We start from the raw sequence: 60,948 nt of genomic DNA, 5'->3' as shown, positions 1-60,948 counted from the left end.
GTGACAGGTCAAATTGGCCTCGTCTTCGTCCATGACATTGATTTTAATTCTTTGGAACTAGATTTCAAAGGACTCCACAAGCCCACAGCCTCTCCGGGCCCCAGACATTCTCCGCCGTGGGTTCTCATTGGGCGAAAAATAGAGTCCTTTTATCAGATACCATCTGTCCTGGTCCAACCAATAATTTTACGGTTTCGGAGACACGGCAGAGCCGAGCCGAGCCGGGCCCAGCCTAAGCCGGTACGAGCCGAGGAAAACCAGCTGGCGTCTGGCGGCGGAAGCGGGAAACCAGGACCGGGAGGAGAGGTGCGGGCTTCCCACGCCCTAAGGGCATTATGGTAATTTTGGGGAAAAACCGGGGGCAGCGCAAGCATAAATAAGTGGTGGGGGGATAGGGGCGATTGAGTTCTCAAACAGAGACGATAATTGTAGTATTTACTCTTGTTTTGCAAAGAAAGAAGGAGAGAGAGAGACCGAAAGAGGTAAGAGGCGGAGGATCGGCGAAAGCGAGTGGATTGGCGTCGGAGATAAGGAATTGTCTCGAAAGAAAGAACGCACGGAAGGAATCTCTCTCGCTCCACCTCTTTCTTTATAGTTCAGCCTTAGAAGAAGAAGAGGAGAAGAAGAGAGAGATTTGGGAAGGAGAAAAGAAGGACGGTGAGCGATCTTTTCGAAGGAGGAAGGAGTGAAGAAAACAGGAGGAAGGGAGGAAGGATCGTGCGCCGTGGCCTCGGTTGGATCCAGGTATTGAAACCCTAGCTCTTGATTTCTCTATGTTTTTAGGTTGTTTTAGCCCCTCGTCATCTTGCGACACACCATGGGAAGGGCTGGGGTTCTGCCGGTCCGATCGCCAAGGAATTCACCAGATTTGCTCCGGAAGTGGGTCTTTTTCTGGGAATCGGAGTTGGTTTTGGATCTTGGACAACAGGAAGGCAGAGGATCATGGCAGATGGAGACTAGGGTTGGACTTTGCGTGGAATCTGGGGCGCTGATCGTTAGATCCAACCCTTTTGAAGACGGCGGAGTTTTGCACATCTTGGCTTGAAATCAGATTCCATGTTTTCTGGTTAGATATCTTTTGACCTGATCTCATCCGTGATGAAGCAATAAGAGACGTTACTGTGATCTTCCTCGTGGATTTATAGGTCTTGGCTTGGACTTGGATCTGCTATCCATGTCTTCTTCCTTAGCTCTAAGGCTGCCTCGGTTATAAAGGGAGCATAGCTGCTGTATTGGCTGAGGAGAGTGGCATCCTTGCTTCTTCTCGGACTGCCTTCAGTTATTACTAGATTGTTTTAGGGTTTTCCCGGGTTAATTACTTCTTGGAGTGCCTTCACTTGTTTCATCGTCATCCGAGTTTATTTTCTGTTGCTTCTGCTAATAGCCTTAAAATCTGGGATGATTTTGGGGTTTCCCTTTGTTTTGAAGGGATGGAGGTTTTTGGCTTGAGACTGGATTTGGGCATCTGGTGACCCTTGTTCCTTCGTTGCAGTGATTCTTCTTTGCTGCTTTAAGTTTCTGATCAGATGATCTTTGGCAGAGGAGGACGTTTTGGTATTTTTTCGATCCAAGATTTAGTGCTCAGGGGATTTTCCTTACTTGGCATACACCTTATTAGCTATGGTTGAAATCTTAGGTACAGTGGTGCTAGGCGGTTGATCTCTTGAGAGGTGAATGATTATCCGTCCTCTGAATAGTTATCTGTGCTCTGGTGGAGACTGGCAAGAGTATGGAATGGGGGAACCCTTACTGCCTTTTCTTGTGTGTGTTGTCCCCCTGCCAATTTTTGGAGGAGTAATGATAGATTTTGTACTGTGCCTGTGTGCTTGAAACTTTTAGTTTGACACTGTTAATCTGGCTCCATAGTTCTTGTTTTCTGAATCTGCACTGAAGGAAGAGATGCAGGCATGCCTATAAGGCTGGTTAACATGATCAGCCTCAAGGTAATGGCCTTTAAGGGCTTTAACAGACAGTCTGTTATCAGCCCTCTCGGTGAATTGCAAAGTTTTTTTTTTTTCTGCTCATTTTATTTAATTACTTCGAATGTACCAAACAACGTGATGAGTGTGCAGGTGCTAATCCTTACTTTGTTGTTTTACAGAGGCGGTCTCATGTTGATTTGGATCTGGTGATGTGATTGATACCATCTAGGTCTTTTACTTCATTTTGGGAAGCAAGAAGATGAGGGATTTGAGTCAATGGTTGGTTTCCAATCTTCTAGTTTTAAGGCATAATATGTCGTACTCCAATTTAACATGAAGTAAATGCAAGAATTTCTGGCATACTTCTCAAAGTGTATGTTCTGTTATGTTGTACTATGGTTAACCAGTTAATGCAACAACATGCTCGAATATGGTTTCTTATGAAGGATACTAACCCACATAACAAAAGTAATGTTATTACTTTCTTTTAGAATTGGTTGGTTATTCTGCTTAAGCTGGTTCTTGAGACAGTCTCAAACTGTTTAACAATATCACCGGTTCTCAGAAAGCATTTATACTTGATGTTTTCATTCCATTTCTTCTTTCAAAGCACACTATCAATTCTAATAGAGGACAAATTTTACCTTGCAGATTCGTTTGTGTACTTGTACTAGAGGTTCCCCCTCTTCTCTTGAATATCCTAATCACCAAGAAGGATCAAATACCTGCAAGAGCTGTGGTGGCAAATTAACAGTTGATAGGCAAGGATCCCTGTCAGGGAACATGCTGAGCACTGTTGGACTGGAACTATCAAGAGTTATCGATCCTCACTTGAACTGGAAGACAGCTTCTAAAGGCAGGCAAAGGGCTGTAAGACGAGCTAGGACTTCATTTCCTGGGGGAAATAAAAAGAAGTCTACAAACAAAAGATCGAAGGACAGTGAGGATGCTGCTGATAAAGAATTAAAAAGAGAGGGGGACATTTCAGTTTCTGAATCGGAGAAGGTTTTTATGTGAAATTTTGTGATTCTTGTGTGAAACTGCTGATGTTCACCCAGGATTTCTAATGCTTTAATTTTCTTATTGCAGCTTGGTGTAAGTATTCTTGGACGACACTTCAGTGATGCTTTAGAAAGTGTTCCAATAAAGAAAAGAAGATTTTTGTTAGTCCGTTCTCCATCACCACCACCCAAACCATCTTCTCATTCCAATGACTCTGATCACATGGAAGAGACCCGATGTGCTTCAAATCAGAGGACTGCATCATATTCAAAACAGCATCAAGAAAGATCCATTGCTGATGATAAAACCGGTTTAAAGGATTTAAATGAAGAGATTTATGATGCTGTGGATTTCTCTGGTATTTCAATACTGGCTGCTGCTGCTTGTGACAGCGACATGACGTGTGATAGCATGAATCCTGAAGGTTTAGTTTTTAATGGACATGGTTCTAAAGCAGATCACCTTTTAGGAAGCTCCACTTGTGTTGAATCACATTCCTTATTTGAAATAACAAAGAATCAACTTCAGCACAGTTCTGAAGATTTGCGTGATAAATCTGAGATACATCTTGAAGCATCTTCTACCTTAGAGTTGCCTGGTAAGGGATCAGACAGAATGAAATTGGATGAATCACATGATGCAGAAAACTCTACTGGGACCTTGCAAAATTTTTCAGACAAAACAGGGACAAAACATTCTTCCCATGATTCTAGATTTCACTGGGATCTTAACACTGTGATGGATGCATGGGAGAGTAATTGTGATGTAGTCATGGATTCCGAGCCACTTGCTCCTGATGTTGTCGGTGAAAATGGTGTTCATAATGAAAATCTGGAAAACATTGAAACTTCCCGAGGTGTCATGGAGTGTGGAGATGTCAAACATGCTCTTGAACTTGTTGATGCCAGAATTCAGGTAGGCGACATACCAAAAGTTGATCATAGATTACTGGATACTGAAGTGCAAGACATACCTGGTGTACCCAAAGATAACTCTGTTGTAGATCATGATTGTTGCTCTCTTCCTTGTGGTGATGGTTTGGTCCAAGAGGAGCATCAGTTGGACAAAGCCTCTGTTGCTGTGGTGGTTTCTGTCGAGGAAACAAAACTTTTGCATAATCAGGAGATGGGCAGCTGCACAGCAAAAATTTCTTCTCTAGCTGGAGGTCTTCTGGGTTCATTAGGGGACCCTTTGGTGACTGATGTGGTGCAGAAAGAAAAGGACGATGTCTGCATTGGCTCTGGGGTGGAAGCTGAAACCTCATCTTCTCTTCTGGTTTCCAGTGTGAATGTGAGCTGCGGCCGTGCAACTTCTCCATCTGAATCACATCCCAAAGTGGACCTGTTAATCAATAAACCAGCCTTGGAGGAAGACAGAAATCCAGCATCTTTAGCTTATCTTGATAACTTGTCTGCTGATCGTTGCCTGACTGATGCCAGAACGGGGCAACCCACTCAGATAAGCAGTTCTCAAGTTGAGATGAATGGATGTTTTCATCATGATTCTCAGAATGGCGACACTGATCAGCGTCATACTGTTAGTCCTCCTGCTGAAAAAGCCTCTGATGGAAATATCTGTGCAAATGTGATAAATGCGGGTGACTTACCCGGTGAACTTGTGAGCCCGGATGGTATAGGTGAAACTCAATGTGATCATGCTGATAAGGCCAGGGAAGCAGAAATAAGCCCTTGCCTATCAAATTCTCATCCTCAGGATAGGCAAGGATCCTCTAATCATGGTGTGCTTCCTTCCATAAGCACAACTGCTGGTGAATATGAAACAACTGCTACAGAGTTGAAGATGGACAATGATAAAGTTCCTGTGGAGTCTGATGTTGATTTGGGTGCCACCATAACTGATAAATCTGTTCATATCATCTCCAACACTTCTGACTGCAATTCAGCGGGTGCGGTGCCTGCAGTGATTGATGCCTCTCCCTTGGATTGTCCTGTGAGTTCCCATGAAGCAAGTAAACACCTTTTGGGTGGTTTTGTGAATGGTCCTGTTGGGGCTGCTTTAGGTGATCATTTTGATTGCGATAATGATTTATATGCATCTCAAAATGATGCTGGTCGGGCTATTGTAATGGAAACAGTTGACCTCGAAGATGATGATTCTCAATATGAAGATGGGGAACTCAGAGAATCTCTTTTAAATACATGGGGTGAAGATGGCACTGAGGAAGGGGAATCAGAACATGTGGATTATGGGTTTGACAATGGAGAGAATGATATGTTTGAAGCTGCTTCCGGTTTCCCGCCTGCTCCTCTCCAGGTTGATCATATGGCATGCAAAAATGAAGGGTTATCCAATGGTAGCTATGATGGAGTGGGGGCTGGGAAGAAGGATGCACAAAATGCTGCTGCTCAACCCTTATTGAAGTGCTCGTTCGAAGCAGATGTTCGGAATGCTGGATTTGGGAATCAGAGTATTGGAAGTATTGTGAATACAGTTCAGAGAAGTCACAGTGAGAAGTCAGGGAGGGACGCGAGAGATGCTCCAGAATTTGGTGTAGGTCATGATAGGGCGATTGGAGACGGTAAGTTTCTTAAAGAAGGCGATGATACCAAGGAGTTAAGCCATTTATCAAGAATGAAGTCTTCTGGATGGGATCAGTTGCCTGAATGTCGTAGAAGTTCTAGAGATGGCCTGAGGGATGGGGGATTTCATTCTGTTGGCCAAAATCATGTTGCTCCTTCTATGGATGCCTCTGGTGCTCGTGAGTCCTTGAGAAGGGTGGGATCATCACTGAAGAGAGACTTATCGTCTCGAATCGAGAGGCCAAATTATGCTGATGGGTCTCACAGGACAGATAAGTCATATGTTAGGGCAAGCAGGTAACTCTTTTGGAAGGTTCTCTATATTCTTGTTTTCTAGTTTTTGATTGGTAAACCCATCAACTGTTATACTATTATTGATTATAGTACATTTTTATTATTTAGGTATCATGGTCGCAATGGTTTAGATTCAAAAGCTGAAAGGGATACAGATGCTCCTAGATCAGTTGGAAGGGGTGGATCATCTCAGCATGCTCAGGGCCGGGGCAGAGGCAACCATTGGGCTGATTCTTCCAACCGTTATGGTCCGAGTCATCATGACAGATCAGGTTGCTATGGCCCGCCTAGTTTCACTCACCCTGATTCAAGAAATGCGGCTGCTGCTGCCATGGCAAAGGTGGAGAGTAGTGGCTTTGTTGTTGCACCTGATGGCACAATTGTTAGAGCTGGTGGTGTGGGATCTGCCAGTCGGCTACCCAGACGATCAACAAATGTTCCATTGCGAAGTACACATCGTTCGCTATCAAGAAGGGGATCACCAATTGAGAGAGAGAGAGAGTGTGGTATGAAGAGGGGACTTGGACATTCAAGAGAGTGCCCCGATAGACATGCTGGTACTGATTGGGGTCAGGTTGGCAGATATGGTCCGGAAGTGGCCAGAGAGCGGTATCGCAGGCCTGTGTCTGATGACTGCATGGATTCATCATTATCAATTCAGAATTCATTATCAAGGAGAGAGAGAAGCTTTTCCCCATGTAGAGGGCCTGTTCAGCTATCTCGGTCTTGTACCAGATCTCCATCAAGATCCAGGACTCGCTCCCCCCATATGTGGACAGCACCCAGGGGAAGGAGTGATGGGATGAATGGGGGGCCTGGTTCACGCAGGCACAGTGGGTCTCCTCCAAATTTCAAGACTGAAGCCAGGATGGAGAGAATGAGGTCACCCCATAGGGGAGGTTCCTCGGCTTCATTGTCAACCAGCGGGGGATCGAGGCCAACCCGGACAAAATCAAGGCCATCCAAGATATGTCCCCTCCGACCAAAGTGAAGGAGGTTCAGGAGCTCGCTGGGAGGGTCGCCGCGCTCGGACGATTTGTGGCAAAATCGGCCGAACGCTGCCAACCGTTCTTCAAGGTGTTGAAGCGCCCGAAAGACTTCCTCTGGACGGCTGAATGTCAAGTGGCGTTCGACCAGCTCAAGGAGTACATGGCGTCTCCTCTCCTGCTGTCCAAGCCGCAAGAGGGGGAGATGCTCTACCTTTACCTGGCGGTCTCCCCAACCGCAGTCAGCGCAGTACTGGTTCGGGAAGAGGCAAAACTTCAGAAGCCCGTGTACTACACCAGCCGAGTCCTCCGGGATGCCGAGACGCGGTACACGAAGACTGAAAAGATCGCCTTCGCGCTGCTGACTGCGACCAGGAGGCTTCGCCCCTATTTCCAGGCTCATTCTGTCACCCTTTTGACCGATCAACCACTGCGGCAGATCCTCAGCAATTCTGAGAATGCGGGACGGCTGGTGAAGTGGGCAGTAGAACTTGGTGAGTTCGACATCCGCTACCAGCCCCGGCCCGCCATCAAGGCCCAGGTGCTCGCGGACTTTCTCGCTGAGTGCACTGTGCAGGAGGCGGAACCTAGGCCGCCGGAAACACCCAGCCTCGATCTCCCGATCTGGACGCTCCACATTGACGGGTCGTCGAACCCTGAAGGTGGAGGGGCTGGGCTGGTCCTTACCAATCCCGATGGAGTGATAGCCGAGTATGCCTTGAGGTTCGGATTTCCAGTGACCAACAATGAGGCGGAGTACGAGGCCCTAGTCACGGGACTCAAACTCGCCAAGGAGCTCGGCATCCGGCGTCTGAAGGTCTTCACCGACTCCCAGCTGGTGGTCGGGCAGGTTCGAGGGGAGTTCGAGGCACGGAGCCCGACCATGCAGAGCTACGTCCGGAAGGTGCAAGCACTCATTCCCGACCTCGGCAGTATTGACATTCAGCAGGTCCCAAGGAGCGAAAATGCTAGGGCCGACAGGTTGTCCCGCTTGGTGGGCGCTGAGGCACACAACTTGTCAAGGGCGATATACCTGGAGACCCTAGATGCCCCGAGCATCGGCGAGGCTGAAGCGGTAATGGCAATTGATCCGGAACACCCGCTTGTAGCTTACCTCGCCGAAGGGATCCTCCCCGAAGATGAAGATCAAGCTCGGCGACTTGTTATGAAGTCCGCCCACTACGTACTCTACGAAGGGAGGCTGTATCGGACCTCGTTCACCGCCCCCCTCTTAAGGTGCCTCCGCCCTTCGGAAGCGGCTTACGCCCTCAGCGAAGTCCACGAAGGCATCTGCGGATCGCACCTGGGGGCTAGGTCCCTGGCACATAAGATCATGAGGCAAGGCTACTATTGGCCGACCTTATTGGAAGACTCAAAGGATCACGTACGGAAATGCGACGCCTGCCAGCGCCACGCCAACATCCAGAGAGTCCCCTCTGTTCCCTTGGCGCCAATCACCGCCCCCTGGCCCTTTGCACAGTGGGGAATGGATATCCTCGGACCATTTCCCATCGCTTCGGCCCAGCGGAAATTTTTGATTGTCGCCATCGACTACTTCACCAAGTGGGTGGAGGCAGAGCCACTGGCCACCATCACGGAGGCGCAAGTCCGGAAGTTCGTAAAGAAGAACATCATTGTCCGATTTGGGGTACCTCGGGTCCTCATCTCGGATAACGGTCGACAGTTTGATAACAAGCATTTCCGAGACTTCTGTGAGGAGTTCGGGATCGAACATCGGTTCACGTCCGTGTCGCATCCCCAAACCAACGGCGAGGCCGAGGTCACAAATCGGACAATCCTCCAAGGTATCAAAGCGCGGATCGGACGGACGGGGCAAGCTTGGGTCGAGGAACTCGAGAATGTCCTTTGGGCGTATCGGACCACGCATCGGACTCCTACCGGGGAGACGCCTTTCAGCCTAACCTATGGCACGGAAGCCGTTGTCCCCGTAGAGCTCGGACTTCCCTCACCTCGGGTAGCCGCACACCGACCCGAGGCCAACTCGGAGCAACTCCGAGGGAACCTGGATCTCTTGGAAGAAGCAAGGGAAATGGCGCAGGTTCGGATGGCAATGTATCAGCGGAGGGTGGCCCGATATTACAACTCCAAAGTCCGACCGAAGCTTTTCAGAATTGGAGATCTGGTGCTGAGGCGAGCTAAGGCATCTCAACCTACGGAAGGTGGGAAGCTAGCGCCGAATTGGGAAGGCCCGTATAAAGTTCGTTGGGTAAACCGACCTGGCTCCTACCAGTTGGAAGCCCTAGATGGCCGAGAAATTCCAAGGGGCTGGAATTCCGCTAACCTGCGGATGTATTACCAGTAGAACAACAAGGCCAGAAAGACAATTTGAAAAGGTGCAACACTTTTCATTTCAATAATTTCTGGTTACAATGGCGTGCTCGTGTGATTACAAGGAATTCCCAGAGGGGAATTAGGGAGTAAAGAAAGCAAAGAAGAGGTGGAGAATCCGTGGAGCTGAGGACCGAGGATCCCAAACCCTCAACCCAAAGCAGCTGCAATCCCACCGGAAGTGGGTGCTTCTAACCGGAGGCGCCATCCAGCACCTCACCAAAAAGACGAGGAGCCGCCGCAGAAGAAGCTCCCGCTGCCTCCAGGGGAACGCCGCCTCCAAAGGATATTCCCATCCTCCCCAGTGGTAGGAAAGAGAAGGAATTCGAGGGGGAAGAGCATATGGAGGCGCGGTCCCGGACTGAGCGTCTGGTGCAGAGCTCAATCGGGAGGCTGAACTTCAAGGAGGGGAGATGTGATCCCGGATGAAACGCCTAGAGCGGAGTTCCGCCGGGAAGACCCTCCTTGTTGATCCCAGATGAAACGGCTAGTTGGCTGAAGTCGCAAGGGGGGCGCCTCCCCTTTCCTTCAACAGGAGTCTCTCAGTCATATGCCAAGGAGGAGGTCCGCGATCCATGGCAACCTGAACAGCTCCGGCTTGGCAAACTCCATCGTACCTGCACCTGTATTTATAGCCAAACTGCGGCCCCCTGGTCGTTCCGATGCGGGTGGCTCCAATAAATGCAGGCGCATTGAAACCGAAGCCGTTCCGGCTCCCGAGGCGTATCTCCCCGCGATTTCCTAAGCGTCATTCTCCTTAAACCGCATTCTTTGTGCAGGACAATCCGGGTGTCATGTACCCCTAGGTCCACATATCTCCGCTCGCGCCCAGGCCGTATCCTCCTCGAAGAACCCGCGTATCGCGGCCGCTCAACTAACACTCCTCGCAAGCAGCAGCTGGCGATCCGATTTCCCAGGTAATGCATTAATTAGCGTTTAATGCCCTTCTCGTGTTCCCCCAGGCAACGCTTAGAGAAAAGGAGAAACATGATCGCGGCTGGCCACGGAGAAACCCCGTCGGGCAGCGAGCGACAAGCGCACGACCAGCGAGCGTAATTTCCCGAGGCTCGGCCCTCGGATGCCTGGCTAGCCCGATGATCATCCCGGGAGCAGACTAGCCGGAAGCCCCGACCGGTCGCCTCGGCTTGCGCCAGCCTTGGCCGACCAACGAGTGGAATGTCCCGAGGCTCGGCCCTCGGATGCCTGGCTAGCCCGATGATCATCCCGGGAGCAGACTAGCCGGAAGCCCCGACCGGTCGCCTCGGCTTGCGCCAGCCTTGGCCGACCAACGAGTGGAATGTCCCGAGGCTCGACCCTCGGATGCCAGGCTAACCCGACGATCATCCCGGGAGCAGACTAGCCTGAAGCCCCGACCGGTCGCCTCGGCTTGCGCCAGCCTTGGCCGACCAACGAGCGGAATGTCCCGAGGCTCGGCCCTCGGATGCCAGGCTAACCCGACGATCATCCCGGGAGCAGACTAGCCTGAAGCCCCGACCGGTCGCCTCGGCTTGCGCCAGCCTTGGCCGACCAACGAGCGGAATGTCCCGAGGCTCGGCCCTCGGATGCCAGGCTAACCCGACGATCATCCCGGGAGCAGACTAGCCTGAAGCCCCGACCGGTCGCCTCGGCTCGCGCCAGCCTTGGCCGACCAACGAGTGGAATTTCCTGAGGCTTGACAACCCTCGGATGCCAGGCTAACCCGACGATCATCCCGGGAGCAGACTAGCCTGAAGCCCCGACCGGTCGCCTCGGCTTGCGCCAGCCTTGGCCGACCAACGAGCGGAATTTCCTGAGGCTTGACGGCCCTCGGATGCCTGGCTAGCCCGATGATCATCCCGGGAGCAGACTAGCCGGAAGCCCCGACCGGTCGCCTCGGCTTGCGCCAGCCTTGGCCGACCAACGAGTGGAAGGTCCCGAGGCTCGGCCCTCGGATGCCAGGCTAACCCGATGACCATCCCGGGAGCAGACTAGCCTGAAGCCCCGACCAGTTGCCTCGGCATGCGCCAGCCTTGGTCGACCAACGAGTAGAATTTCCTGAGGCCTAACCCTCGGATGCCCGGCTTAGCGCCGGAAGAATTTCCTGAGGCCTAACCCTCGGATGCCTGGCTTAGCGCCGGAAGAATTTCCTGAGGCCTAACCCTCGGATGCCTGGCTTAGCGCCGGAAGAGTTTCCTGAGGCCTAACCCTCGGATGCCTGGCTTAGCGCCGGAAGAGTTTCCTGAGGCCTAACCCTCGGATGCCTGGCTTAGCGCCGGAAGAATTTCCTGAGGCCTAACCCTCGGATGCCTGGCTTAGCGCCGGAAGAATTTCCTGGGGCCTAACCCTCGGATGCCTGGCTTAGCGCCGGAAGAATTTCCTGAGGCCTAACCCTCGGATGCCTGGCTTAGCGCCGGAAGAGTTTCCTGAGGCCTAACCCTCGGATGCCTGGCTTAGCGCCGGAAGAATTTCCTGGGGCCTAACCCTCGGATGCCTGGCTTAGCGCCGGAAGAATTTCCTGAGGCCTAACCCTCGGATGCCTGGCTTAGCGCCGGAAGAATTTCCTGGGGCCTAACCCTCGGATGCCTGGCTTAGCGCCGGAAGAATTTCCTGAGGCCTAACCCTCGGATGCCTGGCTTAGCGCCGGAAGAGTTTCCTGAGGCCTAACCCTCGGATGCCTGGCTTAGCGCCGGAAGAATTTCCTGGGGCCTAACCCTCGGATGCCTGGCTTAGCGCCGGAAGAATTTCCTGAGGCCTAACCCTCGGATGCCTGGCTTAGCGCCGGAAGAATTTCCTGAGGCCTAACCCTCGGATGCCTGGCTTAGCGCCGGAAGAATTTCCCGAGGCCTAACCCTCGGATGCCTGGCTTAGCGCCGGAAGAATTTCCCGAGGCCCAACCCTCGGATGCCTGGCTTAGCGCCGGAAGAGTTTCCTGAGGCCTAACCCTCGGATGCCTGGCCTAGCGCCGGAAGAATTTCGGGAGCCAGGAGTCAGCAAGACGCTACCGAGAGTTAAAAGAAAAAGAAGGACGAAGGCGAGATGAAGAAACATTCAACTTGCATTAATTTTCATTGTTTCAGGGCCGAGGCCCATACAATTTGGCAAAACGCCGGTATACAAAAAAAAAGAAGACAACGAAAGGTACAAGAGGTCAGCTTGGAGGAACTCCCGGGTCGGGAACGTCGGGCTCGTCCGCAGGAGGTAGGGAAGCAGCAGGAGAACCAACAGGCAATGGCGCCGGAGAGGAGTCGAGAAGGGAGATCTCGCTCAGGTCAACTTCGGGGTACTTAGCCGACACCCTTGCCAGGCCCTCCTCGAAGCCTAAGACAAAGGCTTCGGCCCCCGCGTCCGACGCGTCACGGACAAACTCGTCGGACTGACGATAGGTCTGTACTGCCTCCGACATATCATGAGCGAACTCGGCGGACTGGCGATAAGCCTCTACCGCCTGACGCCCGATTTCCGCACTCCTCTCGGCCAGCGCCGCCTCTGCCCGCTCCATAATCTGGGCTTTCGCCTCCAAGACCTTCGCCACAATCCGGCCTTCCGCCTCGGTGGAGACCCTCAGCAGCTCAGCCCGAGCCTCCTTGTGCTTCGCTTCGGCAGCAATGCGAGCAGCCTCAGCCTCCGTCAGGCGCGAATGAAGCTCCTGATCGCTCGCACGAGACTTCTCCAAGGCCGACTCCAATTCGCCCAGCTTAGCTTCAAGAGACCGGGTTCGGTTGCGGGCGTTGTCGGCTGACCGCTGGGCCTTCTCCCACCTCTCCCGGTAGTCGGCAGCCTTCCGGGACTGCTTCTCGGCCCGCTCATCCGCCTTCTTGACCTCGCCCTCGAGACCCGAGGCAACCTTGAGCTGCTCCTGAGCCTCCAACAGTTGCTTCTCGAGGGCAGCAAAGCCGAGTGCCCGCTCTTCGGCCTCCCGGAGCCTCGCCTCGAAGTCCCCGGTCGTCCTGCCTGCCACAGCCTGGCCTCCCTTTTCCACTGCTTTCAGCCGGTCCTCGGCCTTCGCCAGAAGCCCCGCCTGTTCCTTGTAGCACTCCTCCAGACGGATCATGTACTGGGCGAGCTAAGAAATAGGAAAAATAAGGGAGTCAGGCGGAGAACAACAGAGCCAATAAATGGTGAAAAGCGGCCAGAAGAACACTCACCGACATGAGACAGACACAGCTGGCAGCCCCAACGTCAGAGACCTCCAACTCCCGGACCCGCCGACGGTCCTTCTCCAGCAGCACTGTTTCGATGAGATTTCGGGCGCCATCGGTAGTGAAGGCAGACCCCGATTTCTCCCCAGAGCCGGACGGTGGTTCTGCAGCCTTACCCCTATCCATCGCCTGGGGAAGAGTCCGGCCGATCGCGCTCGGGGCGGGGGTCACCCCAGGAATTGATAGGGTCCCGCTCGGTCGGGGCCTCGGCGCGTCCCTCCTCGAGTCATCAGGAGCCGACCGAGTTGAAGGCCGGGTCGGGGACCGATCACGTCCGACCCGTCCGTCTCGGGCAGGCTCGGATGATACCTCCGGAGTAGCGGCAATCTTACCACCGGAGGGCTGATACAGCGTCAGCTGCCGGTCCGTGCCCACGACGTCTCCCTGATCGGTGGGCCCGGACTCGTCGGTCGGCGTCGGAGGCACCTCCTTACGGGACTTCTTCGCCGGTGGGGCCCCGCTCGGAAGAGCTCGTTTCCTCCTCTGGGCTGCTTCCAGCAGGGACGCCCTACCAACAGCCTTTGTCTTCACCGACCGCATGACGTCGTCGATCTCTGCAAAAAGGACGGGATAGTCGGAGACGGAGAAACCAAAGGAAAGAACGGGACGAAAGAAGGGAAAAAGTCAAGAAAGAATCGGTGGCGGACTCACGGTCGGTGGGGACCGAGCTCAGACCGACATTCACCAAAGTATCCTCGGAAATAAGGCGGGCCACCGGGGGGAGCTGGCCCTCGGCAACCAACCCCTTCAAGGCGGCCAAGCCATCGGACTCCTCCCTTGACAGTCTCGATAGGCCGATCGGAGACTTCATCGGGGTCTCCCAGGTCGCCCTGATTTCCCAAGAGGGATCTGCATCAACAAAAAAGAAGCGCTCCTTCCATTTGTGAATGGAGGTAGGAGCCTCCTTGACAAGGCCGCATCCTCGCCGCGCTGCGAAGCACCACCACCCTTTGTCCTGGGGGTGGCCGCTCAGGCTGTAGAACTCCCAAAAAACATTCAGGGTGGCGGGGATCTCGTGCATACGGCAGAGAACCTGGAAGACCGTCAGGGCCCGCCATGAGTTCGGCGCCAGTTGCGTCGGTGCCACTCTTAAACCCCGTAGCACCTGCATGACCAAGTCCGAAGGGGGAAAGCGGAACCCGGCCTGGAGAATGCCCTCATTGATGGCGATCTTCCCTGGAGGAGGATGGGACATCCTCTCCTCAGGCCCCGGGAGCGTGGCGTTGCAGGCCTCGGGAAGGTGGTACCGAGCCACGAGTCTGTCTAAGTCTGTGGCGACCAGCTCCGACTTAATTTGGTCTGCTCTCACTTCGCCCATTCCTAATGGCCAATAAACCTACGGTCAGGACGGGGACAGGAAGGGGGGAAAGACCGGAGCGACTGGAGTACACTAGTATAAGAGGGGAAAGTATGGAGAGCCCTAAGTAGAAGAATGGGGAAAACTCACCGGAAAAGAGGTAAGAACGGCTCCGAGAGCGCCAAAGGAGAAACAAGTGAACAGTCCGACGGCAGCAACAGCTGCGCAAAGGGGAAACTTGAAAATATCTGTAAAGAAGAAGACGGACGGGGAAAGGCCCCCGATTAAATAGGCGGAAAGGCAAGTGACGCCTCGATGACGCCAGAGGATGCCTGGCTGCCGAAGGGTCGCTCGCGCCCCAAAGGCGAATCGACACCATTAAGGAAGGATGTCCGCCGAAATCCTCAGACTGCCAGGTCAGCAATAACCGCCATACGCCATAAAAAGGGCGGGGAGCTCGAAGCGCGCGCGCCTCTCCGAGGAACGGCGGCAATCCCGAAACATCACTCCCTTCACCTGTTCCCCTTCTGGTTCCAGGCTCGGAAGTGGGGGGCTACTGTTACGGGGGAAATAAGCCGCCATGCCCCACGTGACCGGCACGCGCGCCCAGGAAGACTACGGCTGCCCTTTGATCCAGCAATCCGACCCCGAGTCGGACATCCTCGGCTCCGCAGCCCGACCCCGAGTCGGCTGCCCTTTGATCCAGCGCTCCGACCCCGAGTCGGACGTCCTCGGCTCCGCAGCCCGACCCCGAGTCGGCTGCCCTTTGATCCAGCAATCCGACCCCGAGTCGGATATCCTCGGCTCCGCAGCCCGACCCCGAGTCGGCTGCCCCTTGATCCAGCGCTCCGACCCCGAGTCGGAGATCTCTTGATAACGACAGGCTATTCCCCAGAGGCACGCCGCGGCCTCCTGCTCCACTACTCTCTGCAACGGCTGTATCCGATGCTGCTCCACGATCTCCTGCATCAGCCGTACAAAGCGGAGCCCCACTATGCCCTGACGTGGCCGTACCCGGTGCTGCTCCACGACGCCCTGTAACGGCCATGTCAGTGGCCACACCATCGTGCCCCACGATAACGAACCCCCCTGAGAGACCCCCCAGCCAGGTATATATGCGGCTGGGGGGAGAAAGGGGGGGTGAGCAATATCTCCCAGAGCACTCTCTTACTTGCGATTATCACCTCTCCTCCTCCTCCAATCTCCTCTGACTTGACCGTCGGAGGGCCATCACCACCCTGGTGGTGGTGCAAGGCTTGTTTGCAGGTTTCTTGGCGGAAGGTGGAGCGCAACCAACACCAACCAAGACAACTCAGACGGAACCCCGTTCACACCGCAGTGCCAATCGTTCTCGGTTTGGACCACCAGCAACAATCTTTTTAATATATATATATATATATATATATATAGAGAGAGAGAGAGAGAGAGAGAGAGAGAGAGAGAGAGATTATACACGCACCATGAGTTCTTAACAAGTAAGCAATATATCTTTTCAATGCACTAGTTATATAATGTATGTGCAAATACAATATTTGTTAAAGATTCTGAATTTATGCAAGTTAATTGAGTCCTAAATTTAAAAAAATTAAAATCAACTAAATACTAATAACTTTTAAAAGATAATCATTTTGAGTGGAGGGTCATTGGTTGGCAAACCAATATATATGAGTTTTCAAGATTAGAGTTTTAGTAGTTTTAGGAAAAAAGATTAAGATGGAAGCTTAAGAAGGACTTTTAAATGTAACAAACTTAAGATAGGAAGAGTATCCATGGTTATAAGGATAAACACCATTCAATAAAGAGGTCTAATTGTGGAGACGAGATGTTCCCTGCTCGGACACTTGGTTGGGAGGGCTTATTGATCCTCTAGTAGCCTTGGTGGTGCCGAGTGTGACGTACTCATATGGGGTTCGAGTCGGAGCCCAGAGGGATAACCGAACCGGACCACGGATGGGGAGGGTATGAGTAAAACCGGCCAGGGTGCCTAACACATGGTCATTTTTACCCGCATCGACCTGGCAGGGTGGGGGCCCAGTGGGGGCTGCTACGCGGGGGTGGGCTTGTCCCTTCTCCCTCTTCCCCTTTTGCCTAAGCAAAAAAAAATAAAAAGATCTAATTAAATATAATATAGAAACTAAGAAGTGAATAGATTTACACAAAAAAGAAAAAATCCACTGCATACTCTAGAGTTGTGGTTAGATTCCATATAATGTACATCAAAAAGTTGCAAAATATTTCTACTTTATATATTATTAGGATGTACAAATGATGCATTATATATGTTGACATATGAAGTTCCAATATATGGAGAGATGAAAAATATCATATTTCTATTTAGGCAATATAAGCAGATCATATCTTTGATACATGAACATGTATACAACGCATATATTGACTTATGAGCAATCAATTTATCATTTGAGAAATGCATTATTGATAAATTGCATGCATTAGTAAATAAATATTCATTGCATCATGTGATAATAATTAGTATGTTCCAATTCAGATAATTAAGCAAACCTTCTTCTAGATACACACATTCCCTTATAAATATTGTATTATATATTAATATATCAGTGCTTCGTCACACTTGATGATGATCAATGCATTCATCGTGCACTTGCATAGCACCAAGTCTTTCATCTTTATACAATAAAATTTGAAATCATTTGTATATGTTGTAGCAAATTTTTTTTGTACCACCTATAATGCTTCTTGCAAAACTTGTTCATTTAAATTTTAATCTTAAAAAATCCATTAAAAGATGCATGCAATATGCATTATTTATATTTTTAATATGACATGCATTGATATAGCGTATATAAAATCTGTCATGGTCAAGGAATATTTGTTTGATGGATAATCTTGAAAGCGAGAAAGAGAAAGCAATAAGAACGCATATAATGAGAATAATTTTAAAGAAATAGTTTGATAACAACTATGTTAAAATTAAATAACACCTGATCCAGTAGATACTAATGAAGATATGATAGCATCCGTCTCATGTCAATTAGATTACAAACGGGCTCCAAAGGAAAAGTCGTACAACCATACATCAAGGTAATCAAGCACGTCAAGAGTCCAATATATTTTGTGTTTATTTTTATTTTTGGTTTTTTCGTAGGCACGTCAGGTCTTGGGCGACTTCTAGACAACATTTTGTGACAGGTCAAATTGGCCTCGTCTTCGTCCATGACATTGATTTTAATTCTTTGGAACTAGATTTCAAAGGACTCCACAAGCCCACAGCCTCTCCGGGCCCCAGACATTCTCCGCCGTGGGTTCTCATTGGGCGAAAAATAGAGTCCTTTTATCAGATACCATCTGTCCTGGTCCAACCAATAATTTTACGGTTTCGGAGACACGGCAGAGCCGAGCCGAGCCGGGCCCAGCCTAAGCCGGTACGAGCCGAGGAAAACCAGCTGGCGTCTGGCGGCGGAAGCGGGAAACCAGGACCGGGAGGAGAGGTGCGGGCTTCCCACGCCCTAAGGGCATTATGGTAATTTTGGGGAAAAACCGGGGGCAGCGCAAGCATAAATAAGTGGTGGGGGGATAGGGGCGATTGAGTTCTCAAACAGAGACGATAATTGTAGTATTTACTCTTGTTTTGCAAAGAAAGAAGGAGAGAGAGAGACCGAAAGAGGTAAGAGGCGGAGGATCGGCGAAAGCGAGTGGATTGGCGTCGGAGATAAGGAATTGTCTCGAAAGAAAGAACGCACGGAAGGAATCTCTCTCGCTCCACCTCTTTCTTTATAGTTCAGCCTTAGAAGAAGAAGAGGAGAAGAAGAGAGAGATTTGGGAAGGAGAAAAGAAGGACGGTGAGCGATCTTTTCGAAGGAGGAAGGAGTGAAGAAAACAGGAGGAAGGGAGGAAGGATCGTGCGCCGTGGCCTCGGTTGGATCCAGGTATTGAAACCCTAGCTCTTGATTTCTCTATGTTTTTAGGTTGTTTTAGCCCCTCGTCATCTTGCGACACACCATGGGAAGGGCTGGGGTTCTGCCGGTCCGATCGCCAAGGAATTCACCAGATTTGCTCCGGAAGTGGGTCTTTTTCTGGGAATCGGAGTTGGTTTTGGATCTTGGACAACAGGAAGGCAGAGGATCATGGCAGATGGAGACTAGGGTTGGACTTTGCGTGGAATCTGGGGCGCTGATCGTTAGATCCAACCCTTTTGAAGACGGCGGAGTTTTGCACATCTTGGCTTGAAATCAGATTCCATGTTTTCTGGTTAGATATCTTTTGACCTGATCTCATCCGTGATGAAGCAATAAGAGACGTTACTGTGATCTTCCTCGTGGATTTATAGGTCTTGGCTTGGACTTGGATCTGCTATCCATGTCTTCTTCCTTAGCTCTAAGGCTGCCTCGGTTATAAAGGGAGCATAGCTGCTGTATTGGCTGAGGAGAGTGGCATCCTTGCTTCTTCTCGGACTGCCTTCAGTTATTACTAGATTGTTTTAGGGTTTTCCCGGGTTAATTACTTCTTGGAGTGCCTTCACTTGTTTCATCGTCATCCGAGTTTATTTTCTGTTGCTTCTGCTAATAGCCTTAAAATCTGGGATGATTTTGGGGTTTCCCTTTGTTTTGAAGGGATGGAGGTTTTTGGCTTGAGACTGGATTTGGGCATCTGGTGACCCTTGTTCCTTCGTTGCAGTGATTCTTCTTTGCTGCTTTAAGTTTCTGATCAGATGATCTTTGGCAGAGGAGGACGTTTTGGTATTTTTTCGATCCAAGATTTAGTGCTCAGGGGATTTTCCTTACTTGGCATACACCTTATTAGCTATGGTTGAAATCTTAGGTACAGTGGTGCTAGGCGGTTGATCTCTTGAGAGGTGAATGATTATCCGTCCTCTGAATAGTTATCTGTGCTCTGGTGGAGACTGGCAAGAGTATGGAATGGGGGAACCCTTACTGCCTTTTCTTGTGTGTGTTGTCCCCCTGCCAATTTTTGGAGGAGTAATGATAGATTTTGTACTGTGCCTGTGTGCTTGAAACTTTTAGTTTGACACTGTTAATCTGGCTCCATAGTTCTTGTTTTCTGAATCTGCACTGAAGGAAGAGATGCAGGCATGCCTATAAGGCTGGTTAACATGATCAGCCTCAAGGTAATGGCCTTTAAGGGCTTTAACAGACAGTCTGTTATCAGCCCTCTCGGTGAATTGCAAAGTTTTTTTTTTTTCTGCTCATTTTATTTAATTACTTCGAATGTACCAAACAACGTGATGAGTGTGCAGGTGCTAATCCTTACTTTGTTGTTTTACAGAGGCGGTCTCATGTTGATTTGGATCTGGTGATGTGATTGATACCATCTAGGTCTTTTACTTCATTTTGGGAAGCAAGAAGATGAGGGATTTGAGTCAATGGTTGGTTTCCAATCTTCTAGTTTTAAGGCATAATATGTCGTACTCCAATTTAACATGAAGTAAATGCAAGAATTTCTGGCATACTTCTCAAAGTGTATGTTCTGTTATGTTGTACTATGGTTAACCAGTTAATGCAACAACATGCTCGAATATGGTTTCTTATGAAGGATACTAACCCACATAACAAAAGTAATGTTATTACTTTCTTTTAGAATTGGTTGGTTATTCTGCTTAAGCTGGTTCTTGAGACAGTCTCAAACTGTTTAACAATATCACCGGTTCTCAGAAAGCATTTATACTTGATGTTTTCATTCCATTTCTTCTTTCAAAGCACACTATCAATTCTAATAGAGGACAAATTTTACCTTGCAGATTCGTTTGTGTACTTGTACTAGAGGTTCCCCCTCTTCTCTTGAATATCCTAATCACCAAGAAGGATCAAATACCTGCAAGAGCTGTGGTGGCAAATTAACAGTTGATAGGCAAGGATCCCTGTCAGGGAACATGCTGAGCACTGTTGGACTGGAACTATCAAGAGTTATCGATCCTCACTTGAACTGGAAGACAGCTTCTAAAGGCAGGCAAAGGGCTGTAAGACGAGCTAGGACTTCATTTCCTGGGGGAAATAAAAAGAAGTCTACAAACAAAAGATCGAAGGACAGTGAGGATGCTGCTGATAAAGAATTAAAAAGAGAGGGGGACATTTCAGTTTCTGAATCGGAGAAGGTTTTTATGTGAAATTTTGTGATTCTTGTGTGAAACTGCTGATGTTCACCCAGGATTTCTAATGCTTTAATTTTCTTATTGCAGCTTGGTGTAAGTATTCTTGGACGACACTTCAGTGATGCTTTAGAAAGTGTTCCAATAAAGAAAAGAAGATTTTTGTTAGTCCGTTCTCCATCACCACCACCCAAACCATCTTCTCATTCCAATGACTCTGATCACATGGAAGAGACCCGATGTGCTTCAAATCAGAGGACTGCATCATATTCAAAACAGCATCAAGAAAGATCCATTGCTGATGATAAAACCGGTTTAAAGGATTTAAATGAAGAGATTTATGATGCTGTGGATTTCTCTGGTATTTCAATACTGGCTGCTGCTGCTTGTGACAGCGACATGACGTGTGATAGCATGAATCCTGAAGGTTTAGTTTTTAATGGACATGGTTCTAAAGCAGATCACCTTTTAGGAAGCTCCACTTGTGTTGAATCACATTCCTTATTTGAAATAACAAAGAATCAACTTCAGCACAGTTCTGAAGATTTGCGTGATAAATCTGAGATACATCTTGAAGCATCTTCTACCTTAGAGTTGCCTGGTAAGGGATCAGACAGAATGAAATTGGATGAATCACATGATGCAGAAAACTCTACTGGGACCTTGCAAAATTTTTCAGACAAAACAGGGACAAAACATTCTTCCCATGATTCTAGATTTCACTGGGATCTTAACACTGTGATGGATGCATGGGAGAGTAATTGTGATGTAGTCATGGATTCCGAGCCACTTGCTCCTGATGTTGTCGGTGAAAATGGTGTTCATAATGAAAATCTGGAAAACATTGAAACTTCCCGAGGTGTCATGGAGTGTGGAGATGTCAAACATGCTCTTGAACTTGTTGATGCCAGAATTCAGGTAGGCGACATACCAAAAGTTGATCATAGATTACTGGATACTGAAGTGCAAGACATACCTGGTGTACCCAAAGATAACTCTGTTGTAGATCATGATTGTTGCTCTCTTCCTTGTGGTGATGGTTTGGTCCAAGAGGAGCATCAGTTGGACAAAGCCTCTGTTGCTGTGGTGGTTTCTGTCGAGGAAACAAAACTTTTGCATAATCAGGAGATGGGCAGCTGCACAGCAAAAATTTCTTCTCTAGCTGGAGGTCTTCTGGGTTCATTAGGGGACCCTTTGGTGACTGATGTGGTGCAGAAAGAAAAGGACGATGTCTGCATTGGCTCTGGGGTGGAAGCTGAAACCTCATCTTCTCTTCTGGTTTCCAGTGTGAATGTGAGCTGCGGCCGTGCAACTTCTCCATCTGAATCACATCCCAAAGTGGACCTGTTAATCAATAAACCAGCCTTGGAGGAAGACAGAAATCCAGCATCTTTAGCTTATCTTGATAACTTGTCTGCTGATCGTTGCCTGACTGATGCCAGAACGGGGCAACCCACTCAGATAAGCAGTTCTCAAGTTGAGATGAATGGATGTTTTCATCATGATTCTCAGAATGGCGACACTGATCAGCGTCATACTGTTAGTCCTCCTGCTGAAAAAGCCTCTGATGGAAATATCTGTGCAAATGTGATAAATGCGGGTGACTTACCCGGTGAACTTGTGAGCCCGGATGGTATAGGTGAAACTCAATGTGATCATGCTGATAAGGCCAGGGAAGCAGAAATAAGCCCTTGCCTATCAAATTCTCATCCTCAGGATAGGCAAGGATCCTCTAATCATGGTGTGCTTCCTTCCATAAGCACAACTGCTGGTGAATATGAAACAACTGCTACAGAGTTGAAGATGGACAATGATAAAGTTCCTGTGGAGTCTGATGTTGATTTGGGTGCCACCATAACTGATAAATCTGTTCATATCATCTCCAACACTTCTGACTGCAATTCAGCGGGTGCGGTGCCTGCAGTGATTGATGCCTCTCCCTTGGATTGTCCTGTGAGTTCCCATGAAGCAAGTAAACACCTTTTGGGTGGTTTTGTGAATGGTCCTGTTGGGGCTGCTTTAGGTGATCATTTTGATTGCGATAATGATTTATATGCATCTCAAAATGATGCTGGTCGGGCTATTGTAATGGAAACAGTTGACCTCGAAGATGATGATTCTCAATATGAAGATGGGGAACTCAGAGAATCTCTTTTAAATACATGGGGTGAAGATGGCACTGAGGAAGGGGAATCAGAACATGTGGATTATGGGTTTGACAATGGAGAGAATGATATGTTTGAAGCTGCTTCCGGTTTCCCGCCTGCTCCTCTCCAGGTTGATCATATGGCATGCAAAAATGAAGGGTTATCCAATGGTAGCTATGATGGAGTGGGGGCTGGGAAGAAGGATGCACAAAATGCTGCTGCTCAACCCTTATTGAAGTGCTCGTTCGAAGCAGATGTTCGGAATGCTGGATTTGGGAATCAGAGTATTGGAAGTATTGTGAATACAGTTCAGAGAAGTCACAGTGAGAAGTCAGGGAGGGACGCGAGAGATGCTCCAGAATTTGGTGTAGGTCATGATAGGGCGATTGGAGACGGTAAGTTTCTTAAAGAAGGCGATGATACCAAGGAGTTAAGCCATTTATCAAGAATGAAGTCTTCTGGATGGGATCAGTTGCCTGAATGTCGTAGAAGTTCTAGAGATGGCCTGAGGGATGGGGGATTTCATTCTGTTGGCCAAAATCATGTTGCTCCTTCTATGGATGCCTCTGGTGCTCGTGAGTCCTTGAGAAGGGTGGGATCATCACTGAAGAGAGACTTATCGTCTCGAATCGAGAGGCCAAATTATGCTGATGGGTCTCACAGGACAGATAAGTCATATGTTAGGGCAAGCAGGTAACTCTTTTGGAAGGTTCTCTATATTCTTGTTTTCTAGTTTTTGATTGGTAAACCCATCAACTGTTATACTATTATTGATTATAGTACATTTTTATTATTTAGGTATCATGGTCGCAATGGTTTAGATTCAAAAGCTGAAAGGGATACAGATGCTCCTAGATCAGTTGGAAGGGGTGGATCATCTCAGCATGCTCAGGGCCGGGGCAGAGGCAACCATTGGGCTGATTCTTCCAACCGTTATGGTCCGAGTCATCATGACAGATCAGGTTGCTATGGCCCGCCTAGTTTCACTCACCCTGATTCAAGAAATGCGGCTGCTGCTGCCATGGCAAAGGTGGAGAGTAGTGGCTTTGTTGTTGCACCTGATGGCACAATTGTTAGAGCTGGTGGTGTGGGATCTGCCAGTCGGCTACCCAGACGATCAACAAATGTTCCATTGCGAAGTACACATCGTTCGCTATCAAGAAGGGGATCACCAATTGAGAGAGAGAGAGAGTGTGGTATGAAGAGGGGACTTGGACATTCAAGAGAGTGCCCCGATAGACATGCTGGTACTGATTGGGGTCAGGTTGGCAGATATGGTCCGGAAGTGGCCAGAGAGCGGTATCGCAGGCCTGTGTCTGATGACTGCATGGATTCATCATTATCAATTCAGAATTCATTATCAAGGAGAGAGAGAAGCTTTTCCCCATGTAGAGGGCCTGTTCAGCTATCTCGGTCTTGTACCAGATCTCCATCAAGATCCAGGACTCGCTCCCCCCATATGTGGACAGCACCCAGGGGAAGGAGTGATGGGATGAATGGGGGGCCTGGTTCACGCAGGCACAGTGGGTCTCCTCCAAATTTCAAGACTGAAGCCAGGATGGAGAGAATGAGGTCACCCCATAGGCGACCAGGCTTTGAGAATCACATGGTTGGCCATGGCCCAACATCCAGAAACCATGCCTCCCCACCTCATTCTTCAAGATGGGTTAATGATAGGAAAGACTCACCAGATCGTCTTAGAGATCATGACTACAAGCAATGTAGGGTCTTCTCACGACCTGATAGGTATGACCTACCGGACTCCCCTGGAAGATTGAAGCCGGATGAGTATTATCGTTCCATGTACTCTAGCAGGTTCCATGGATTTTTTGGTTTTGCTAGGGGAGCGAGGCATGATGAGAGTGGTGAAGATAGAAGAGGCCATGGTGAGAGATATGGAATGCTCCATTCTGTAAGGCAGCATGATATTGATGGCAATATAAAGCATTTGCCCTATGATGCTAAAGGTTTTAGGGCTCATAATCCTCCGAAATCCTCAGAGTTCCACCAACGTGGAAGCCCACGGGGCTTTGACAGACACATTGAGAGCCAACATGAAGACTCGCCTCAAAGGGCTAAAGAAGAGAAAAGTCATTTTAGATATGGCAGAAGTGGAAGGCCTAATGCCAGTTTCGAGTCATATGGAGTCCGAGATCGTGATGATGACAGCATGACCCCACAGAGAAGGCCTTCATGACTGCAAGTGCACTAATTATTCGATCTGTTGCTTACGTGGGATGCCAAGGAGATGCTAAACCCAATGATTTTTTTCTCTCTCAGGGGGAAAGCTGTCTTAGTCTGGCAATGTTTTGTATTTCTAGTGCTTGTAAAAGTCTTACATCATCAGTAGAACTTCAGAAAATTTTGTTTGGGTTTGAGGTCGTCTTTTTTGCCCTCAATTTTCATTATATATTTTAATCTGGGTCCATTTTGAGTCGGGTGTAATCTTTGTATGGGACCCATTTGAACATGATCAACCAATGCAATTTGAGCTTGTGCCTTTTGACAATTGGCATGCATTGTTAACTTGGATAAAGTTTATAAAAATTCTAATTATACTACAGAAATTCCAGCATTTGATTTTTCAGCTTTAAGATCATATGTTGTGGAACCTGGGAGAATTTCATCCAACCAACTTCCCCTTAGCAGTTAATAATGTAACTTTGTGATTGTGCAGTGTAAATGTTTTACAGCAAGGTAATTATTCTTCCACGGAATTGTCTTGTTTGGGCCATGTTTTTTATTTTTTATGAAGCTTTCATTTAGCAATAAATCTTTATTACTATGGTTTTTCTGGTTTCAGGAAGATTTGAATTCAAATTTGTTGATCTTGAAACTGGTTATTACAAGGTAAAAATTGGCAAAGGTATTTTATGGCAACTAGCTGTTGTTTTTCTCTCTCTTTTCAATTGTTGTCATGTAATCTGTTCTTTTGATCAGTCATACATTTTTAGAAGGTGGTGGTCAAACAAGTTACCACAATAAAATGCTTTTTAAATTGATCTCTATGTAATTGAATATTATGATGGCATCTGGTGCAAACATGTTTTGTTACTGTGTTATTTTTGTTGTTGAACAATTTGTTGAGGTCTGCTTTGTGACAAACTATTTTCATAGAAGTACAAAAGTGACGTGAATGTGTAAGTTTCTTAAGAAATATGCTAGTGTTGTGTGTCTTATTCATCTGTTTATCTGATTGCATTGTTGATTATTCCAGCATCTTACCATTGTAAGTAGCTTCCCTTAAGAGCTTCTTCTCGTTTTTTCACTTTTTTGTGCTTTTTTTTTGGTGTTTTGGGGGTGGGAGGTGGGGGCAGGGTTGTGTTATTTGTTGATCTTTTCTCCAAGCTAAGAATGTGATACTAATGGGAGGATGCAGTACCTTATTTATCATTTTAAAAGCAGCTTAGTAGTTTAAATGGATTATTAGGTCGGTCATCTGTCTGCTGGGAGCCTTGTATGAACTATAGCCTCTGAAATCCGTGACAACCAGGTTCTTGGTCGGGGTTCCTGTCCACTGGGAGGAATTTCATGCTTTCTTCCTCCATGCTTTCTTGTATAAGCAATGGCCTCGAAAGTCCTTTGAAAGTAGTTTCATGCCTTCATCATGGTATCTGGCTGTGGATGCTGGCCTGCCGCTTCATGTTTGTGCTGGTTGTGCTGACACCTACAACTGAAGATAGCTATTATGGTATTTAAACTTCTGACAGAATTCAAGCTTTTCAATAGTGGTCCAAATAGTGCTGATGCACTGATACAGTTAATCGTTTATACCTGGTTTGAACCTCAATGAGCTTTAGAAAACTAATCTCTGAGAGAGCTAATATAGATTCCTACCGTTTCATATATGACGTGAGATCATCTGGCGGCTTGATTCTGGAAATGTTGCATGAGCAAGCGGACTTCACAATCCAGCATGTAGCAGTATGAATGTATCTAGTCATTTAACTGCTTCATCAGTATGGTGAAACATATCCCTGCAGGTTGAAAATTAGATGGTAGAGGGACTTTTGATTCAAGCATACTGATTAATCATGTTACAATCCATTTTTAGAGTGCCATTTGAAGAATGACAGAAAATGTCGCTTTTTTTGGGAGTTCTTATTTTAGCTTCTTTAGTTCTTTCGTTGAATCTTGTTGAAAAACTGAGGGTAGGGGGAAAAGTGAGAAATTCACTATGTAGGAAGAGGAGTTCGACACATGATAGCTTAAATAATGAAGTTGATGAATGGTGAAAGGTAAGAATTTGAAACCATGTTTTAAATTTGGAATTGAAGAATTTTTTAGCTGAGCAGTTGAGTTGCAGGCAAAGCTTTAGAATTGAGGAGACCTCTCTCTATGCTTTTTGGGTCAATCTGTTCTTCAAGGAAAAGGGATATCTTGTTACTTTCATGGCATTTTCTCAGCTGTACGTTTCTTCCCACAATCAGTACTTCATGATTATTTATCCTTCTTTGAAGCTCTTTTTAGTAACAAAATCAAATTGATTTACGACTAATCAGTATCAATTATTTTCAATAGTCAATCCTTTTCAATTTCAATTATAACAAAATATGTGTATATGTAAACCCCAGAACAGAAATTGTTACACAGATATCGAATTGGGTCTTTCTCTTATGTACATATTTGTAAAGTTATGTATTATATGTAGAAATACAAAACTTTTCTATGCATTGAATAAGTTTAATCTTTAAGCTTCATCTGATTGCTATTTAGCATGATGTTTATCATAATTTGCCAGCTTTTCCATAAGTTGTATGAAGGTTTACCATAATGGTTGGTACCGTACTATACCGGTATACAGTCTCGTACTGTATTGACACTTGGTATGCCTCATCTTGTACCATACCATAGACCACATTGTAATAGGATAGCACCAGTATAGAGTTCGGTACCGAGATGGCAAATCTTAATTGTATCTCAATTAATGATATTAAGCCCCTCTAGTATAATTTTGTGCTGGTCTATAAATTTGCATGCCATCTTCCCCCAATTGTTTCGGCATTGAGATTTCCTCATGCTAATACCTTCAATTGGGAGGAAACTGATATTGAAATGGCATATATCATCAAATTATTAATGTTATTACTATTTGAATTATTTTTGTCTTTTTGTGCTATTGAGATTTCCTTTCTGCTTAGAAATTAAAATATATTAAAAATTCAATTAAAATGGATGTCCTCAGCATGCCTCCTGAAAAATCTATTAGCAATTGACTGTTATATGCCTGAATGAGTTCTCTTAATAACGCCTGCATTTGCTGTCAGTGTAGGACTACTGCTCTGAAAAATATCTTTGTGCATAGAATTTACTATAAAAATTTGTAACAATAAACCACAAGAAATATCTTCAGCATGCCTACTAAAAATCTGTTGGCAATTGACCAGCATATGCATTAAATTATCTGCATAACCGTCAATTTACAGCTTCTTTTTCCTCATCTATTCTATGAAATGCATGGGCACCATGCTGATGATTAAAAGGAAAAGAAATTTCACTGTGTGTATCCTATATTGCCAGTTGGGTTCTGAATAGTTTATTTTCTCGATCCCTTGTTTGCTTCTTTTTCCTGCAGTTGTTCTTTCTTTTGTGTGGTTTCTTCGTAGGTGGAAAACCATTTTTTTCACCAATGCTTTGGCCGGGCAAGCCATGGTAGGGCTTGAGCGAGGCAAATTATTAACACTAGAGAATGTGTCATCGGTAGGCCTTATTGTACTGGGAGTAGTGGCTTTAGCTGAGGGAGGCTTCTGGTGTGGCTGTTCAAACAATTTTAACTGTTGGTGGCATAGGAGGTATGCTAAATTCGCAATTGGATAAAATGCTATAGTTTATTTCTTCAAGTCATCAAAATAATCTCCTAGCAATATCAGCATACCCCTTAGGTTCATAATCCTCATTCAAGATAGGCTGCCAGTGTTTGCATGTGAAGTCGGAAAGAGTTGGAACATAATGATGGTGACAGTAGCTTTGATATACTTCATCTTATAGTATCTATAGTCAATATGTCATGTATTAGGATATAATCGTTTTTCTTGTGAAGGTGTATCTTTCAGTTTCTTCTTTTGGCTAATTTATCAACTGAACGAGAAAAGTATTACTGGCATAACTCCTAATTATTCATGTTTTCTTAAAATGAACTTGTGATTCTTGCTCCTGCTTCTTTTAGATGTATATTTCATTGTTTATTACTCTTGTAACCTCTAGATGATCAAAGAGTTATCTATCCTTGTTGCAGATGTGGCTACTGCTTTTGCTGCTAGAGACATCCTTGGAAACCTGCTTAGTGGGCTTTCTTTGCAATTCTCAAAGCTCTTTTCAGTGGGAGATCAGATGAAAGTATTATAAATTCTAAAATTTGCTTTCTCATCATACTTCAGTAGAATTTAATTCTATTATGAGATCATCAACATGTGTACTGAAAAATGTTTAATTTATTCAGCTATTTTATTCTTTTTCTAAGAAAAGGGAGTAGATTTTGATCCCGGCATGTTCTTTGGGTTATCGTAAGTTTAATTTAATTTGTTTTAGGAGTCTTGGGATGGTTATGATGTTCTTTCTTTTTCTTATCATGTAATTTTCATCCTGGTTTCCAAATCTAACTCAGCTGTTGGTCTGAAGTTCTAGGTTACTAACAGAGATTGCTATTTTAGTTACAAGTTTGATTGGCCAAGTCCTCGAGTGGTTAAAATGTAGATAGAAAAGGTTGAATCTTTTATATGTGGGACTCTGTACTTGACCTTTTTGGCTTTGAAGTTCTTTCTTGTTTTTAATTTTATCCTTTCTTCTACAAGTGAAATCCTTTTTAGTCGACTCTTTGCAAGACATGGTAAGAGCCTATACATGTCTCGTTGGTGGGAGGGGTTTATTTTTAGTGTTAACCTTGTCTCATTATGGAAAGGAGATCCTCCCCATGATATATTCTAGTTTTTTAGCAATGAAACAAAGATTTTATCTGTCCTTCGTTGTGTTGCTCCTTCAGCTCTATGTGCAACTTAGTAGTAAATTTTGGTGGGATTAGGGCTGCAAGTGGATTGGATTAACTCGCTTTCGACCAATCCGAAACTAATCCAGTCCAACCCGAACCAAAGTCGTTTGGACTGGGCTTGGATTCAACAACATGACCCATTTCAGATATGGATTAGGTTTGGATCCTTAAGTTCTCAATCTAAAGCTGAATAGACCTGAACAATCCAAAACTAGTGTACTATATGTTTCAGATCCCTCCTTGAATATAAGAAATTAATCTTCTTTTCATGATATAATTTTTCAATAATATGCATTTTGATTATAATTATGTGTGGTTAACAGCCAATCTGTAGAATATTTTTTATATATATTTAAATGGTGTTTATTAGTATATTATTGCATAATATTTTTATTATATAATTAGATAATCAATTTATATATATTCATTATGATTTATGTTTGGACTATTTTGGACCCTATTCGACTCAAAAAATCTGATGGATAGATAAAATCAATATTAAATCCAATCTAGTCAAACCCGAGGAGAATTCTATTAGGTTTGATTTCAATCTTTTGACCCGATTCAGATATCGATTGGATTTGGGTTATGCCCATCTCCTATCCAACCTGAGCTGCTTGCAGCCCTAGGTGGGATGACTGCCTTTTTATCCAATTCATCATTTTTTTATGTGTTTTCTTAGTTTTTCCCTCTTTTGATTTAGCCTATCGAAAGATTAAAATACAACTATCGTTGGGCCAAACCACAATGTTACCAATCTCACTTTATGTCTTGCTTCGTCCATTTGAAAAAGTTACCTGTAACCAAACTAAAGCAAACTGAAATAAATTACAGCAAATCCACTGTTTAAATTAATCTTGCTTCAGTTTCCTTTAAATCTCTAAGAAAATCTTCCTTCCAAAATCCTATAGAATCGAGCTTATACATCAATATCACCTTCAGGTTTTGGAGGTACATAGTTAAGGAATTCTTTGTCCACTGGTTGTGACCAAGTTTTCCTTCCAAAGGATCTTCCATCAAGTTTGCATTCCATATGATTTATGTCGGTACAGCTCCAAATTTTTAACTCCAAGACTCCACTTTAGGGCACAAAAAGGTATATATGGAAAATAAAAGAACATATACCTTAATATTGTAACAAAACTTTTTTTCTATTTCTTTTAATAATTTGGAAATTTCGGGTATGGCTAACTTCTTTGTATACATCCTATTTGTTTGTATGTCTCTACAAAATTACGTCAGAAGAAAAGATACAGTAAGGAATTTGATTCATTTCATAACTTGAGCTTCTTCATAGGTAGTTGTTGTTTCAATAATAATCTTCTATATTTTTCATTCAGGCTTGAGACCAACATTGAAGGTGTTTATTGGGCATTTGGCTTGGTGCACTAATATGAGCACATTGGATGCTTCCATGTACAGGGAACAGACAATTGATCAAACATGGTAGTTACCATATGAAATATTTTTGAAAGAAAAAGAAAACATTAGATTGGGCACCTGTTCTAAAATGTGTAGTTGCGATCTGCATGCCCAGATCAATGTGCCAATTTGGCATTGAGAATCTAATGCCTATTTTACCCCACACAATTAACACCTCCCCCCCCCCCCCCCTCCCCCCCAACACACACACACACACACACACACACACACACACGTGCCAGAGATGTAAGTTTGAGAGAAAAGAAATAGGAGCCAAAAAGCTAGGAGTTTCTGTTGCTCTCTTCTTTTCCATAAAAATCACTTTTTGGTCTTAATCAGTTGATTAAAGGGACCATGCAAATTAGGAGGAGTAGGCTGAGATAATAGATATCACTTAGAGAAAATTTGGAAAAATATCATTATAGAAGTATTACTCTCCACCTTTTCTTTCCCCTTTGTTCCTTATCTCTATAAAATATCTGTTAGAGATCTCTTTAACCTTACTTGGTTGGAGTCTATTTGGGGTCTATTTTTTTTCATGCCAGTTAGTATATGAAGCACGGTTTTATCATGATTGAATTTTGCTCAAGTTTTTCATCTTTATTTGGAGGTGCAATCTTTTCAGGATATTTATTATTCCCATGATACAACAGAAAATTGTCATAAATCGCTAGTAACATTTTCTTTCTAGTCAAGCCCTACATAACTCGTTATGTTCTTTCCCTTGATGTCAAGTTAACATCGGATTGCTCATCATATCTGAATCAGACTTTTCATCAATAGCCATGCTCAGTTTTTCAACTAATCCATTCTCTTATCTCCTTTCATCCTAAATCTCTATTAAAACTGAACTTCAGATGCCCTGAAATCTGACATGCCTTTTCTTCATCCCCTTGTCTATCTCTTCTGTCAAGCCTGACTTAGTATTGTCTCAGGGCGGGAAACTGACACCCTCCTATAACATCAGTTTTGTGCGAAGCTTAACTCTCTTTGTCCCCAGGTCTATTCGTCCTAGATTCGCATCACATGAGATAACCTAGATTTGTCCTAGAGATCTTCAGTTGGACTTTGGTGCCCTCTTAACCATTCGTTCCTGTTAAGGTCTATATCATCTGTCATGATGAACAAATTTCAACATGTAATTGTAACTCCCATTCCAGCAAGGAGAAATCACAAAAAAATGATTAAAAGGCTTTTTACTACACTTTGTTACAATTTACCCATTTTATCTTGGATGTTGGCTGGCTTTGATTTGGAAGATGTAAGTATTTACTCTTGATTAGAATTATGAATACACTCTAGAAGAGGGGAAAAAATCAGAGCCATATGTTCATTCTGCACAAAGAGTAAGCATAGTGCTCGCTATCAACTTTTAGAAACAAAAAGTTAAGCAAATAATTAAATAAATGCCTTACATGTTATGAACTGCTCCCAAACATATATAAGTTAAAAGTTGTTGTGAAGGCTTCTAACTTTGAGAGATTCTGAGGCTGAGCAGCTGCACCTGCGTTGAAGTTAAGTTTTGGAAGTTTCTACTGGCCACAAGTTCTGTAACTTGGTTTTTGCAACATGGGCGATGGGTAAGATCTATTTTCAGGAACAATGCCTGGCAAATCTGGAAGAACACATATATTTTATGTAGGCTTGTATAGAGTTTTTATATATAGGCCTCACCTGCTTGCCTGTATCATCACCAATATAGGCAGATGAGTGAGGTATATTTTGGGTTACCATGCATGGAATTTGTGGGAGCCTGCATTGACTGTTTTATGCAGGCATTCATACATGTATTTTTTTCTGTTCTTAAACTTTGACCTTCTATTGAAGCAATGATGCACAGACAAAGGGATGGAATACATGAGGATGCATTGAACTTTTGGTCAAATCACTGGTCCTTTACCTGCCTTGGATATGTTAGCTGCAAAATTCTACCTCACCTCCTGTATGATACTATGAAACAACTAACAGATGGAAACTCCATGAAATTGAATCCTGTTGTTGTATATTTGCAAGATATAGTTTACCGTGTTTATGCACAGACATTGTATATTTAGCTGCAAATTATCCTTTACTTTTTCAATACTAGTCAATGGGAATTGTCGACGTTGCATTTAGTTGATGGTACGTTGTTCAATTTGTTTGTCACATTAAACTGTCTGTTTTATATAATGAGTTTTAGTTTCTTCCTCTAATTTGTTTATGTTTTGAGTTTTACAGGCTGGATCCATGGAAGGACAAGTGATGGAAATGGGGCTTACTACCACAACTTTATTAAATCCTGAAAAGTTTCCTGTCAGAGTTCCAAACTCCTATTTTTTCAGGCAGGTGTGTAGTATAATTGCCCTTGCTTTCGGACATGTTTTCATTCGTTTAGTCTTTTAAAAAATTGAGCTTAACTGATTGTTTGTTAGGTTCATAGCATAATATTCCAAATATCTCATCTTAGTTCTTCACACAGTTTTATTCTTCAACTGTCATATAAAACATAAATATAAAAGGTTATGAAATGAAAAGTTGTCATCTGCCCCCTCCAATGCTCTGTCTCTCTGAAATACAAACTTTGCCTTATTTAGCTACAAAGGCTTGCATATGGGTGATGAGTTGAGTAGTAATGGTTGATCGATGGACTCATCAAGCGACTAGGACTAGATTGACTGAGAAAATATATCACAGAAGATTACCTTGTTTCTCCCTGATATGAAATAACAATCCAATTGCTTTAAATGCATAAATATCAGGTTTATAAGCACTCCTATTTCCTGGACACCATCTTAAAGAATTGGACATGAGTTATAATCTGCCAAACTTGCCAATTCAGGTTAACTGGGTGTGTCATCTTGATTTTGCTTAAATTTCACAAGGTTATTTGAGCTGTCTGATATGTTTTTCTTTCTAGGACCTTTAAAATTGGACTTCTATTATGTACACAACATCTGTCAAGCTATGGTGAACTCGTTGATAAACTTTTTGAATCCTAAGTCTGCCACTTTATTCCCAACGTCATCATTCTTTTTTACTTTTCTGCAAATGGACTCCCATTCTTCATTCATTACCACCAAGTTTAGTATGTTGTCAACAAATGTATCATGATCGTTCTTCTTAGGCTTCCCTATAAGTTTCTATTTCTTAGAGAACAGCAACAATGGTTTTTAATTTTAAGAATTGCATATCACTCCACACAACTATTTGGATTTTTAACATTGTTGAGCAAGCAGGTAAAATGTGATTCATTTTACCCATGCATAGATTGCAGTAATCAAAATGGTTGTCTAATTACCGATTGTTAATGTTACTAGCAAATCACACACTTAGAAATCAATAGTTTTTTCTTGTACTTGTATGCCAAATAGCTTTCTTAAACATAAAAGTTAGGATTTCCCCAGCTGTTCCATTATGTGATTTCTTCTTGTGGGTTAACTTTAACATTAGTGAAAACAAAAGTATCCTATTCCTTCTCAAAGAACTCCACTTCTTCCATCTTCATCAAGCGCTCCATACATGTACTGGTCTCCTTCTTTACATCATCACCATTATTTAATTTCGTGGGGACCAAATTATTGTCAGCATAATCAAGCAGTGCAAACCTGCAACATGGTCATATATACATAAATACCTGGTCACTCCATAATTAGGTGGAAATAACAAGCAATATTCTATGACTTTTTTCTTGTCTCTGAAGTCCAGTTGTTTGCTGATATAAATAACCAATACAAGTCAAATCCAATCATCTTTAATAGATATTCTGAACTCTGAACTAGGATTTTGAATCGAAGGCAGCAAGGTTAGGAATTGGAACATGCAACATTAAACTTTCTGAAGTTATCTTGCATGATGTTTGCTTCAATGAATGGAATGGGCCACAGTAACTCCTTATCATTTTTATATCACAGTTCATGTTCCCATTCGTGAAGAAAGTTTTGTTTTAAAGATCTTCATGGCTAGCATTAGGACAAAAGTTTTACAGATGCTGCCAAAATGTGATCAGAAGTCTATATTCCATGACTAACGATGCTACTTGGAAAACTTGCAGGTGATTGTGAATAAATCACGTGCTCAATGGCATGCTAGTGTGACCAAAATCCCTATACGTATTCATGATATAGAAAAGATTCCCCTTATTTCTGAGGAGATAAAATCCATGCTACATTCTAACTCAAAAGTTTTCTTGGAGAAGGATGTCCCTTATTGTTACCTTTCTCAAATAGAAAATTCATTTGCAGAGCTTACTCTTGGATACAATCTCAAAAGCATGGTAAGTATACTCTTTTAGTTATTTTCTCTCTTTTTTTTGGCATTCTTTTCAAGATTATAGAACATTGTTTACATACTGATTGATGAACTTTGTCAGTGAATTACATTTTTCATATATGGTTCTCAGTCATGGCAGCTAAGAATAGCTACGACTGTCAATTAGGGCCTTTATGTTGCTTCAAGTGTTTTAATTTATGCAATTTAATTTTGCGTACCAAGTATGTTAGCTTGCGCATAATATATAGAAATATCAAGCTGAACTTGCACTAGACTTCAAATATAGCTGTCACCCATGTTTGGACTAGATGCTAGACCCTCTTTAGAAACTCCAATGTATCAAAAAACGGATGGGGGGCATGTAGCACCCAGTTGGTTTCACAGAAGATAATGGATATTGGGTGCTCTAGCGGATGCTATAAACCCAAAGTAGGCTGTTAAAACAAATCTGTGTGTTTCTTACTATCAAAATTCAATACTCTGTGTCAACTTCATACAAAAAAGTAAAAACAAAAAATCAAGGACAGAAATATAAAACAGTATCAACCTAAAAACCATACTATCATATCAATATTCATACAATGTTATTGGAATAAATCTTGTAACAGCCATGCTATCCCATGACATTCTCTGATGTTCTTGCTGCAACAAAAGGGAACGAGTTAAAACTTTCTAATTTTGTCCATAAAGCAGCATGCAGGGGAGCTGGGATGTATTTTAAACCCCAAAATAGTTGCTCTGCTGCTGCTTAGAATGAAAACAGCAAAAGAAAAACAGGGAAAAAGAATGGGGAAGATGAAGCCAAAGGAAAACAAAGAAGGGATGCAACAGCTGCTGGGAAGGAACGAAAGGGGAAGAAGAGAAGAAAACAAAAAAAAAGACGGACGGGCCTGTTTCCAAGCCTTCCTGTGTCCTCTTTGGTGAGCTTAGGCTGCGTGCCAACTGTGGAGCATCAGAAAGGGAGCTCCAGAGTTGGGGCTTGGTAGTGCCACGCTGAGGGATGCCTCTATTCTTTCCCACTCTCTGTTGTCTTCTTTCCCACTCATTGTTTAATTAAAACGCCAAATAAGTGAACTGGCCCTTCTTTTAATAAACACCTAAACTGGTCAAAATTATTGCTTAATTGCTGAACTAGTCCAATTAGAACTGGTCCAGCCCGCTTTGGAATATAGCACCCGCTATAAACCAACAGCGTAACTGCCACTATAGTTGTTTTTCACCTGCTATATCGGGTGTTTTTATTCCATATGCTATTGAGGCCACCATGGCAACTAGCATAGGCCTTTAGGTCCAAAACTGCAACAGCAACTGCTATAGCAGCCACAACTGATAAACAACTGCTGCAAACTCCCTGAAACTTTCTCTGCACCCGCTTCATTAGGAAGATATCTTTTGAGAGACCCAATTTCCCGCTCCCACACCAGTCTGATCCTACAACTACACCTGCTTCTCCTAACTAAGTTTTGAACCTAGTTGCTTGCAACGATGCTAGTTCTAACGCCTGGGAGCAAGGTAATATGACTAAATTTGTGCATGCATAATTTTTTACATTTTTCAGCATTCTGCATTTGCTATTTATTATACATTCAACATTACTTCTTTGCATGTCTAATAGTTAGATACATTCTGATATATAATAAATTCATTGTTAGAAATTGATGGTCTTATATGTATGTTCAAATGCATTAAGGTTTTTCATTAATTAGGTGTTGAGGTTGTCTTTTCTTTTGTTTGTAGATTTTAAAATTAACCAAGCATTGGTTGTTTCTTAATAAGTTAAGAAGAAGGTGAAAGAAATGAATAACAAACACCTTTCGCATGTTTTAAATTTTCCCTCATGATCAACCATGGCTTAGGTCGATTAGAGGATTGTTTCTTTTTCATGCTTCAAAGAACAGGAGTTAAATTCTACTGAGTAATAAAAACAAAGAGTGATGATAGAATAAGCCAATCAAAGGCAAGAATTTGATCAAAGAAAGCAAATAATAACACTATCTTTGTTCTATCTAAATTTATAAATCCTTGGGGACATAAATGATTAAGAACAGCAAGAACACATTGAAGTACCAAGATGATCTCTAGAGTATGTCAGACCTTTGATCTAGAGAAGAAAACCTAGATCTAAGATAAAGGGCTAAGAGAGCCCATTAAACCAAGATCCGAGATAAAGGGCTAAGAGAGCCCATTCAATGTAGGCACCATTGTAGCTCCATCATAGTCTTGTCTAAAGTTGCCCCAGATCTCGAAAAAGCCATCTTCCTTTTCTTAAGTCAGAGAATAGGTTTTTCTCTGTGTCTAAATATCTTGTATGTGGTTTCTTGTCTTAGTAACTCCTTTGATGGTTGCCGATGGTTTCCTGCATGAGTATCTTGTGTGTGTCTAAATAACTTTTCCTAGGTAGTTCCAGTAATAAACTATCCAAATATGACATCTTGTATGGTTGACAGGCGGCCAATCGTGATCTCTCCAAGTGTCAATCAATACAAAAACAACTTCATAAACCTTGGTTCATGCATTGTATCACTCATCATAGTTGGTCTATCATTAGACAATTTTTAGTGTAAACGCCAACGAGCAGAGAAGCAATAAAAAGGGAGGAGAGAAAAAAGAAGGAATAAGTTCTACAGATCAATAATGACTGAAATTATTATTCATATTCTATGAGAGTTGGATGGCAAAGTGAGGCAAAAGGACACTTTCATAACCTGCCTTAACACGTGAATGATTATGTTATATTCAGTTTATTGCGATCCTTAAAATGATTGACCATACGCAAACTCTTCATTTTTGGGTGCATAAGTATCAGCAACCGTCAACTTGGTAGGTTTAAAGAATGAGCCTTCCAATCTTCATAAAATATATGCTGTTTGGTCTCAAGATTGTACAAAACATGGTTTGGTATTTTGGCTGAAGCAGGATATTTTTACTTTAAAGGTTTGTATTCTGTTTTAATTAAACCAGAACCCAAAACATGTTACCAGTGTTTAAGCTCCGTACATCTGGTTTGGCATGCAGCAAAAATTAAAATGCTTTTATCTAACCCAAACATTTATATTGGACAAAGTAACTTGATTTTTATCCAGAACAAAAATATATAAACTTCTGTTGTAGTAATCATGACAAAGTATTTGTATTTACTTTTACTTCATTATCGTTACACTTAACTGTGAAATCACTTATTTTTTAAGACCGTATATGCATTTCAGTAAATTTAATCTTGTGATTTCATCATTCACATGGGTCAGCTGGAACAAGTTGGGAAAGGCTCCAAGGAAGGATCGAGTAGTGAACATGAAAATATTCAACTAGTGCATGTTAATTAGTACGACCATGGACCAAATTTTTGACTGATATTTGTTAATTGAGTAGTTCTACAACTTCAGGGTAGGCTAATTGTTGTTATTGTTTATCATCTATAGCTCAGGAGATAGCACAATTGTATTGTTATAGTATTTGCCCTTCAAATAACTTACAGTGCACCCCTGATTGGACATTATAGGCAATATATCGGACATCCATCGTCCTATATGATTCGCTTCAAGTGATGATTGTGGGTGGGAGTTTTGTTCTTTTTTTTCATGCCATGGCATGTAAATCAAAGGGTTTGAAGCAAAAGAATTTTGCCTTTTGGCTAAAATGCAAAACGGGAGGCTAGCTTTTTGATGTCCGGTCGGCTTCTCTTCCATGCTATAAGGAATGGAGTTTTCTCACATAGTCAGGGCCGGCCCGAGCCCTAGGCGACCGAGGCGGTCGCCTAAGGCCCCGGGCCAATGGAAGACCCGCGGGAAGCTAACCAAAAGGAAGCAAAGGCTCCATATAAAACGGGATTAGGAGCTGGCTACGAGTCTTCCCCCTTGATGGAAGGGAGGTGGAGAGTTTCCTGGCCTGCAGAGGGGCAATTTGGGATGTTGGGGACGGTAGTTTTGTTTTGGGTGGGGAGAGAGAGAGAGAGAGAGAGGGGAGGGATTTGGTTGGCTTGATAGACGCCTGAAGCCACTCTTATCTTTCATCCCTTCTCTTTTTTGGTTTTGGTCTTGGTTTTCCTTCCCTCACATTACTCCTGATCCAGCTGGGCCATCCGGAAGAAAGATAGGGGGATTGGAGATGGACTTCTTGGAGGGTGGAGATTCTTTTAGTTTTCTCCTCTCGGTTTCTTCTCCCCTCTTGGGTGGTAGAGAGAGAAAAGGAGGGAGGGGGTTGAATGGCTGCTGTGCTATGATGTTGCAGTTGCTGCTTGGGTACTCACTTGAAGGGGAGATGGTGGGACGGGACTTTTATTAATTAGATGGAGTGAATTTCCCATAATGACCCTACTTTCTCTTATAGAAAGGTTCCTTTATGGACAAATTCTTTTCTTTACCTTGGCCATGAAGTGCCATGGGATGGCCTTTTCCTATTCGGCTCTTGCTTGACATGGTAAACAGTATTGCCAAGCATTATCTCAATTATTTAATTAGTTTCATGGCCCTTCATTTAGAGTAATTACTTTTATGTGCTTCCATTCAAGAATTATATTAAATTGAAAAGGCTTCTTGTCTATTTTTGTTAGATTCTTGTATCTTTGTTGAAATAGTGTACTTGATAGCTATCTATTTTCATATCTTTTTTTAAGTATTTTATATTTATTAAAAAAATTATTATTAAAAAAAAAGGTCTTGTTCATTAGATTCGCCTTAGGCCTCGGAATATATTAAGCTGCCCCTGCACATAGTGACATAGATAACCGCGTTCCCCCCTGACATTTTGTTTTCTATATATACAGAATTTTGCCGCGTGAATTACTTTATGTGATTGTGATTGTGGGTTTGTTTGCGTGTTTCTTCCTTTTTCCCGTTTGTTTTTTTTTTTTTTTTGTGCGTGTCTCCACTGTGAGGGATAGAAGCAGCATACGTCTTTTCTTTTTCAAATAATGGTCTACTTCTAACTCTACACCAGATGGTGTTGGGTTTGTTTTTATTTTATAGCTATATTTGGTCTTTTGTTAAGAAAAAAGAATTGTGACCTTGCACATTAAGAGTATTGATGATGGCATACCCCGGAATGGCCAACTAATGGAAATGGGTGATGCAAAGCAGAAGGGGGGATAACAATGTCAAACGTCCGTGATTTACGTGTTTGAGTGAGCCTGTTGAGGGTACTGATATTTTTTTTATCTATTTAGAATCTGTAAAGCAGCCTCGTCGTTGCAACCTTGGCGCCATCGCTTTGTTTGGGACGAATTGGGTAATTTTACTGATATTTTTGAGCATCAAAAGCTCTCATTAAAGTGATACTTATAAATATTTTGAAGCATGTTGGTTATCCATGTCTGTTTATTGATTAACTGTTAGCATTTTTGTTGTGAATAATGTTGTTGTTCCTATTGAGACTTTGATGGGAACAAACTATAAAAGATGGAAACGTGAAATTGAGCTGACACTTGGTTTGATAAATTTAGATATTGCACTGCATGATGATCCTCCATCTTAAGTTACTAGTGAGGATGCTCTAAAATAAAAAGCTGCCTACGAAGAGTGGTATAGAGCAAATCATCTTAGCTTAATGATTATAAAGAGGTCCATATCTGATTTTATTTTAGATATTATATCAGATAAATGTTAATGCTAGGTAATTCTTTGATGTCAAAAGTAAGAGAGCATGTAGAATCTAATAAAGCTTAGGTTGGAGAGCTAAATAGGTAAATTAATTAATATGAGGTATGATGGTACTGGAGGTGTTAGGGCTTATATTGTGTGAAACTAGAGTATTGCATCCATGCTTAGTAATCTTGAGATTTCTATTTGTATTGATTTTTTTTTCATCAAGCTTTTAATTCTTTCTTTGCGTAATTTAGTCAGCTTAAAATTATATATAATGCATAAAAGAATGAACTAATTTCTATTTGTGTTCAAGAGGAAAAAAAATATTTTAGAAAAAATGGTGAGAGTGCTAATGTGGTGTATCACGCCCTAAGAATTCAAGATGTAATAAGAAAAAGGATCATGGTTCCAAATGGGATGGCTGGATTTATAATCCTTGAAGTGATAATCAGAATTCTAGAAGCATGCATGCTGTTATCAAGAAAGTTCTTAAGTACTCCTTCAATAAACGGAAGTTTCACAATTTTAAAGAGATGATTCAAAGGTATTAATTGATGATAAAATTCAGTCTTCGCTTGACTTTAGTAATTTTTACATCTATATTGACTATCTTAAGGGCAAATTTATCAAAACAAAAAGAAAAGAGTCTACATGTAATAATTAACACTTAGAACTTGTTCATATAGATATTAGTGGATTTTTAGATCTTGCTATTAGGGGTAGTAGGTATTTCATTAATTTCATTGATGACTTTTCTTGCCATGTGTATATCTATCTTTTTCAGAAAAAATTTGAAGCACTTGATATGTTTAAAATCTTTAAAATTGCGGTTGAAAAACAACTTAGGAAGATAATTAAAATGATGAGATCTGATTATGGTGGCAAATATTAGGGTCGACATGGTGAATTTAGCCAACAAATGGAATTATTTGTTAAGTACTTGTAAGATAGTTACTCAATACCTGAACCTTGAGCAAAAATGGTGTGACTAAGATGCATAATCCCACTCTTAAGGATATGGTTATTTTTCGGATGAGGACTTAAAGACCGCCTTGTATATCTTGAACATGGTTTCTACTTAAGCTGTTCTTATAACACTCTTTGCTTTATGGGTTTGCATAAAATCCGATATTAATCACTTTTATATTTGAGGCCGTCCTACAGAGATTAAGATTTTGTAATCCATTAGAGAATAAGCCTGGATATACCACCACTTATTATTTCATTAGCTATCTAGATAATTCTAAATGATATAGATTCTACTATCTTGGCAAGTACAAAGATTGTTGAATCTATCTAAGCCAGTTTTTTTTAGTGTGTGATATAGATAATTGCAGATGCTCTGGCACTCGTGATATAATATTGGAGAAGAGATATATTATTGTTCCTATTTCTGTTATCCAAAAAAAAAGATTATATTTCATCCTGTCAGAAGTACAGTAGGAGAGGAGCATCGAATCCATTATAACATCTTTTTAGCCAGTTAATAAAATACCGGATTAATATACTGTCACTCAGCACCTTTATTTCTCTCATCGAGAATGGAATTCAAAACTGGCGTGAGTTCTATTTTGTATCGCATCAAGAGAGGGCTGCCGAGCACCTGATTCGACATGCAAAATCAAATAATTCTTTAGAAATAGGTATTTATTAAACCAGCTACCAGAATTTTGGAACGTGAAAAGAGAGAGGCTGAGAGGCGCCAGACACTCTCAAACCAGCAACCTAAGTTAGCTTGCAGACTTGGGGGAGCTGTTTTCTAAAATTTTTAATATTTTATAAAATATAGGAAAAATATGCCCCTATTTCCTCATTCTTTCTTGCTTAGAGCTATGAGCAGGATGCGTGAAACAGTTCTGAGTGCAGGCGATGTCAATGGTGGGCTCAATCTCCTGCCCATAAACATGTGATTGCGGGCAAAGCGACAGCTTTACCCAGCCATAGCCTCAGGCATGTGTCCCGGCCCAGCAACTTTATATGACCAAGGAAGCTGCCAGGCTATATGATGGCCAAGGAATGCTCTGGTAGGTGGTTAAAAAGCGATATACCTAGGTGGTTAAAAAGTTCGGCTCCTAAGGTTTGCCACACATTGGAAAGGGTACGTAAAAACTTGCGATCCGCATCGAACATTCTCTGGTAGAAGGAGGACCCAATGGAGGCTGCTACGCGACTCCTGAAATATATTCTTAAACTTTTAGAGTAATTTTTAATGGACAAAATATTAAATATTTTGACCTCGAATTAGACTGATCTTTTTGGTCTCGATATTAACCGAGGTGAATAATTTTAGTGAAAATTAAGATGCCACTTTGCTTGTGCTAATAAAAATCAGTAGTTATGGCAATACTATAGTTAATGTATGATCAGCATAATTGCCACCGCGTGTTACTCATGTGGAACAGTTAGCACTTGGTTAACGTACAGTTGATCGCTACCATATAGTTAAGGCACGTCGCGCCAAATTAGATAACGGATCAGTATACTATTTTATATAAAGAAGTGGTCTGGAGATTCTCAAGAAAGCTTATTTAGAGATCTCCTTCTACAAATTTTCTTCCTTTCATATTGTTGCTCTATTATTCTGGCTTAAATATCGAAGGATCTTCTACCGAAATTTTTTCAGCAAGTAGATTTCTTGTAGGTCATCCTCGAAAACGACCAGTTCTTCCTTATCTCAATCACTTCATTCAATTCGATTCTCACTAATCTTAGAGCAAGCCGAGCAGCATTTGGACCTTGTTTCAAGATCTAGCGGCAACAATACTAATTCCCGTGATGCTCCTATCCCTGCGAGTTTGTGTACATTTGGCACGGTACGACCCCGAAGTATAGCTATTTCTATTTACTAAACAGATCAACCGCAACCAAGGATGGTAAACAAAAGGTAAGAGAGGCTCAGACTATTTTGAAGACCTTGGTTTGAAACGACCGGAGGAATCAGGACAGACGGACTCTGATAATCGAGAAACTATGGCGTGGCGCACCTCTGTCTCGCTTAAAAGGCTCAGCTGGAGAAGGTCCCAAATAAATAGACAGGTCGGTGGAGTTGATCCCAGCCACCTTTTTCGACGCATAGATTCGTTGTACGCACACTAAGTTTGACGTATAAATTCTTTATATAATGACAAAAACAAAAATGGACAATGGGAGACTCGACGTTATAATTTTGCTTTTGTAGATTTGATTTTAAGAAATATGGTGGTAATGTCACTATCAAGAGTTTTTGTTGAGGTAAGGTCTATTCGCAAGCAGAAATGGTTTAAAAAAGAAACTGTATGTCATTTTAAATGCCATAAGTGCAACTATGTTTTCTGTTAATCTTGACACCATAATTTTCTCCTTTTTATACGAAAAAGAAATTGTATGCCAATTTTTTTTAAAAAGCTTAAAAGCTTATGTCCTACTTCCGCCAGACTTTCGCCTTTTTCCATAACTGCACCCAATCCATCGGGCAGAGAGACCAGTTCATCAACCCCACCATGGCTTTGAGGCCTGAATTATGCTTGACAAACTGCAGCTACATCTAGTTCTACCTCTTTACACTAAATCATTGAGCCGTAGCCTTGGATGCTGGATAATTGGAGAGGAGTGCTCATAAATTACCCTGAAGGGCTCGTTTGGTTCGCGGGAAGCATTTTCCTTCCTAGAAATATGATTCCTGGGAAACAAATTCCTAGGAAGAGGATGCCTAGGAAAGTAATTTTGGCATGTTTGGTTGACCATGGGAAAGTGACAAATTTCCAAGGTACTTATGTTTGGTTGGCCATCCACTTTCCTAGGAAAGTTATATATAATTCCTATTATGCCCTTAATAAAAATTAGGTTTTTAATGCCTCTTTAATGCTTCTTTAATGCTGAAAGGACTTTTTGGGAAAAAGTAAAAATGGAGTGATTCCCACCTCATGGGAAAGTAACTTTCCCATGTTTCTCATGGGAAAGACTTTCCCATGAAATGTGGGAATCACATTCCCATGGGAATATAACTTTCCCTTCTCTCTCCTTTGAAAACTCCAACCAAACAAGAGGCATCTCATTACTTTCCCGTTGACCACACTTTCCCCCCTTCTTTTCCCGCGAACCAAACGAGCCCAAAATGTTTGTTAGCTGGGAAATTCTAACTCATACTTCCTTCGCACTCTGCATGGAAAATTACACTCATGTCATCATTTGTAAAATTATGCAAAGACTGCCGCCTTCGGTTGCCCATTCTAAATTATCCATAAGTATTGGATCCATATCCTGAAATTAATCAGCTATATAGTCTGCATTCCTGCAAGGTAGCACGTCGAAAAGTAGAATGCCAAGCACGAGTCACAACAATCCAAGTTCGACTCTTGGGAGGGTCAAGGTGGTCACGGACTCGGTGCGGTGCGATCACTCGTTTTCTGGGCCTTCTTTTTGGCCTCGCTTGGGGACAGACCCCTCCATATTTCCGCACTCGGTCAATACGATGGGGCCCGCGAGGGCTCAAGCATGATATTGCTATTAATAAAAGGAGGGACGGAAGCCACGTGGCGTACATTCATCCTGAGCGACGAAGCCGTACGATGCCACCACTGTAAACAGTGTGGAGGCCGCGGCAAGGAATCCAAGTCCTAGTTCCCATCCCACCCAACGTATTTACCGTTTTGCCACCCCATCTTACCCTTTCCGTCCCGGCGGAAAATATTTAGCAATTAACCATTATTTAAGATCGTAATTTAGCATGTATACTACTCGTTTTCTTAGATGGAGAGAGAGGTATGCAGTTATGGAATAAGACCAGTTCACCTTTGAGGAGGCCTTCCGTTTTTGATTTTTGACATCTATATCTATATCACGTACAAGAAGAGTCTGGAGGCAATGGAGACAAGGCTGGACCAGAGCAACCCAGTGATGTTACAAGAACATTTCCAGCCCCTCGTGACCAGCTGCATACATAGAGGCAAGCATATAGAAATAGAAATATAGAATACATATAAAATAATAAATAGCGAGCTGAACCCTACAGCCAAAAAACATAAATAATACATGGCGAATCTCTCTGCCTCTCCTTTTCATCTAGTTTCTTTGTAGAGGTCTGAGCCGAGTCGCGGTCATGATTCAATGCCCTTTGCCCTCCCCAATCCCAGGCCAAGAATCACAAACAAAGAAATGGGAGGTAGCTAGATCTCACTAATCTCGCCTTCCCGGCAAACGCGCACATCAATTGTCATCGTCTTATTTCCCTTCTTCCCATCCCTCGGCGACGACATCACCCTGCAGCAATTCCTCCTCGGCGACTGTCCATTTCACAAACAACAAGGGCAACAAGCATTTCATCAAACACTATTAACCATAATATGTACTTAACCAAGCTGAGCCAAACACCGAAGTTATTCTATAATATATACTAATTACCCTGTCCCAGAGCGAGGGGTCGGGCTTCTTGTAGACGACGATGCGGTCGACGAAGGCGGAGGGGTCGTCCATCTTCCAGCGGCACGCCGGGTGGACCTCGCGGTGGCGCTCGTACACGGTGACGGTGGTGCGGCGGGGAGCGTCGTAGCGGGCGGAGGAGAGGTAGTAGACGAAAGGCCTCTGACAGGGATTGCGAGCCACGGGCCGGGTATTGAAGGGGTAGGCCGTGTAGTCGGCGCGGCGGTACCAGTTGAGGAAGGTCCGCGCGGGCGTCTCCATCTCCCGGGGCGACATCACTCCCCGCACCAGCTGCACGACGAAGCCCCACGAGACGGAGACCGTCCAGAGGTGGTCGGCTTCGTAGCAGACGGACTGCTGGAAGATGGCCGCGGAGTCGAGCCGGATTGGCCCGTCGAAAAGGCGGCGGACCGCGGCGGCGCGGGAGGAAATGCCGGGGAAGACGGGCTGGACGACGTCGAGGTGGTGAAGGGAGACGAGCGGGACCACGGGGTGGGCCGCGAGGAGACCCAGGAGGTCGCCGTAGACGTCGTACTGGTGGAAGCCCGGGTGGCGGGTGAGGGGGAAGCCCAGCTCGGCCATGCAGGCCTGGATGCGTTCGTCGCTGCCGTAGAGGGCCGGGTAGCGGTGGAGGCAGCGGTCCTGCATGCGGGCGAGGGCGGCGGCGAGGGGGCGGCTGATGGCGAACCCCCCGCCGCCGTAGGCCATGGCGTAGGAGAAGTAGATGTTCTGGAGGTGACTCTCGGAGATGGAACCGATGTAGTAGGGCTGGCGGTGGTCGAACTGGGAGAGGACGCGGACGAGGTTGTCGGGGACGAAGACGGTGTCGTCGTCGCCCATGACGAACCACCGGACGTTCTCGAGGCCGAGGCGGTAGGTCTCGGAGACGATGCGGGAGATGCGGATGGCGGAGCGGCTGCCCTTCCGGTGGGTGTAGGGGAAGCGGGCGGTGTCGCCGGAGAGCTTGAGGGCGGGGAGCCCGGCGGCGGCTGCGGAGTTGTCGAACTCCTTCACCGGCATGTCGAGCCAGACGAAACCCCGCATCTGGCGGGGTCGCCACCAGAGCTTGATGTAATCCTTGCGCCGGTCCCAGAGGCTGGCGGACGCCGCGATCCCGAACACAATGTGCTGGAGCCCCGTGGGCGCCGCGGCCCTGGTGATGGTGGTGGCCGTTTGGGGAGGACGGACGGAGATATTAGAGGAGGAAAGGTGGAGGACCGGGTCGGCGACGGCGGAGGAGGAGGTGGCAGTGGAGCAGGGGAGTTGGCGGTGAAAAAGGGAAGAGGAGAGGAGGAGGTTGATAGTGTAGATGAAGTAGATGGAAGAGATGAAGACGAGGAGGCAGATCATGAACCGGGGGATGAACATGGGACGTTTGGAAGGCTTGCCGCTGGTGGCGAGGATGCCCCATATGAGAGGGGCTTTATTGTTGGTGGTGGGGGTCATATCCATCGGAGCAATCCTTCACTCCTCCTCCGGCTTTCATAGCTCTTGCTCCTCTCGCCTCCTCCACTCCTCCTCTCGCTATTTCTAATCTCCACCCTCCCTGTGTCTTTTTGGGTTTCTATTTTCTTGTTTTTTTTTAGGGGAAGAAGCGCATACGGATCGCGGGGGGAAATTAGGAGACGCGGAGATTTGCTCCGTATCTTGTCTTATCCAATGTTATGCTGTGTCGGTCGGCCTGACGACGTCAAGAGGCCACGGTAGGGGCATGGAATCATTAAAGAACCACCAGGAGGAGAAGAAGACGACGATGACAAGGGGAATCGTTGGGATTGAGGGACACAGATTATATAGATTGAGAGATTAGAGTTAGGAGGAGGACGCAGGGAGGAGGGGCATGCATTTACGATACGCTCATTGATAGAGGAAATCATTCGCTTCCATACAAAGCTTTATATCTAAGCGACGTGGTCAATGAACTAAATGAGAAATAATAGGACTGAAACCGAGTTCGATTGGATACGAATGCGATGCTAGTCTATTTATATTTATATTTATTTTATTTAATAAATATAGATACAAATATAAATACTAATTAGATGAAAAAATTTATATTCATATGTTTAATATATATTTAATTTATGGGTTCTAGAAAGGTGAATCCACACCAATTCTAAAAGATTGATTTAGAATATTAGTTCAAATCCCTATTGACATAGGACATGATTATTATAGAAATATTACTGCGAGCCTAAATCAATTTACTCTGTTATGTATATTTTTTTTAATTTTAAGAAAAAAATAATTGAATGTTTTAGATATTCAATGTATTAGAATTAGAGTTTGTGAGTTAGTTTTATACTTTATTATTTTAAATTTTTTTATAGTGAAATTTTTTATTATTTTTATCGGTCTGTAAATGTATTGATGAGCTTTGTATCGACGGACGAGAATGGTTAATGCTGTTCGGTCTTCCATGTAAGAGGGCCCTGCTGGCCGTTATTATTTTTATCAAGAGAACCAGCAAACTAACCTCAACTGGGTAAATAAACATTAGCATTACACGATTCCATAAATACTTCTTTCAAAATAACGTTTTTTAATGAAACAAAGTTTTTAAGAGCACGTGGATGTGTCCACCAACACAAGTGTCTAGTTTTAATGGAGAGGTGGTGCGACAGGAACGCGTGCTGCCCGGCAAACAGTAGATTTGACAGCCAAAAAGCTAATTCCTTATTTGTTTGGAAAAATATGGATAATCTTGGATTAGACCGACATTCTTGTTCTCAGCATTAACTGAGATAGACAACTCCGACGAAAACTAAAGTATCAGTCTGCTCATACTAATAAATACCATCGGTTATGGTGATACTGCGGTCAATACATAAGCAGCGTAATTGCCACCGTATGCTATTCACACAGGATGATTACCACGTTGTTAACGTATAGCCAATCATTACCAGACAGTTAAAATATATTGCACCAAATCAGATAATAGATCAGTATATGACTCTATATAAAAAGATGGTCTCGAGATCCTCAAGGAACCTTATTTGCAGTCTTCTCTCCATAAATTTTCTCCTTTCTACATTGATATTATTATTCTGACTTGGGCATCGGAAAGTCTCCTGCCGAAATTTTTTTAGCAAGTAGACTTCTTATAGGTTGGTTCCAAAGGCAACAAGTTCTTTCTCACCTCAGTCTCATCCAGCCTCATCCACTTCGGTTCTCACCGACCTCGGAGCAAGCCGAACAGCACTTCAACCTCGGTTCAGAATTTAGCAGCAACAATATTCCTCAGGATGTTTAATATTTCCTGAGAAGGTGTGAATGATTTACCAAAAAAGGGTAACAGAATGGAGCTTTGAAGGGCCAATATAGTTTTAGCTTTAGGATTAAATTAAAAAAAAAGGCTTCCTTTTTCCCTGGTCACCATATCAGATAGCAGTGTTAAATTAGTGATGCTAACTTTGTCATGTTGAATCAGTTTGGGTACCACAACCTCTTAAACATACAACAACCTCTTGCCTCAGGCATGCTTAGAGCTAGAAAATTATCCAAATATGCTTCCATAATTTGCCTTACCAACATTGCTAATGATCCTTCCAGACCCCAGCTGGTGGTATTATTGCAGAAGAAAACCATAGATTGTAATTTTGATACTTCCTTCTCCAGGGTACCTATTTAACATTTCGACATCATTTTATTGTTTAAACATCCCATTGTTTCATTTGGTTCTTCTCAACCTACGTTTCAACCATTCAGATGCTTGAAATTTTGGAGAGGGATGAGCAAGAACCAAACGAATCAGTGGTACTGGGAGCAGGGTTAAGAGTTATTTAGGCCCTGTAGGCTTTCGACGGTATCGCTGTTGCTAACGCCCTCCCGGTCGCGTTATAGGGAAAGGGCAATAATAGCAAGCCCCTATTGTGGCACAACAGCGGCATCTCTGCCTTCTTAATGAGAAAAAGATAAAAAGAAAAAATAAAATATATGTGTATGTATTCATGAGGCATCATGCTGAAGGGCCCATGCATGATTGGACTTCGCTGTGTAAATTCCCCATGCCATGCGTACCTCAACCATGGCCCATCACATGCTACAACATCAAGGCAAATAAGCTTCCACAGTTACACGTCGGTAGCCATACCATCGCTCAGATTGTCGTGGAGGAGCGTGGAATCAGTGGGCATTGCTACCTTTGAAGAATATATAACAAATGGTGCCCAGATGTTCTCCGGATACACAAAGTTTGCTGCAATTCATGTAACGCGCATCTAGAAATTATCATGTATTTAAAGCATCAAACTACTTAAAAAGGTTAAGTGGTCAATATACATAGTGATCAATTACAGATAGGTGGGAAGATATTACAAATGGTTTAACTCCAAAACTGCAAACTGGAACCATCCCAACCGAGGACTTGGTTGGTACATACTAAAATTGGAGACGTCCAGCTGAAAAGTTGCTCCTACATACAAGAGGTTTCCCCTCTTCAGATAAAGGATAGAAATTACCCCTTCCCAAGCCAGATAACGAATTCATAGCTCAAAGTATCTCTTTGCAGTCCAGTTCAGACCCGTACTTCACAAGCCAACGCAATATACCAAGGAGGTAACGCACTTCCTTCGTCTGGGCTGAAACAGACACCTTTTCCGACGTTGGACACACTTCTAATGAGATCTTTCGGATATAACGAAAAGTTACCTCCAAGTAACCATAGTCCTACAGTAATGAGTTCATGTTGGCCGCTTCGTCAGCTGGTCAGTGATCAAACAATCTCTCTGGTACCAGGGTTATTAGGCCCATAGGTTAACATTTTTTAACCATGTTTCGGGGACATCCAGTCTACTCCGTTAGGAGATGGAAAGCTAATGTTGACAAAAAGATTGAGAACCAAAAGGTTCATCTTCTATCCTTGATGCTTCATTTTATCAAATTCCTCCCTTCCTACAAGGGAAACCAGCAAGCGAATGCTAGAAGCAAGCCTCAATTCAGACTCATTGAACGGTAGTGTGCAAGCTCAAAAGGCACAATCTAAAGCTCCCATTAGCTACAAAAAAGGATGCCCATATTACACACTGAAAGTGAGACATCAATCAACATAGTCAAGAAATGGTAAATGCATCATGTTAATTCTTAAAAGATAAGAAACTTGACATGCATTTTTCTGATAAAGTTAGGGTACCTCACAGGAGAGTCCCTGAGTTGGTCTTTTCTTCTTTGTTGCATATCATCAATGAGCCAAGAAGCATCATTGAGTCCCAGTGAAGTAGCAAAATTCTCATGTGGGACCTGCAGAATCGGTATGATAGCTCTTTCAGCTTTTACTTCTCCATGAGTGGCAGTTTTTTACCTTTGCATAGGCATCATCAAGCATCAGGCCCATCATTGCACCATAACAAATATCACAAGCCCATCATGTGTCAAAAGTAAATAATATCATGGTATTTAACAAGGAATGCGTAAGAAATTCATAGAGTATCTAAAGAGAAAAAATGCCCTGATCAACTCATTGAAAGAAACCGAGTTTCAGTCACAGCTGGAAGTTTGAGTATCCGCTGTAAAAATCCAGTTACTTAACGCCTTGTTTTTCGAGAGAGAGAGAGAGAGAGAGAGAGATGTACGCACCCAGCTTCAACATTAAAAGATGAGAAAGATAACTTTTATTAATTATGCAAAACAATTTCACATATTATATCTTTCTTAATATAAAAATAACTGAAACTAATAGTTGTACATCGATCAAGCATTATTAAGAAATTATAATAAAAGAAAACAGCAAGATGGGCTCAAATCAACTCTAGTAATAGGAAAAATGCGTTGGTGCAAATAAGCTTATGAGTTGTCTAAACTATAGAAAGATTGTGAATTGTAATTTTGCTGAGGAGAAGAGAAAGAGGCTCCAGTCAAAATTGATGGGAAAAAAGGGTTTAAAGAGAATAACATTGTTATCTGTTCCCATTTGGTGGGAACATTGCCCTAACATTTTGATAATTATCAAAAACATAATCTTTGGACCTATGGAAGTCAGAACATTATTGTAAACAATCATCCTGAGCCAATCAGCAAAAGATGTAGAACAATAATTTAATTTGAAATGTTGCAAAAACATAATCTTTCCTAATCTTGCCGAAAGATTAATAAGAAATCGGACTAAATAATCCGACAAATGTTCCCAAGAGGCCCTACCCTTATTACATTCTAGTTTAGGGACCTAAGTTAGATCCATCATTTAGAATTTTCCATCATTTAGAATCATCTAAGAGAGGGAGGCCAATGAAGCACCATCCATCTTGTAAACAATTGATACTAGTTTAGGGACCTAAGTTCCTTTCACGATTACTGTTTCCTAGACAGTAGATACTTGGCATGACATGAGTACCAATTATTCAAGTTCCCCGAGTCTAAATTTTGTGCACCTTTGTACAATATAAAATTGCCGAGCTATCAATATATCAATACATCAAGATACGCCTACTACCAGACTAAGATGACTAGACAATGATACTTATCAGAGAATTTGCCGTCCGTGTTATCTTCCATTTTCGATTAAACGGTGGTATCTTACATTCATAACAAAAAAACAAACAAAGATATGACACATGACTACAAGAGTCCAACATTTTTAAGCTAATATATAACAGACACTCCATCAAATTGTTCTCAGTGCAGACACTTCTCCATATCATTTTTTTGCCCGATAGAGTCATCTCATATATAATCATCATCTTAAAAAATTATGATTTGTCTCATAACTTGACCTTCTTGGGAGCAGCACCAGGTGTGTTTTTTGTTTTCCTAGCAACTATGCTGATTCATGCTCATGCAAGTATTCTCATAGTATCCGAAGAGATGTAGATGGTTTCGAGAAAGGAAAGTAAGAAAAGAGTTGGGAGGCGATGATTACCATCGGATATTCCCCTCCATATCCTCTCTCCAAGGATTCGTCTTTTAGGGTTTCTTCGTTTCCATCGCTTCCGCTCTTTCCAGACGGACACCAGATTCCTTCCTTTTGACACCCTTTGACGGCCTGGGATTTTCGGATATCCGGTCAGGATGGCCGGGGAAGAAATCCGGTCCATGGAAACCGGGTTCGCTTCCATCGCATCGCGTGCTGATGCCGAGAGCAGCCGAGCGCGGTCCAAGGGCCCATGCACAGTCCCTGACCCCGTCCACCTAGAATGGGCCGCAGCAAGACAAATGAAAAGAAAAAGGAACAGGATCGGATTGTGTTGGATATTGGATTAGATGACCAGCGGATGGCTCTAATTGCATCACAACAAATCATCATTGTCGAGCACCAGATGGATGAAACCATTGAAATCTCATGGGAACCATTGAACTCCATCCAACTAAAGCTTAGTCCGAAGCCTTAACAAAAAAAGAGTCAGGTCCGATGCTCATTGCACCAATGTGGCCTGTGCTTTACATGGATCCTGATGCAGATCCGAGCATACGAGCCAAACCCCTTCTGCCTCAAGGTGCTCGCTCTACAAACATGTTTGTAATCGTAGGAGACATCTGGGATCATGGTGATGGAGCTATCGATGCTTGGTTTTAATGCATGAAAAGCATCAAGCCCCAGAGACAGGCTAAGGCCTCATCAAAATCTTCTCTGAGAAAGAACGTGGTTATCAAAATCATCCAAAGGTTGTCATATTTGTTTCTTAGATTTTTTAGCACTGGCTGTGTTCGCTTTTATTCTCTCTTCTTTCTTTCCCTTGCCCTTCCTTTTCTTGTTTTACTTCTTCCTTGCAACTGTTGCAATTATTAGTGAGTTGTGATCTAGATCAGTTATTTACTCAATTAAAAACCAAAAATGTTGTTCCCAATATCTTTTTCTTTTGACTACAGCCCGCCTCCATAGTCCTATTGCAAGAGGAGTAATAATCAAATGTATTAAATAAATATAATTGACCACTGCTATGATGCTTTCTGGGAACCTACTCCCTCCTCTCTTGCAGAAGAAATTTTGGTGAAAGCTCCTTTGAAATCCTAGTTTCGACTCCACCGTAGTTGGACTAGTTCCAACTTCGCTCATTTAATATTTTCATGCGACGACTTACCATGCTTTTTGTTTTTCTTTGAAGTTTTGGTCTTTTCCAGGTCATGTGCCTTGCACATGCGCAATACCAATTCTTCCAAATTAATTCCTAGCCTCCCATCCCCGCCACTGCCCTCTTTATTTTTGCCATTTCCGTGTGTGGACCATCTCATTTGTCATAGCTATTCAACCATGTATAGTTCCTAATGGAAACTTATCAATGTCCATCCCCCAGTCCTTCTCTACATTTTTGTCCCTACTGACGTCAACTACTATCACCAAGTCATGGTTTCCGCCCGTCGAGTTATTTCATTAGTCTAGATTAATCTAGAAGCAGCAAGTCAACCCATCATCTATTTTTCTTCAAAATTAATTAGCTAGCCAGAAGGTATTATTTGGGTTCTTTGATTTTATATAAATATCCAAGATCTACCCAACGAATAATCGATATGAGACTAAATACATGCCCTCATGTACTTCCTCTGTTTAATCCTTAATGTCTTCGTCACGCTAAAGATTCAAATCTATATAAATCTAATCAGAAGCACTATGATTGGCTCGTGGTCAGCCCTAATGAATCCGTGCTGCAGTGTCCCCAATCCACACAGGTTGTAGGCCGGGTCCGCTCTGATACCATTTGTAACAACTCAGGATCTCACCCAAAATGTTTAGTCGGAAGGTATTATTTGGATTCTTTAATCTTGTATAAGTATTCAAAATCTCCTCGGCGAATAACGGATTTGGAATTAAACACACGCCCATACGGGTCCTCATAGCCTAGACTCTTCTGCTGTTAGGCTACCACTCCACTGTGCTAATATATTCTTTTCCAAGCATGACTATAGTTTTTTTTGTAAAGTAATCATGTTTTGTTATATTCTTCAGGTTGGAAACTATAGTTTTCTATGTTGCCGTAGATTTGTAATTTTATTTTCCTTAGGGTTGGTCCCGGTACTAATGGTGCCGTAATTGCTACTATTATATATTAATGCAGCAGCAATTTGCTCCATATTTTGCCCATAAAAAAAAAAAAAGAAGCAAGCCAACTGTAGTTGTGAACATGTGTCCTTGGGGCACACAAGGTACCTAATGGTGTGTTGCAAAAAAGATGCGACATTAGTAGTATCATGGTCAAAGTTCCTCACCCATAACCCATCTTCTTGTTTGTTGCATGTATCAGGCTTTGGATTTTGGCAAGAGCAGTACCATGGGCTCATGCTATTTTTATCCTAAGACTCTGAATTTTCTATTGGGCTTTACTAATAAGAACTTGGTTAATGGAGGCTAAGGTGGTGATATGACCAGGCAATACAACTAATTACTAGACCTTTGCTCGAGCTACGCCCGTCATTTGTTTAGATATAGCACATGAGAGAAAGCCCAGGGATTGTTTTAATTAAAGAAAAGCCCAAGGGAGTTATTTTTCGTTAAAAAAAGGAGAGAGAATCCTATACGAAAAGGGAGAGTACACGCAAAATCAGGAGTTTTTCTATGAGAAGGAGAGAAATTTTTGTGTGTGTGTTTTTTTTTTTTTTTGAAAAAAAAGCATGCTTCCCTTCGAAAGGAAAGAATAGGAAACTGGAGTCGAACGCTCGGTGGAGTTGGCATCTAAGCGTTTGCATTATTGTAGTTATGATTCCTTATGGGAAAGAGGACTGTGCTTGAATATTTTAATTTTAAAAATAAGAAGCCCCTCTTCATTAGTTTTGTCTCTCACCATCCAATTGACCCACTATTTGCATGTGCACATCATGGCACACATATGCTCACTAATGTCAGGTCGATTTAGATTAGAGAGTTGATCATCACATTCCAATCCATTTATATCTCGGAGTCAAGTTAGATCAAATTTGATTGGAAGGGAAGTAGAACCTTCATTGATCGGGCTTAGCTTATATTTTAAATAGATTGGATCCATTAAGTCTTCTTGTGTCAAGGTCTTAAATAGATTGGTGGCAATAAAGGTAGCAATAATAGTGCTGGTGTTGGAGGATGAGGTTGTGTCTATAGTGTTGGTAGTGACAGAGGCAGTAGTGGTGTGGCAAAGATGGTGATAATAGCTGCTATAGTGGTGGTGGTATTATCAGAGACAACAACAATGGTGATATTGGTAACAGAAGGGAGTGCTATAGTGGTGGTGGCGGTGATGGAGCAATAGCATTGGTAGTAATGAAGGCAATGGCGGTGTAGCCGATGACAGTAAAAAATATATTTTTTTCTTTTAAAAATAAGTAAGAAATTCTCATATTTATTTTTCTAAAAATAATATATAAAAAATAAAAATAAATGCACCAAATTGTTTCTTGTCTTGGTCTCTATGTTTTTTTTTTTTAAAAAAAAAGAATAAAAGCAATGCCAAACAAACCCTAAATAATTTGGATATAATAAAACACCAACTTTATTAGAATATTGAAGTAATTATTCATTTACATGTCATTGATATTAGCATATGAATTTTTTATTTTATAGCTAGAACTAAATCTCTCAAGTAACATAAAAACATATTTAAAATGCTTAAAATTTTCAAAAGAAAGTTAGGTAAGAATATTCAAAGTAAATAAAAAAATGTCATGGTAAAGAAAATATTATAAAAAAATGCTTACATAGCTAAAATCTCTTATTGATATCATAAGTAATGAAAAATATTCATAACAATAGTGGACATGTATGCATTGCTATTTTAAAATAATTTACCAAAAAATAAGATTTACCATAAATTAGAAAACATGTACTATTTATTAAAATAAAGTTGTTAGTATTAATGTGCATACATGACAAGAATACTTCTACTTAGTTCTTTAGGATTTATAACTGCATATATTGTGATAGATTGAAATTTTATTATTTATCATTGATCAAGATAAATTCTAAATATTAATTATAGACTAACGTACTCTTATATTTATCGGATAACTTTTTATATATTATGTGATTTATTTATATAGCAAACTGCATGATTTTTCATTGTAGTAATACATTTATGGAAACTTGACCCCATCGCCTATATATAAATGGTCAAAGATAAATGATTAAGCCATATCGATCTTGTGAAACTAAAAGCTAATGAATCCAATACTGGAATCTCATTACGAAATATGTCTAATAAATATAAGTCATTCTTCACAAAGTATCATAAAAGTTCAAAATTTCTGTATATTTTTCCAAAAAATTTCCATCATGCCACTTAAACACATAAATTTTTAGAAGCATTCAAAAATATTTATATATTTTAAATATAGTATTTCTAAGAAAATAAAATTTTATGATTATAATTTTTTTAAAAAAAAATAACTAGCGGTTCAATATTTGTAAGAATATGAATATTTATATGCATGTAATAGGTTCATGAAAAACTTACATAGTGGTATGTGTTTTTGTTGGACATATATTAATTGTATGGCACTATGTGTCACACCCTCAATCCATCACCCGGCTCGGCCACATGACATGGCCGCATACTCACTAAGACAAGACCCTAGAGAATATGCAAGGCCGGACAATTCGTTACAACCTCAATATCTGTAAACAATAATGACCTCTTAATTTGTAACAAACAACAAACATGTACAATGACAAAATTTAATCATCCGATCGGCTTCACTGATGGTTTATCTATTCATCCTTTCACCCATGATCCCAATCATCGCCAAGTACTAAGCATTCTGCAACTCGAAGAAAAAGGTGGTGTAAGCTTTACAACCTATTAAGAATCCTCCATACGTGCACGCCCGCATGAATATGGAGAACATTTTTTAGCGAATATAAAGCCGACAAAAAGTAGTCAGATTTGTATATCAATAATCTAATAATTGAATATTGCTTAATAGATCCAGTGTATATATATAAACACCCATATAAGCCATGCTAGCATACACATCAAGTTTTAACCACATAGCAACACAATCATATATCTATCATCATATTAGGAAGTCTTTAGATAGATGACATATATCATTATAGTTATGTGTATACCCATCACATATCATCCAAATCAGCAATTCTATTCAATAGTAAATCAGTGAGGTTACTTATCATTAATCGATTAACACAGTTCAAATTCTGACAATATTATTGTTCTGATACTAAATTAGTCCTACCTATACTCCAGCCCATGGCAGGCCAAAACATACCATATTTTTGCCTATAACCAGCAAGTCAGCAACCACAATATCACATCTCAGTCCACAGCCAATACTACATATACCACGTTTCATACGTGCCAGCTAGTCCAATTGCCCCTCTTGTTCTCGATCTCACAGTTATGCAAACTTTTAATTAAACATAATTTATTTTCTTAATTTGATTTCAGTATTGGACTAGTCACGACCATGATCTAGCCCGTGGTGGGCCAAACACATATTATGCTTCTGCCCATCGCCGGCAATCACAATATCACAACTTAGATCACGACTAACAGACCATATTTCACACATGGACAACTAATTCAGATGCTCCTCTTTTTCCCACTCTTATAAAAAATTAATTTAATTATGCCATAATTATGATTTAATTTTAGTTCGTTATCTGGAATTAATTTTTTGGCATTGGACTAATTATAGCCATGCTCGAGCCTGTGGTAGGCCAAACACACAATGCTACACCCCAACCCAAGATTGACCCAGCACATGCACCATATTTCTTGCATGGCCAACCAATCCAGGTGCCGTACATACCCCATCTTATAATTATACCAAAGTCTCAATTTATTTATAGTCTACATGATTTCTATAATAATTCACCAACTAATAAATTTCATACAAAGTTAGATTAAGTAACATCATAATTCATATAACATCACATCAACACATAATACACATAGCAATATGTATAAAATATCCATAATCATGCACGATACATTTATATATAAAACTTCCATAATCATGTAGATGATTATGTTGAGGGATTCTTACTTCTATTGATGACAAACTCAAAAACTGGGTACACCGATCCTCTTCTCGATCTACGAACTCAGGGGCAAAGTGGTCTACTTAACACCTAGCCCAAATGATTGCTCACCTAGAGAGTCAGGTTTCATTATCAGAATAATTATAACCATCTATAGATTATGGTAGATGATCATAATAAGGTTAGCCTAAACCCTCTCCTAGGGCTGCATAACACTGACCTTGAATTTTTCTAGGGCTGCATAACACCGACCCAGAACCCTCCTAGGGCCTCATAACACCGACCCGAGACTCCCTGGTTTGCAATACCCCCTAGTTGCGCAATGTTGGCCTAGAATTTTTGGTCACACAATGCTGGTCTGGGGCCCCTCCTAGGGTCTACATGAATTCACAAAGTATCTAGACCCACCATTGGTCCATCAAAATATATAGAGATAGAAAGATTAGAGAGTGGAGAGAAAAAGAGTGAAGAGGGAGAAAGAGAGGAGAAAGAGGGAGGAAGCAAGAGAGAACCTACAGTTCTCTTCTCAAAAGTGAGGAAGGGAACTGGGCTCTACAGCTGGCCACCCTCCCACGATGGCGACCCCTAGTGACAACGGCAGCGACGACAACCCCATGCTATCAATTATGGTCGGTGACTAGCGGCGACAATTGGCTGGATGGAAAGAACAAGAGAAAGAAAAACATAGGAAAGAGGTCGAAACAAGGAAAGCTCAAATCGACGATCAATAGTGGGGGCAAACACCTACCCAAGGTCCTGCCTCCGATAATGATCATGGCAACAACACCTATGGTGGCCGACAACTGACGGCAACACGGAAGAAAGGGAAAGACAAGAAAAACAAGGAAGGCCCTGTTCACTATCAATCCGGCGACTCGCAGGCCGAATTCAAGAAAAAAATGATGGCTAAAAATGGTTAAAAGGAAGAGAAGAAGGTTTGATAACTATCCCTCGTTGAAGACGAGCTCTCACGGCTGGAAAAATGGTGAAACTTCAAGAGATCCTCTACGAAAAATTTAGAGATCTATGGCTCGATTCAAAAATCCTCAACGTGGGTTGCTAGAGAGGGACATGGGGATCTCTTTTATAAATGAAATCGAAGGTTCGAAAAAAGAAATCGCAACCAAAATTTTTTCTGTCCGGCAGAGTCGGAGAAGGAGATGGATTCAAGGTAGGAGTTCTCTTTCTTCTCGACTCACGTGCAACTCCTAAGCCCAATCCTTATGCGAGGCGGTCAATGGACCGGCTCTCACACTATGGGTACACAATTTAAATATTTTTTTATATCTAATTTGATAGCCATTCCAACTTTCACAATAAGAATAAGAATATGGAGAGATCTGGATTTAAAAATATCATATGCTAGCAACAATGTAGGTATAATTGATACTAAATATTTAAGTGCTTGTCGTTGGTGATATTAATGGAGAGATCTGGATTTAAAAATATCAATTATTTTTTAATTGATTTCTTATATTTTTTCTGACCATTTTTCTTATGTGTTTGTCATATAATTATACATCATATATGTATACATATATATGTGTGTGTGTGTGTGTGGGGGGGGGGGGGGGGGGCGTGTGTGCATTTAGGTTGTTAAAAAAAAATGAAGTGTTAAGAGCAAG

General features: G+C 42.8%; 4 protein-coding genes and 1 long non-coding RNA gene across 8 annotated transcripts; 3 read left to right on the top strand and 2 right to left on the bottom strand.

Annotated features, from left to right (window-relative positions):
* Positions 1-403: 403 nt before the first annotated feature.
* On the top strand, positions 404-12,092 carry LOC149768107 (uncharacterized). Of its 2 annotated transcripts, none has more exons than XM_089929679.1 (5): positions 404-744; positions 2,102-2,201; positions 2,574-2,927; positions 3,012-5,761; positions 5,867-12,092. In XM_089929679.1, exons 2-5 carry the CDS (start codon positions 2,199-2,201, stop codon positions 6,747-6,749), a joined length of 3,990 nt encoding a protein of 1,329 aa, XP_089785805.1. In that variant the 5' UTR covers positions 404-744; positions 2,102-2,198; the 3' UTR covers positions 6,750-12,092. The 2 variants fall into 2 exon arrangements, with proteins under 2 accessions (XP_089785805.1, XP_089785806.1); XM_089929680.1 differs by having other exon boundaries at positions 404-1,943.
* Positions 12,093-17,995: 5,903 nt separating this feature from the next.
* On the top strand, positions 17,996-25,306 carry LOC120103750 (uncharacterized). 2 transcript variants are annotated; one of them, XM_039123510.3, is made up of 6 exons: positions 18,133-18,795; positions 18,875-19,672; positions 19,831-19,930; positions 20,303-20,656; positions 20,741-23,490; positions 23,596-25,306. In XM_039123510.3, the coding sequence occupies exons 3-6, from the start codon at positions 19,928-19,930 to the stop codon at positions 24,992-24,994; spliced, it is 4,506 nt and encodes a 1,501-aa protein (XP_038979438.2). In that variant the 5' UTR covers positions 18,133-18,795; positions 18,875-19,672; positions 19,831-19,927; the 3' UTR covers positions 24,995-25,306. The 2 variants fall into 2 exon arrangements, with proteins under 2 accessions (XP_038979439.2, XP_038979438.2); XM_039123511.3 differs by lacking the exon at positions 18,875-19,672 and having other exon boundaries at positions 17,996-18,473.
* A 128-nt stretch (positions 25,307-25,434) lies between these two features.
* Positions 25,435-35,611, top strand: LOC120107070 (mechanosensitive ion channel protein 1, mitochondrial-like). Its single transcript, XM_089929684.1, has 4 exons — positions 25,435-25,663; positions 29,033-29,133; positions 33,422-33,529; positions 35,235-35,611. The coding sequence occupies exons 1-4, from the start codon at positions 25,582-25,584 to the stop codon at positions 35,472-35,474; spliced, it is 531 nt and encodes a 176-aa protein (XP_089785810.1). The 5' UTR covers positions 25,435-25,581; the 3' UTR covers positions 35,475-35,611.
* A 10,353-nt stretch (positions 35,612-45,964) lies between these two features.
* Positions 45,965-48,181, bottom strand: LOC103702744 (uncharacterized). The gene is made up of 2 exons (XM_039123509.3): positions 46,411-48,181; positions 45,965-46,292 (listed from the first exon to the last, which is right to left on the bottom strand). The coding sequence occupies exons 1-2, from the start codon at positions 47,878-47,880 to the stop codon at positions 46,176-46,178; spliced, it is 1,587 nt and encodes a 528-aa protein (XP_038979437.3). The 5' UTR covers positions 47,881-48,181; the 3' UTR covers positions 45,965-46,175.
* A 2,794-nt stretch (positions 48,182-50,975) lies between these two features.
* Positions 50,976-53,431, bottom strand: LOC120104415 (uncharacterized). 2 transcript variants are annotated; one of them, XR_015976366.2, is made up of 3 exons: positions 53,282-53,431; positions 51,560-51,727; positions 50,976-51,424 (listed from the first exon to the last, which is right to left on the bottom strand). It is a non-coding gene; the product is annotated as an uncharacterized LOC120104415 (long non-coding RNA). The 2 variants fall into 2 exon arrangements; XR_016399899.1 differs by having other exon boundaries at positions 51,560-51,666; positions 53,282-53,426.
* Positions 53,432-60,948: the final 7,517 nt, after the last annotated feature.

Source organism: Phoenix dactylifera, chromosome 3 (genome assembly GCF_051530095.1).
Source record: "Phoenix dactylifera cultivar Ajwa chromosome 3, Ajwa_hap1_PhDact_Kaust_v1.1, whole genome shotgun sequence".
Classification (NCBI taxonomy): Eukaryota; Viridiplantae; Streptophyta; class Magnoliopsida; order Arecales; family Arecaceae; genus Phoenix; species Phoenix dactylifera.
Note: the sequence above shows the minus strand (reverse complement) of the source record. Positions and strands in the feature narration are given on the sequence as shown.

Coding starts and splice junctions, on each gene's coding strand:
- LOC120107070 (XM_089929684.1), top strand. CDS start 25,582: ATGGTTTTTCTGGTTTCAGGAAGATTTGAATTCAAATTTGTTGATCTT. Junction 25,664..29,032: donor CAAGGTAAAAATTGGCAAAG/GTATTTTATGGC, acceptor TCCTTGTTGCAG/ATGTGGCTACTGCTTTTGCT. Junction 33,530..35,234: donor ACTCCTATTTTTTCAGGCAG/GTGTGTAGTATA, acceptor GAAAACTTGCAG/GTGATTGTGAATAAATCACG.
- LOC149768107 (XM_089929679.1), top strand. Junction 2,928..3,011: donor CAGTTTCTGAATCGGAGAAG/GTTTTTATGTGA, acceptor TTCTTATTGCAG/CTTGGTGTAAGTATTCTTGG. Junction 5,762..5,866: donor TCATATGTTAGGGCAAGCAG/GTAACTCTTTTG, acceptor TTTATTATTTAG/GTATCATGGTCGCAATGGTT.
- LOC120103750 (XM_039123511.3), top strand. Junction 20,657..20,740: donor CAGTTTCTGAATCGGAGAAG/GTTTTTATGTGA, acceptor TTCTTATTGCAG/CTTGGTGTAAGTATTCTTGG. Junction 23,491..23,595: donor TCATATGTTAGGGCAAGCAG/GTAACTCTTTTG, acceptor TTTATTATTTAG/GTATCATGGTCGCAATGGTT.
- LOC103702744 (XM_039123509.3), bottom strand. CDS start 47,880: ATGGATATGACCCCCACCACCAACAATAAAGCCCCTCTCATATGGGGC. Junction 46,293..46,410: donor ACCCCTCGCTCTGGGACAGG/GTAATTAGTATA, acceptor TGAAATGGACAG/TCGCCGAGGAGGAATTGCTG.